This window comes from Nicotiana tomentosiformis, chromosome 6, assembly GCF_000390325.3.
Source record: "Nicotiana tomentosiformis chromosome 6, ASM39032v3, whole genome shotgun sequence".
Taxonomy (NCBI): Eukaryota; Viridiplantae; Streptophyta; class Magnoliopsida; order Solanales; family Solanaceae; genus Nicotiana; species Nicotiana tomentosiformis.
The window spans coordinates 103,254,286-103,326,374 of NC_090817.1; positions in this window are offsets into that span (position 1 = coordinate 103,254,286).

Here is a 72,089-nt window from a genome sequence, read left to right on the forward strand (position 1 = left end):
GTTTTTTGGCCGTAAAACGCGAAACAAAAATGAACAGTCATGGCGGGGCGGTAACTATGGTTCCTTAGGTCTTATTTCATGGCTCAAAAAATTTTAAGGCGATCGGGGCCCGGGCCCACTTGGAAGGCGTGGGCGCTCACGAAAAAATGGGAATCAGGCAAAATTTTAGTTTTTTTGGCCGTAAAACGCAAAAAAATGAGAAACGGTCATGGCGGGGCCGTAATTATGGTTCTTTAGGTCGTATTTGATGGTTCGAAATATTTTTAGGTGATCGGGGTCCAGAGAGTCCGGGCCCACTCGAAAGGCGTGGGCTATAGCACACAAAAATTTGGGAATCGGGGGGAATTCTAGTTTTTTGGCCTAAAAACGCAAAACAAACGATGAACGGTCATGGCGGGGAAGAGTCTATGGTTCCTTGGGTCGTATTATATGGCTCGAAAATATTTTAGGCGATCCGGGTCCGGGGACTCGGGCCCACTCTGAAGGCGTAGGCTATAGCATAAGGAATCGTGCTGAATTTTATTTTTTGGCCGTAAAACATAAAAACACGAGGAACGGTCATGGCAGGGTGGTAACTATGGTTTGTTAGGTCGTATTTTATGGCCCGAAAACTTTTTAGGCACTCGGGGTCCGGGGGGACGGGCACACTCGAAAGGTGTTTGCTATAGCACACGAAAATATGGGAATCAGGCGGAATTCTAGGTTTTTGGTCGTAAAAAGCAAAAACACGGGGAAAGGTCATGGCGGGGCTGCGACTATAGTTCCTTAGATCATGTTCTATGACCAAAAATATTTTTAGGCGTTTCGGGTTCGGGGGCTCGAGCCCACTCGGAAGGCGTGGTCTATAGCACACGAAAATATGGGAATCAGGCGGAATTCTAGTTTTTTGGCCGTAAAACGCAAAAAATGAGGAACGGTCATGACCGGGGGGGAGGGGGGTTACTATGGTTACTTATGTCGTATTTCAAGCCCGAAAATGTTTTAGGCGATCGGGGTCTCGGGCCCACTCGGAAGGCGTGGGCTATAGAACACTAAAACATGGGAATCGGGCAAAAATTCTAGTTCTTTGGCCGTAAAACGTAAAAACATGAGGAACGGTCATGGCGGGGCGGTGAATATATTTCCTTGGGTCGTATACTATGGCTCAAAATATTTTTAGGCGATCCGGGTCTGGGTGCTCGGGCCCACTCTGAAGGCTTGGGCTCTAGCACACAAAAATATGGGAATCAGGCGGAATTTTAGTTGTTTGGCCGTAAAACCTAAAAACACGAGGAACGGTCATGGCGGAGCGGTAACTATGGTTCCTTAGGTCGTATTTCATGGCCCGAATTATTTTTAGACGATCGGGGTCCCAAGGCCCGGGACCACTCGGAAGGCGTGGGCTATAGAACACGAAAATATGGGAATCATGCGGAATTCTAGTTTTTTGGTCGTAAAACGCAAAAAGCCGAGGAACGGTCATGGCAGGGCTGTGACTATGGTTCTGTAGGTCGTATTTAATGGGCCAAATTTTTTTTAGGTGATCCCAGTCTGGGGAGCTCGGGCCCACTCGAAAGGCGTGAGCTATAGCACATGAAAATATGGGAATCGGGCGGAATTCTTGGCTGTAAAACGCAAAAAAAAAAAAGAGGAACGGTCATGGCAGGGCAGTAACTACGGTTCCTTAGTTCTTATATCATGGCTCGGAAAAATTTATTGGCGATCGGGGCCTAGGTCCATTCGGAAGGCGTGGGCTATAGCACACGAAAATATGGGAATCAGGCGGAATTGTAAATTTTTGGCCGTAAAATGCAAAATATGAGAATCAATCAAGGTGGGGCGATGACTATGGTTCCTTAGGTCATATTTGATGGCCCTGATATTTTTTAGGCGATCCAGATATGGCGGGACGGGCCCACTCAGAAGGCGTGGGCTACTGCACAAGAAAATATGGGAATCAGGCAGAATTCTAGTTTTATGGCCGTAAAACGTGAAAAAAAGGAACAGTCATGGCGGGGCGGTAACTACGGTTCCTTAGGTCTTATTTCATGGCTCAAAATATTTTAAGGCGATCGGGGCCCGAGCCCACTTGGAAGGCGTGGGCTATAGCACACAAAAATATGGGAATCAGGCAAAAGTTTAGTTTTTTTTGCCGTAAAACGCAAAACAAATGAGAAACGGTCATGGCGGGGTCGTAACTATGGTTCTTTAGGTCGTATTTGATGGTTCGGAAAATTTTTAGGTGATCGGGGTCCGGGGAGTCCGGGCTCCCTCGAAAGGCGTGGGCTATAGCACACAAAACTATGGGAATCAGGGGGAATTCTAGTTTTTTGGCCGTAAAACGCAAAACAAACGAGGAACGGTCATGGCGGGGCAGAGACTATGGTTCCTTGGGTCGTATTCTATGGCTCAAAAATATTTTAGGCAATCCGGGTCCGGGGGCTCGGACCCACATTGAAGGCGTGGGCTATAGCACAGGGAATCGGGCGTAATTCTAGTTTTTTGGCCGTAAAACGTAAAAACACGAGGAACGTTAATGGAGGGGTGTTAACTATTGTTTGTTAGGTCGTATTTTATGGCCCGGAAACTTTTTAGGCGCTCGGGGTCCGGGCCCACTCGGAAGGTGTTCGAAAATATGGGAATGAGGCGGAATTCTAGTTTTTTGGTTGTAAAACACAAAAAAAGGAGGAACGGTCATGGCGGGGTGGTAACTATGGATCCTTATGTCGTAATTGATGGCCCAGAAGAATGTTAGGCGAACAGGGTACGGGCCCACTCGGAATGCGTGGTTATAGCACACGAAAATATGGGGATCACGCGGAATTCTAGTTTTTTTGGCCGTAAAATGCAAATACACAAGGAACGGTCATGGTGGGGCAATAAATATGGTTCCTTAGGGCATATTCTATGGTCCGAAAATTTTTTAGGTGATCAGGGTCCATGGGGCCCGGGCTCACTCGGAAGGCGTGGAGTATAGCACACGAAAATGTGGGAATCGGGCGGAATTCTTGTTTTTTGGCCGTAAAACGCAAAAACACGAGGAACGGTTATGGCGAGGTGGTAACTATGGTTCTTTAGGTTGTATTTCTAGGCCCGAAAAATTATTAGGCGATCGGGGTCCGGGGGCCCGGGCCCACTCGGAAGGCGTGGGCACACACAAAAATATGCGAATCTAGCAGAATTCTAGTTTTTTGGCCGCAAAAAAAAAAAGAGGAATGGTCATGGCAGAGCGGTGACTATGGTTCCTTAGGTAGTATTTGAAGGCCCAAAAAAATTTTAGGCGATCGGGGTACGGGGGTCCGGGCCCACTCGGAGGGCATGGGCTATAACACACAGAAATATGGTAATCATGCAAAATTCTTGTTTTTTGGCCGTAAAACGCTAAAAACGAAGAACGGTCATGGAGGGGGCAGTGACTATGTTTCCTTCGGTCGTAATTGATGGCCCGGAAGAATTTTAGGCGAACGGGGTCCGGGCCCACACGAAAATATGGAAATCACGCGAAATTCTAGTTTTTTGGCCGTAAAATGTAAAAATACGAGGAACGATCATGGCGTGGCGGTGACTAGGGTTCCTTAGGTTTTACTTTGTGGCCCAAAAATTTTTAGGCGATCCGGGTCCGGGGGGCCCTGCCTACTAGGAAGGCATGGACTATAGCACACGAAAAAATGGGAATTTGGCGGAATTCTAGTTTTTTTCCCGTAAAACGCAAAACAACAAGGAACAGGCATGGCAGGGCGGTGACTATGGTTCCTTAGGTTCTAGTTGATGGCCAAGAAAAAAATTTGGCAATCCGGGTCCGGAGGGCCCGGTCCCACTCAGAAGGCGTGTGTTATTGTACACGAAAATATGGGAATCAGGCGGAATTCTAGTTTTTTGGTTGTGAAATGCAAAAAATAAGGAACAGTGATGGCGGGGTGGTGAATATTGTTCCTTAGGTCGTAGCTGATGGCCCGGAAAAATTTAAGGCGATCCGGGTCCGGCCCACTCGGAAGGAGTCACACGAAAATATGGTAATCACGCGGAATTCTTATTTTTTTGCCGTAAAACGCAAAAAAATGTGGAACGGTCATGGCAGGGCGGTAAATATAGTTCCTTTTGTTGTATTTGATGGCCCGAAAGAATTTTAGACGATCGAGGTCCGGGCCCACTCGGAAGGCGTGGGCTAAAGCACACTAAAATATGGGAATTAGGCGAAATTCTAGTTTTTTGCCCGTAAAATGCTAAAAACGAGGAACGGTCATGGCGGGGTGGTGACTATGGTTCTTTAGGTCGTATTTGATGGCCCAAATTATTTTTTGGCGATTTGAATCCGGGGTGCTCGGGCCCACTCGGAAGGCGTGGGCTATTATAGCACACGAAAATATGGGAATCGGGCAGAATTCTAGTTTTTTGGCCGCAAAATGCAAAACAATGAGGAACGGTTATGATGGGGCGGTGACTATGGTTCCTTAGGTCGTATTTGATGGCCCGAAAAATTTTAAGGTGATCCGGGTTCGGAGGGGCCCGGCCCACTCGGAAGGAGGCACACTAAAATATGGTAATCACGCGAAATTCTAGTTATGTGGCCGTAAAACGCAAAATAACGTGGAACGGTCATGGTGGGGCGGTGACTATGGTTCCTTAGGTCGTATTTGACGGCCCAAAAACTTTTTAGGCGATCGGGATCCGGGGGGTCCGGGCCCACTCGGAAGGCGTGGACTATAGCACATGAAAATATGGGAATGAGGCGGAATTCTAGTGTATTAGCCGTAAAACGCAAAAAAAAATGAGGAATGGTCATGGCGGGGCGGTGGCTATGGTTCCTTAGGTCATATTTTATGGCATGGAAATAATATAGGCGAACGGGGTCCGGGCCCACTCGGAAGGCGCACACGAAAATATGTAAATCAGGTGGAACTCTAGTTTGTTCGCCGTAAAACTCAAACATACGAGGTACGGTCATGGCATGGTCGTGACTATGGTTCCTTAGGTCGTATTTGATGGCCCGAAAATTTTTAGGCGATCCGTATCATGGGGGCCATGCCCACTGGGAAGGCGTGGGCTATAGCACACGAAAATATGGGAATCAGACGGAATTCTAGTTTTTTGGCTGTAAAATGCAAAACAACGAGAAACAGTCATGGCGGGGCGGTGACTATGGTTCCTTAGGATCTATTTGATGGCCCAAAAGTTTTTAGGTGATCCGGGTCTAGAGGGTTCGGGCCCACTCGGAAGGCGTGGGCTATAGAACACGAAGAATTGGGCGGATTTCTAGTTTGTTGCCCGTAAAATGCAAAATAACGAGGAACGGTCATGGTAGGGCACTGACTATGGTTCATGGTAGGGCGCTGACTATGGTTCCTTAGGTCCTATTTGATGGCCCAGAAATCTTTTAGGTGATCCGCGTTCGGGGCGACGACCCACTCGGAAGGCGTGGACTATATAGGACACAAAAATATGGGAATCAGGAGGAATTCTAGTTGTTTGGCCGTAAAACGCAAAAAATGAGGAACAATCATAGGGGGGTAACTATGGTTCCTTAGGTCGTATTAGATGGACTGGAAACGTTTTAGGCGATCGGGGTCCAGGGGATCCGGGCCCACTCGAAAGGCGTGGGTTTTTTCAAACGAAAATATGGGAATTGGGCTGAATTCTAGTTTTTTGGCCGTAAAATGCAAAAAATGAGGAAAGCTCATGGCGGGGCGGTGACTATGGTTCCTTAGGTCTTATTTGATGGCCCGAAAATTTTTTAGGCAATCCGGTTCCGGGGGGCCCTGCCCACTGGAATAGCGTGGGCTATAACACACGAAAATATGGGAATCAGGCTGAATTCTAGTGTTTTGGCTGTAAAATGAAAAACAATGAGGAATGGTCATGGCGGGGAGGTGACTATGGTTCTTTAGGTCGTATTTGATGGGCCGAAAAATTTTTAGGCTATCCGAGTCCTTGGGGCTCAGTCCAACTCGGAAGGCGTGGGCTATAGCACACGAAAATATGGGAATCAGGCGGAATTCTTGTTCTTTGGCCGTAAAACGCAAAATATTGAGGATCGGATATGGCGGGGTGGTAACTATGGTTTCTTAAGTCGTATTTGATTGCCCAAAAAAATTTAAGGCGATTTGGGTCTTGAGGGGCCCGACCCACTCGGAAGACGGCATACAAAAATATGGGTATCACGCATATTCTAGTTTTTTGGCCGTAAAATGCAAAACAACGAGGAACGGTCATAGCGAGGCGGTGACTATGCTTCCTTAGGGAGTATTTGATAGCATAGAAAAATTTTAGGCGATCGAGGTCCGGGGGGCCAGGGCCCACTCGGAAGACGTGAACAATAGCATACGAAAATATGGGAATTAGGCAGAATTCTAGTTTTTGGCCGTAAAACGCACAAAAATGAGGAACGGTCATGGCGGGGCGGTGACTATGGTTCTTTAGGTCATATTTGATGGCCCAGAAAATTTTAGGCAATTCGATTTCGGGGGGGGGGGGGCACTCGGACGCGTGGACTATAGCACATGAAAATAAGGTAATCGGAGAGAATTCTAGTGTTTTGGCCGTAAAACGCAAAAACAACGAGGAACGGTCATAGCAGGGCGGTGACTATGGTTCCTTAGGTCGTATTTGATGGCCCGAAATGTTTTTTAGGCGATCGGGGTCCGGGCCCACTCGGAAGGCGTGGACTATAGCACACGAAAATATGGGAATGAGGCGGAATTCTAGTTTATTAGCCGTAAAACGCAAAAACAAATGAGGAACGGTCATGGCGGGGCGGTGGCTATGGTTCCTTTGGTCATATTTTATGGCATGGAAATAATATAGGCGAACGGGGTCCGGGCACACTCGGAAGGCGCACACGAAAATATGTAAATCGGGTGGAATTCTAGTTTTTTGGCCGTAAAACGCAAAAATACGAGGTACGGTCATGGCGTGGTCGTGACTATGGTTCCTTAGGTCGTATTTGATGGCGCAAAATTTTTTAGGCGATCCGTATCATTGGGGCCATGCCCACTGGGAGGGCGTGGGCTATAGCACACGAAAATATGGGAATCGGACGGAATTCTAGTTTTTTGGCTGTAAAATGCAAAACAACGAGAAACAGTCATGGCGGGGCGGTGAATATGGTTCCTTAGGATCTATTTGATGGCCCAAAAATATTTTAGGTGATCCGGGTCTAGAGGGTTCGGGCCCACACAAAAGGCGTGGGCTATAGAACACGAAGAATCAGGCGGATTTCTAGTTTTTTTCCCGTAAAATGCAAAATAACGAGGAACGGTCATGGTAGGGCGCTGACTATGGTTCCTTAGGTCCTATTGGATGGCTCAGAAGGCGATCCGCGTTCGAGGGGACGACCCACTCGGACGGCGTGAACTATATAGGACACAAAAATATGGGAATCGGGAGGAATTCTAGTTGTTTAGCCGTAAAACGCAAAAAATGAGGAACGATCAAGGGGGGGTAACTATGGTTCCTTAGGTAGTATTAGATGGACTGAAAACGTTTTAGGCGATCGGGGTCCGGGGGATCCGGGCCCATTCGAAAGGCGTGGGTTTTTTCAAACGAAAATATGGGAATTGGGCTGAATTCTAGTTTTTTGGCCGTAAAATACAAAAAATGAGGAAAGCTCATGGCGGGGCGGTGACTATGGTTCCTTAGGTCGTATTTGATGGCCCGAAAATTTTTTAGGCAATCCGGTTCCCGGGGGCCCTGCCCATTGGGATAGCGTGGGCTATAACACACGAAAATATGGGAATTTGGCTGAATTCTAGTTTTTTGGCCGTAAAACGCAAAACAACGAGGAATGGTCATGGAGGGGTGGTGACTATGGTACCTTAGGTAATATTTGATGGCCCGGAAAAATGTTAGGCGATCGGGGTCCAGGGGCCAGGGCCCACTCGTAAGACGTAGACTATAGGATACGAAAAAATGAGAATCACGTAGAATTCAAGTTGTTTGGCCGTAAATCGTAAAACAACGAGGAACGATTATGGAGGGGGTGACTATGGCTCTTTAGGTCATATTTGATGGGTCCACTCGGATGGCGTGGGCTATAACACACGAAAATATGGGAATGGGGCGGAATTCTAGTACTTTGCAGTAAAACGCAAAAAAAGAGGGACGGTCTTGGCGAGGCGGTAACTATGGTTCCTTAGATCGTATTTCATGGCCCGGAAAATTTTTAGTTGATCCGGGTCGGGGGCCCGGGCCCACTCGGAAGGCGTGGGCTATAGCACACGAAAATATGGGAATCAGGCTGAATTCTAGTGTTTTGGCTGTAAAATGCAAAACAACAAGGAATGGTCATGGCGGGGAGGTGACTATGGTTCTTTAGGTCGTATTTGATTGGCTGGAAAAATTTTAGGCTATCCGAGTCCTTGGGGCTCGGTCCAACTCGGAAGGCGTGGGCTATAGCACACGAAAATATGGGAATCAGGCGGAATTTTTTTTCTTTGGCCGTAAAACGCAAAATATTGAGGATCGGATATGGCGGGGTGGTGACTATGGTTTCTTAAGTCGTATTTGATTGCCCAAAAAAATTTAAGGCGATTCGGGTCTTGAGGGGCCCGACCCACTCGGAAGACGGCATACGAAAATATGGGTATCACGCATAATTCTAGTTGTTTGGCCGTAAAATGCAAAACAATGAGGAACGGTCATAGCGAGGCGGTGACTATGCTTCCTTAGGGAGTATTTGATAGCATAAAAAAATTTTAGGCGATCGAGGTCCGGGGGGCCAGGGCCCACTCGGAAGACGTGAACAATAGCACACGAAAATATGGGAATTAGGCAGAATTCTAGTTTTTGGCCGAAAAACGCACAAAAATGAGGAACGATCATGGCGGGGCAGTGACTATGGTTCTTTAGGTCATATTTGATTGCCCAGAAAATTTTAGGCAATCGGGTTCGGGGGGGGGGGGCACTCGGACGCGTGGACTATAGCACATGAAAATAAGGTAATCGGAGAGAATTCTAGTGTTTTGGCCGTAAAATGCAAAAACAACGAGGAACGGTCATAGCAGGGCGGTGACTATGGTTCCTTAGGTCGTATTTGATGGCCCGAAATGTTTTTTAGGCGATCGGGGTCCGGGCCCACTCGGAAGGCGTGGACTATAGCACACGAAAATATGGGAATGAGGCGGAATTCTAGTTTATTAGCCGTAAAACGCAAAAACAAATGAGGAACGGTCATGGAGGGGCGGTGGCTATGGTTCCTTAGTTCGTATTTTATGGCATGGAAATAATTTAGGCGAACGGGGTCCGGGCCCACTCGGAAGGCGCACACAAAAATATGTAAATCGGGGGGAATTCTAGTTTTTTGGCCGTAAAACGCAAAAATACGAGGTACGGTCATGGTGTGGTCGTGACTATGGTTCCTTAGGTCGTATTTGATGGCGCGAAAATTTTTAGGCGATCCGTATCATTGGGGCCATGCCCACTGGGAGGGCGTGGGCTATAGCACACGAAAATATGGGAATCACACGGAATTCTAGTTTTTTGGCTGTAAAATGCAAAACAACGAGAAACAGTCATGGCGGGGCGGTGACTATGGTTCCTTAGGATCTATTTGATGGCCCAAAGAACTTTTAGGTGATCCGGGTCTAGAGGGTTCGGGCCCACTCGGAAGGCGTGGGCTATAGAACACGAAGAATCAGGTGGATTTCTAGTTTTTTGCCCGTAAAATGCAAAATAACGAGGAACGGTCATGGTAGGGCGCTGACTATGGTTAACTTAGGTCCTATTTGATGGCCCAGAAGGCGATCCGTGTTCTGGGGGATGACCCACTCGGAAGGCGTGGACTATATAGGACACAAAAATATGGGAATCGGGAGGAATTCTAGTTGTTTGGCCGTAAAACGCAAAAAATGAGGAACGATCATGGGGGGGGAGGGTAACTATGGTTCCTTAGGTCGTATTAGATGGACTGGAAACGTTTTAGGTGATCGGGGTCCGGGGGATCCGGGCCCACTCGAAAGGCGTGGGTTTTTTCAAACGAAAATATGGGAATTGGGTTGAATTCTAGTTTTTTGGCCGTAAAATGCAAAAAATGAGGAAAGCTCATGGCGGGGCGGTGACTATGGTTCCTTAGGTCGTATTTGATGGCCCGAAAATTTTTTAGGCAATCCGGTTCCGGGGGGCCCTTCCCACTGGGATAGCGTGGGCTATAACACACCAAAATATGGGAATTTGGCTGAATTCTAGTTTTTTGGCCGTAAAACGCAAAACAACGAGGAATGGTCATGGAGGGGTGGTGACTATGGTACCTTAGGTCATATTTGATGGCCCGGAAAAATGTTAGGCGATCGGGGTCTAGGGGCCAGGGCCCACTCGTAAGACGTAGACTATAGGATACGAAAAAATAAGAATCACGTAGAATTCAAGTTGTTTGGCCGTAAATCGTAAAACAACGAGGAACGGTTATGGAGGGGGGTGACTATGGCTCTTTAGGTCATATTTGATGGGTCCACTCGGATGGCGTGGGCTATAACATACGAAAATATGGGAATGGGGCGGAATTCTAGTACTTTGCAGTAAAACGCAAAAAAAGAGGGACGGTCTTGGCGAGGCGGTAACTATGGTTCCTTAGATCGTATTTCATGGCCCGGAAAATTTTTAGTTGATCGGGGTCGGGGGCCCGGGCCCACTCGGAAGGCGTGGGCTATAGCACACGAAAATATGGGAATCAGGCTGAATTCTAGTTTTTTGGCTGTAAAATGCAAAACAACGAGGAATGGTCATGGCGGGGAGGTGACTATGGTTCTTTAGGTCGTATTTGATGGGCCGGAAAAATTTTAGGCTATCCGAGTCCTTGGGGCTCGGTCCAACTCGGAAGGCGTGGGCTATAGCACACGAAAATATGGGAATCAGGCGGAATTCTTGTTCTTTGGCCGTAAAACGCAAAATATTGAGGATCGGATATGGCGGGGTGGTGACTATGGTTTCTTAAGTCGTATTTTATTGCCCTAAAAAGTTTAAGGCGATTCGGGTCTTGAGGGGCCCGACCCACTCGGAAGACGGCATACGAAAATATGGGTATCATGCATAATTCTAGTTTTTTGGCCGTAAAATGCGAAACAACGAGCAACGGTCATAGCGAGGCGGTGACTATGCTTCCTTAGGTCGTATTTGATAGCATAGAAAAATTTTAGGCGATCGAGGTCCGTGGGGCCCGGGCCCACTCGAAAGACGTGAACAATAACACACGAAAATATGAGAATTAGGCAGAATTCTAGTTTTTGGCCGTAAAACGCACAAAAATGAGGAACGGTCATGGCGGGGCGGTGACTATGGTTCTTTAGGTCATATTTGATGGCCCAGAAAATTTTAGGCGATTCGAGTTCGGGGGGGGGGGGGTGGCACTCGGAAGCGTGGACTATAGCACATGAAAATATGGTAATCGGACAGAATTCTAGTGTTTTGGCCGTAAAACGCAAAAACAACGAGGAACGGTCATAGCAGGGCGGTGACTATGGTTCCTTAGGTCGTATTTGATGGCCCGAAATTCTTTTTAGGCGATCGGGGTCCGGTCCCACTCGGAAGGCGTGGACTATAGCACACGAAAATATGGGAATAAGGCGGAATTCTAGTTTATTAGCCGTAAAACTCAAAAAATTACGAGGAACGGTCATGGCGGGGCGGTGACTATAGTTCCTTAGGTCGTATTTGATGGAATGGAAATATTTTAGGCGAACAGGGTCCGGGCCCACTCGGAAAGCGCACACGAAAATATGTAAATAGGGTGGAATTCTAGTTTTTTGGCCGTAAAACGCAAATATACGAGGTACGGTCATGGCGTGGTGGTGACTATGGTTCCTTAGGTCGTATTTGATGGCCTAAAATTTTTTTTTTAGGAGATCCGTGTCAGGGGGGCCATGCCCACTGGGAAGGCGTGGGGTATAGCATACGCAAATATGGGAATCGGGCGGAATTCTAGTTTTTTGGCTGTAAAACGCAAAACAACGAGAAACAGTCATGGCGGGGCGGTGACTATGGTTCCTTAGGTTCTAGTTGATGGCCCAGAAAAATTTTAGGCGATCCGGGTCTAGAGGGCCCGGGCCCACTCGGAAGGCGTGGGCTATAAAACACGAAGAATCGGGCGGATTTCTAGTTTTATGCCCCTAAAATGCAAAATAACGAGGAACGGTCATGGTAGGGTGGTGACTATGGTTCCTTAGGTCCTATTTGATGGCCCAGAAATCTTTTAGGCGATCCGCGTTCGGGGGGGCCGACCCATTCGGAAGGCGTGGACTATATAGGACACAAAAATATGGGAATCAGGCAGAATTCTAGTTGTTTGGCCATAAAACGCAAAAAACGAGGAACGATCATGGGGGGGCATCACTATGGTTCCTTAGGTCGTATTTGATGGACTGGAAAATTTTTAGGCGATCGGGGTCCAGGGCATCCGGGCCCACTCGAAAGGCGTGGGTTTTTTCAAACGAAAATATGGGAATTGGGCTGAATTCTAGTTTTTTGGCCGTAAAATACAAAAAATGAGGAAAGGTCATGGAGGGGCGGTGACTATGGTTCCTTAGGTCGTATTTGATGGCCCGAAATGTTTTTAGGCAATCAGGTTCCGGGGGGCCTGCCCACTGGGATAGCGTGGGCTGCACACGAAAATATTGGAATTTGGCGGAATTCTAGTTTTTTGGCCGTAAAACGCAAAACAACGAGGAATGGTCATGGAGGGAGGGTGACTATGATACCTTAGGTCATATTTGATGGCCCGGAAAAATGTTAGACGATCGGGGTCCAGGGGGCCAGGGCCCACTCGGAAGACGTGGACTATAACATACGAAAAAATGAGAATCAGGTAGAATTCAAGTTGTTTGGTCGTAAAACGTAAACCAACGAGGAACGTTAATGGAGGGGCGGTGACTATGGCTCTTTAGGTCATATTTGATGGGCCCACTCGGATGGCGTGGGAGATAACACACGAAAATATGGGAAACAGGCGGAATTCTAGTTTTTTGCCCATAAAATGCAAAAAATGAGGAAAGGTCATGGCGGGGCGGTAACTGTAGTTCCTTAGGTCGTATTTCATGGCCTGAAAAACTTTTAGGCGATGGGGTCCGGGGGACCCGGGTCCACTCATAAGGCGTCGGCTATAGAACACGAAAATATGGGAATCTAGCGGAATTCTAGGTTTTTGGCCGTAAAATGCAAAACAATGAGGAACGGTCATGGTAGGGCGGCGACTATGGTTCCTTTGGTCGTATTCTATGACCCGAAAAGATTTTAGGCGATCCGGGTTCGGGGGCTCCGGCCCACTCAGAAGGCTTGGGCTAGCACACGAAAATATGGGAATGAGGCAGAAATCTAGGTTTTTGGCCTTAAAACGCAAAAACACGAGGAACGGTCATGGCTAGGCGGTAAATATGGTTCCTTAGGTCGTATTTCATGGCCACGAAAATTTTAGGCGATCGGGGTCCGGGGGGCCCGGGCCCACTGGGAAGGCGTTGGCTATAGAACACGAAAATATGGGAATTGTACGGAATTCTAGTTTTTTGGCTATAAAACACAAAAAGACGAGGAACGGTCATGGTGGGGCGCCGACTATGGTTCCTTAGGTCGTATTCTATGGCAAGAAAATATTTTAGGTGATTCGGGTCCGGGGGCTGGGGCCCACTCTGAAGGTGCGGGCTGTAGCACACGAAAATATGGGAATTGAGAGGAATTCTAGTTTTTTGGCCGTAAAACGAAAAAACACGAGGAACGGTCGTGGCGGGAAATGGTCATGGCGGGGCGGCGACTATGATTCCTTAGGTCATATTCTATGACCCAAAAAAAATTTAGGCGATCCGGTTCAGGGGGGGGGGCTCGGGCCCACTCGGAAGGCGTGGGCTATAGAACACTAAAATATGGGAATCAGGCGAAATTCTAGTTTTTGGCCGTAAAACGAAAAAAACGAGGAACGTTCATGGCGTGACGAAGACTATGGTTCCTTAGGTCATATTTCATGGCTTGGAAAAATAATTAGTCGATTCGGGTCCGGTAGGCCCGGGACCACTCGGAAGGCGTGGGCTATAGAACCCGAAAATATCGGAATCTGGCAGAATTCTAGTTTTTTGGCCATAAAACGCAAAACAAAACGAGGAACAATCATGGTGGGGCGGCGACTATGGTTCCTTATGACTTATTCTATGACTCGAAAAAGTTTTAGGCGATCCGAAGTCGGGGGCTCATACCCACTGGGAATTAGGTGGAATTCTAGTTTTTTGGCCGTAAAACGCAAAGAAACGAGGAACAGTCATGGCGGCGAGGCGACTATGGTTCCTTAGGTCGTATTCTATGGCTCAAAATTTTTTTAGGCGATTCGGGTCACGGGTCTCTGGCTCACTCTGGCACACGAAAATATGGGAATCGGGTGGAATTCTAGTTTTTTGGCCGTAAAACACGAAAAAGGAGGAATTGTCATGGCGGGGCGGAAACTATAGTTCCTTAGGTCGTATTTCATGGCCCGAAAATTTTTTAGGCGATCGGGGTCCGGGGGGCCAGGGTTCACTCGGAAAGCGTGGGCTATAGAACACGAAAATATGAGAATCGGGCAAAATTCTAGTTTTTTGGCCGTAAAACGAAAAACAACGAGGAACAGTCGTGGTGGGGCATCGACTATGGTTCCTTAGGTCGTATTCTGTGGCCCAAATTTTTTTTAGGCGATCCAGGTCCGGGGTCTCGGGCCCATACTAAAGGCGTGAGCTGTAGCACACGAAAATATGAGAATCGGGCAGAATTCTAGTGCTTTGGCCGTAAAACGCCAAAACACGAGGAACGGTCGTGGAGGGGCGGTAACTATAGTTCCTTAAGTCATATTTCATGGCCCGAAAAGTTTGTAGGCGCTCGGGGTCTGGGGGGCCGGGCCCACTCGGAAGGCGTGGACTATAGCAAATGAAAATATGGGAATCGGGCGGAATTCTTGTTTTTTGGCCGTAAAACGCAAAAAAAGGAACGGTCATGGCTGGGCGGTAACTATGGTTCCTTAGGTCGTATTTCATGACCCGAAATCTTTTTAGGCGATTGGGGTCTGGTGGGCCCGGGACCACTCGGAAGGCGTGGGCTATAGAATTTGAAAATATGGGATCGGGGTAATGGTGCCCCAGCAACTATGGTTCCTTAGGTCTTATTCCATGGCCCAAAGAAATTTTAGGCGATTCGAGTTCGGAGGCTTGGGCTATAGCACACGAAAATATGGGAATGAGGCGGAATTCTAGTTTTTGGCCGTAAAACGCAAATCAACGAGGAACAGTCATGGCGGGGCGCCGGCTCTAGTTTCTTAGGTCGTATTCTATGGCCCAAAAAGTTTTTAGGCGATCCGATTCCGGGGGCTCTGGCCCACTCAGAATGCGTGGGTTATAGCACACGAAAATATGAGAATCAGGCGGAATTCTAGTTTTTTGGCCGTAAAACGCAAAAAACGAGGAATGGTCAAGGAGGGGCGGTAGCTATAGTTCCTTAGGTCGTATTTCATGGCCTGAAAAATTTTTAGGCGATGGGGTTCTGGGGGGCCGGGTCCACTCGTAAGGTGTGGGCTATAGAACAGGAAAATATGGGAATCAGGCGGAATTCTAGTTTTTTTGCTGTAAAACGCAAAACAATGAGGAACGGTCATGGCGGGGCAATGGCTATGGTTCCTAAGATCGTATTCTATTACCTGAAAAGATTTTAGACGTTCCGGGTCCGGGGGCTCCGGCCCACTCTGAAGGCATGGGCCATAGCACACGAAAATATTGGAATTGGGCGAAATTCTAGTATTTTGGCCGTAAAACACAAAAACATGAGGAATTGTCATGGAGGGGTGGTAACTATTATTCCTTAGGTCGTATTTCATGGCCACGAAAAATTTTAGGCGATGGGGGTCCGGGGGACCCGGGCCCACTCAGAAGGTGCTGGCTATAGAACATAAAAATATGGGAATTGGGAGGAATTCTAGTCTTTTGGCTATAAAATGCAAAAGGATGAGGAACGGTCATGGTGGAGCGGCGACTATGGTTCCTTAGGTCATATTCTATGGCCCGAAAATATTTTAGGTTATTCGGGTCTGGGGGCTCGGGCCCACTCTGAAGGCGTGGGCTGTAGCACACGTAAATATTGGAATCGAGAGGAATTCTAGTTTTTTGGCTGTAATATGAACAAACACGAGGAACGGTCGTGGCGCGGAACGGTCATGGCGTGGCAGAGACTATGGTTCCTTAGGTCGTATTCTATGACCCGAAAAACTTTTATGCGATCCGGGTCCGGGGGCTCGGGCACACTCGGAAGGCGTGTGCTATAGAACACTAAAATATGGGAATCGAGCGAAATATTAGTTTTTTGGCCGTAAAACGCAAAGAAACGAGGAACGGCCATGTTGGGGCGGTGACTATGGTTCCTTAGGTCGTATTCTATGGCCTAAAAGTTTTTTAGGCGATCTGAAGTCGAGGGCTCGGGCCCACTCGGATGGCGTGGGCTATAGAACACGAAAATATGGGAATGAGGCGGAATTCTAATGTTTTGGCCGTAAAACGCAAAAACACGATGAACGGTCATGGAGGGGCGGTAACTCTGGTTTCTTAGGTCGTATTTCATAGCCCAAAAAGTTTTTAGACGCTCGGGGTCAGGGGGGCAGGGCCCACTCTGAAGGTGTGGGCTATAACTCACGAAAATATGGGAATCTGGCGGAATTCTCATTTTTGGCCGTAAAATGCAAAAAATGAGGAACGGTCATGTTGGGGTGGTGACTATGGTTCCTTAGGTCGTATTCTATGACTTGAAAAAGTTTTAGGTGATCCGAAGTCGGGGGCTCGGGCCCACTCGGTAGGCGTGGGCTATAGCACACGAAAATATGGGAATCACGCGGAATTCTAGTTTTTGGCCGTAAAACGCAAAGAAATGAGGAACGGTCATGGCGGGCTGCGACTATGGTACCTTAGGTCATATTCTATGGCCCGAAAAAATTTTAGGCGATCCGTATCCCGGGGATCTAGCCCGCCCTGAAGGCTTGGGCTATAGCACACGAAAATATGGGAATCGGGTAGAATTCTAGCTTTTTGGCCGTACAAAACAAAAAAATGAGGAACGGTCTGAAGGGGTGGTAACTATTGTTCCTTAGGTCATATTTCATTGCCCGTAAAAACTTTAGGCAATCCGGGGGCTCGGGCCCACTCTGAAGGCGTGGGCCATAGCACACGAAAATATTGGAATCGGGCGGAATTCTAGTTTTTTGGCCGTAAAACGCGAAAACATGAGGAACTGTCATGGCGTGGCGGTAACTATGGTTCCTTAAGTCGTATTTAATGGCCACAAAACTTTATAGGCGATCGGGTTTCGGGGGGCCAGGGACTACTCGGAAGGCGTGAGCTATAGAACCCGAAAATATAGGAATCGGGCGAAATTCTAGTTTTTTGGCAAATAAAACGAGGAACGATCATGGTGGGGTGGAGACTATGGTTCCTTAGGTCGTATTCTATGGCCCGAAAAAGTTTTAGGTGATCCGAAGTCGGGGGCTCATACCCACTCGGAAGGCATGGGCTATAGAATATTAAATTATGGGAATCGGGCGGAATTCTACTTTTTTGGCTGTAAAACGCAAAACAACGAGGAACAATCATGGCGGGGCAGCGACTATGGTTCCTTGGGTTGTATTCTATGGCCCAAAATTTTTTTAGGCAATCCGGGTCCGGGGGCTCGGTCCTACTCTGAAGGCGTGAGCGCACACGAAAATATTGGAATCGGGCGGAATTCTAGTTTTTTTGACGTAAATCGCAAAAAGAAAAGAGGAACGGTCAAGGAGGGGTGGTAACTATGGTTCCTTAGTTCGTATTTCATGGCCCGAAAAGTTTTTAGGCGCTCGGCGTCCGGGGGGCCGGGCCCACTCGGAAGGCGTGGTCTTATAGCACATGAAAATATGGGAATCGAGGGGAATTCTAGTTTGTTGGCCGTAAAACGCAAAACAATAAGGAACAGTCATGGCGGGGCGGCAACTATGGTTCCTTTTGTCGTATTCTATGACCCAAAAAGATTTTAGACGATCCGGGTCCAGGGGCTCGGGCCCACTCAGAAGGCGTGGGCTATAGCACACAAAAATATGGGAATCGGGCGGAATTCAAGTTTTTGGCAGTATAACGCAAAAACACGAGGAATGGTCATGGCGGGGTGGTAACTATTCCTTAGGTCGTATTTATGGCCACGAAAGAAGTTTTATGCGATCGGGGTCCGGGGGGCCGGGCCCACTCGGAAGGCGGTGGTTATAGAACACGGAAATATGGGAATTGGGTGGAATTCTAGTTTTTTGGGTATAAAATGCAAAAAGACGAGGAACGGTCATGGCGGGGCGGCGACTATAGTTCCATAGGGCATATTCTATGGCCCGAAAATATAATAGGTGATTAGGGGTCCGAGGGCTCGGGCCCACTCTGAAGGCGAGGGCTGTAGCACATGAATATATGGGAATCGAGAGAAATTCTAGTATTTTGGCCGTAAAACGAAAAAACACGAGGAACGGTCATGTAGGGGAACGGTCATGGCGGGGGGGTTACTATGGTTCCTTAGGTCGTATTCGATGACCCAAAAAAGTTTTAGGCGATCCAAGTCCGGGGGGCTTGGTCCAACTCAGAAGGCGTGGGCTATATAACACTAAAATATGGGAATCGGGCGGAATTCTAGTTTTTTTTCGTAACACGCAAAAAAACGAGAAAAGGACATGGCAGGGCGGCGACTATGGTTCCTTAGGTCGTATTTCATGGTCCTAAAAATTGTTTAGGCGATCGGGGTCTGGTGGGCCCGGGACCACTCGCAAGGCGTGGGCTATTTTGGCTGTAAAATGCAAACAAATGAGGAATGGTCATGGTGGGGGTGGCGACTATGGTTGCTTAGGTCATATTCTATAGCCCACAAAAATATTAGGCGATCCGAAGTCGGGGGCTCAGGCCCACTCGGAAGGCGTGGGCTATAGCACACGAAAATATGGGAATCAGGCGGAATTCTAGTTTTTTGACCGTAAAACGCGAAGAAACGAGGAACGGTCATGGAGGGGCGGCGACTATGGTTCCTTAGGTCGTATTCTATGGCCCGAAGAAATTTTAGGCGATCCGGGTCTCGGAGGCTCGGGCCAACTCTGAAGGCGTGGTCTGTAGCACACGAAAATATGGGAATCGGGCGGAATTCTAGTTTATTGGCGGGGAGGTAACTATGGTTCCTTAGTTCGTATTTCATGGACCGAAAAGATTTTAGGCGCTCGGGGTCCGGGTGGCCGGGTCCACTCGGAAAGCTTGGGCTATAGCACACGGAAATATGTGAATCGGGCAGAATTCTAGTTTTTTGGTCATAAAACACAAAAACATGAGGAAATGTAATGGCGGGCCAGTAACTATGGTTCCTTAGGTCATATTTCATGGCTACGATAATATTTAGGCGATTGGGGTCCGGGGGCCCGGGCCCACTATGAAGGCGTGGGCTATAAAACGCAAAAAGACGAGGAACGGTCATGGTGGGGCGGCGACTATGGTTTCTTAGGTCGTATTCTATGGCCAGAAAACATAGGCGATCCGGGTCCGGGGGCTCGGGCCCAGTCTGAAGGCGTGGCCTATTGCACACGAAAATATGGGAATCAGGCGGAATTCTAGTTTTTTGGCCGCAAAATGCAAAACAACGAGGAACGGTCATGGCGGGGCTGTGACTATGGTTCCTTGGGTCGTATTCTATGGCCCAAAAAATTTTTAGGCGATCCGGGTCCGGGGCTCGGGCCCACTCTGTAGGCGTGGCATGCAAATATGGGAATCAGGCGGAATTCTAGTATTTTGGCCATGAAATTCAAAAACACGAGGAACGATCATGGCGGGGCAGTAACTTAATTTTTTGGCGCTCGGGATCCAGGGGGCTGGGCCCACTCGGAAGGCGTGGGCTATAGCACACGAAAATATATGAATCAGACGGAATTTTAGTTTTTTGGTCGCAAAATGCAAAATATGAGGAACGTTCATGGCAGGGCGGCGACTATGGTTCCTTAGGTTGTATTCTATGACCCAAAATATTTTTAGGCGATTCGGGTTCGGGGGCTCGGGACCACTCGAAAGGCGTGGGCTATAGCATACGTAAAAATGGGAATCGGGCAAAATTCTAGTTTTTTGTCGTAAAACGCAAAAAAAGAAAAGAGGAACGGTCATGGCGGGGCGGTAACTGTGGTTCCTTAGGTCGTATCGGGCGGAATTTTAGTTTTTTGGCCGTAAAACGCAAAACCATCGAGGAACGGTCATGGCGGGCGGTAACTATGGTTCCTTAGTTCGTATTTCATGGACCAAAAAGTTTTTAGGCGTTCGGGGTCCGGGTGGTCGGGCCCACTCGGAAAACCTGGGCTATAGCACATGAAAATATGGGAATCGGACGAAATTCTAGTTTTTTGGCCGTAAAACGCAATGCAACGAGGAACGGTCTTGGCGGGCGGCGATTATGGTTCCTTAGGTCGTATTTATGGCCAGAAAATTCTTTAGGTGATCCGGGTTCGGGGGCTTGGTCCCACTCTGAAGGCGTGGGCTATAGCACACGAAAATATGGGAATCAGGCGGAATTCTAGTTTTTTGGCCGTAAAATGCAAACAAAGCAGGAACGGTCATGGCGGGGCAGCGACTATGGTTCCTTAGGTCATATTCTATGACTCGAAATTTTTTTAGGCGATCCAGGTTCGGGGGGCTCGGGCCCACTCGGAAGGCGTGGGCAATAGAACACTAAAATATGGGAATCTGGCGGAATTCTATTTTTTTGCCGTAAAACGCAAAATAACGAGGAACGGTCTTGGCTGGGCAACGTCTAAGGTTTCTTAGGTCGTATTGTATGACCCGAATTTTTTTTATGTGATCCGGGTCCGGGTGCTCGGGCCCACTCTAAAGGTGTGGGTATAGCACACGAAAATATGAGAATCGGGCGGAATTCTAGTTTTTTGGCCGTAAAATACACAACAACGAGCAACGGTCATGGCAGGGCGGCGATTATGGTTTCTTAGGTCATATTCTATGACCCAAATTTTTTTTATGTGATCCGGGTCCGGGCGATCGGGCCCACTCTAAAGGCGTGGGCTATAGAACACTAAAATATGGGAATCGGGCGGATTTCTAGTTTTTGGCCGTAAAACGCAAAACAACAAGGAACTGTCATGGCGGGGCTGCGACTATGGTTCCTTGGGTCGTATTCTATGGCCCAAAAAAAATTTAGGCGATCCGGTTCCGGGGCTCGGACCCACTCTGTAGGCGTGGCATGCAAATATGGGAATCAGGCGGAATTCTAGTATTTTGGCCGTGAAATTCAAAAACACGAGGAACGATCATGGCGGGGCAGTAACTTAATTTTTTGGCGCTCGGGATCCAGGGGGCCGGGCCCACTTGGAAGGCGTGGGCTATAGCACACAAAAATATATGAATCAGACGGAATTTTAGTTTTTTGGTCGCAAAATGCAAAATATGAGGAACGTTCATGGCAGGGCGGCGACTATGGTTCCTTAGGTTGTATTCTATGACCCAAAATATTTTTAGGCAATTCAGGTTTGGGGGCTCGGGACCACTCGGAAGGCGTGGGCTATAGCATGCGTAAAAATGGAAATCGGGCAAAATTCTAGTTTTTTTGTCGTAAAACGCAAAAAAAGAAAAGAGGAACGGTCATGGCGGGGCGGTAACTGTGGTTCCTTAGGTCGTATCGGGCGGAATTTTAGTTTTTTGGCCGTAAAACGCAAAACCATCAAGGAACGGTCATGGCGGGCGGTAACTATGGTTCCTTAGTTTGTATTTCATGGACCAAAAAGTTTTTAGGCGTTCGGGGTCCGGGTGGTCGGGCCCACTCGGAAAACCTGGGCTATAGCACATGAAAATATGGGAATCTGGCGAAATTCTAGTTTTTTGGCCGTAAAACGCAAAGCAACGAGGAACGGTCTTGGCGGGCGGCGATTATGGTTCCTTAGGTCGTATTTATGGCCAGAAAATTCTTTAGGTGATCCGGGTTCGGGGGCTTGGTCCCACTCTGAAGGCGTGGGCTATAGCACACGAAAATATGGGAATCAGGCGGAATTCTAGTTTTTTGGCCGTAAAATGCAAAAAAAGCAGGAACGGTCATGGCGGGGCAGCGACTATGTTCCTTAGGTCGTATTCTATGACTCGAAATTTTTTTAGGCTATCCAGGTTCGGGGGGCTCGGGCCCACTCGGAAGGCGTGGGCAATAGAACACTAAAATATGGGAATCTGGCGGAATTCTATTTTTTTGCCGTAAAACGCAAAATAACGAGGAACGGTCTTGGCTGGGCAACGTCTAAGGTTTCTTAGGTCGTATTCTATGACCCAAAATTTTTTTATGTGATCCGGGTCCGGGTGCTCGTGCCCACTCTAAAGGTGTGGGTATAGCACACGAAAATATGGGAATCGGGCGGAATTCTAGTTTTTTGGCCGTAAAATACACAACAACGAGCAACGGTCATGGCAGGGCGGCGATTATGGTTTCTTAGGTCATATTCTATGACCCGAATTTTTTTATGTGATCCGGGTCCGGGCGATCGGGCCCACTCTAAAGGCGTGGGCTATAGAACACTAAAATATGGGAATCGGGCGGATTTCTAGTTTTTGGCCGTAAAACGCAAAACAACAAGGAACTGTCATGGCGGGGCTGCGACTATGGTTCCTTGGGTCGTATTCTATGGCCCAAAAAAAATTTAGGCGATCCGGTTCCGGGGCTCGGACCCACTCTGTAGGCGTGGCATGCAAATATGGGAATCAGGCGGAATTCTAGTATTTTGGCCGTGAAATTCAAAAACACGAGGAACGATCATGGCGGGGCAGTAACTTAATTTTTTGGCGCTCGGGATCCAGGGGGCCGGGCCCACTCGGAAGGCGTGGGCTATAGCACACGAAAATATATGAATCTGACGGAATTTTAGTTTTTTGGTCGCAAAATGCAAAATATGAGGAACGTTCATGGCAGGGCGGCGACTATGGTTCCTTAGGTTGTATTCTATGACCCAAAATATTTTTAGGCGATTCGGGTTCGGGGGCTCGGGATCACTCGGAAGGCGTGGGCTATAGCATACGTAAAAATGGGAATCGGGCAGAATTCTAATTTTTTGGTCGTTAAACGCAAAAAAAGAAAAGAGGAACGGTCATGGCGGGGCGGTAACTGTGGTTCCTTAGGTCGTATCGGGCGGATTTTTAGTTTTTTGGCCGTAAAATGCAAAACCATCGAGGAACGGTCATGGCGGGCGGTAACTATGGTTCCTTAGTTTGTATTTCATGGACCAAAAAGTTTTTAGGCGTTCGGGGTCCGGGTGGTCGGGCCCACTCGGAAAACCTGGGCTATAGCACATGAAAATATGGGAATCTGGCGAAATTCTAGTTTTTTGGCCGTAAAACGCAAAGCAACGAGGAACGGTCTTGGCGGGCGGCGATTATGGTTCCTTAGGTCGTATTTATGGCCAGAAAATTCTTTAGGTGATCCTGGTTCGGGGGCTTGGTCCCACTCTGAAGGCGTGGGCTATAGCACACGAAAATATGGGAATCAGGCGGAATTCTAGTTTTTTGGCCGTAAAATGCAAAAAAAGCAGGAACGGTCATGGCGGGGCAGCGACTATGGTTCCTTAGGTCGTATTCTATGACTCGAAATTTTTTTAGGCTATCCAGGTTCGGGGGGCTCGGGCCCACTCGGAAGGCGTGGGCAATAGAACACTAAAATATGGGAATCTGGCGGAATTCTATTTTTTTGCCGTAAAACGCAAAATAACGAGGAACGGTCTTGGCTGGGCAACGTCTAAGGTTTCTTAGGTCGTATTCTATGACCCAAAATTTTTTTATGTGATCCGGGTCCGGGTGCTCGTGCCCACTCTAAAGGTGTGGGTATAGCACACGAAAATATGGGAATCGGGCGGAATTCTAGTTTTTTGGCCGTAAAATACACAACAACGAGCAACGGTCATGGAAGGGCGGCGATTATGGTTTCTTAGGTCATATTCTATGACCCGAATTTTTTTTATGTGATCCGGGTCCGGGCGATCGGGCCCACTCTAAAGGCGTGGGCTATAGAACACTAAAATATGGGAATCGGGCGGATTTCTAGTTTTTGGCCGTAAAACGCAAAACAACAAGGAACTGTCATGGCGGGGCTGCGACTATGGTTCCTTGGGTCGTATTCTATGGCCCAAAAAAAATTTAGGCGATCCGGTTCCGGGGCTCGGACCCACTCTGTAGGCGTGGCATGCAAATATGGGAATCAGGCGGAATTCTAGTATTTTGGCTGTGAAATTCAAAAACACGAGGAACGATCATGGCGGGGCAGTAACTTAATTTTTTGGCGCTCGGGATCCAGGGGGCCGGGCCCACTCGGAAGGCGTGGGCTATAACACACGAAAATATATGAATCTGACGGAATTTTAGTTTTTTGGTCGCAAAAAGCAAAATATGAGGAATGTTCATGGCAGGGCGGCGACTATGGTTCCTTAGGTTGTATTCTATGACCCAAAATATTTTTAGGCGATTCGGGTTCGGGGGCTCGGGATCACTCGGAAGGCGTGGGCTATAGCATACGTAAAAATGAGAATCGGGCAAAATTTTAGTTTTTTTGTCGTAAAACGCAAAAAAAGAAAAGAGGAACGGTCATGGCGGGGCGGTAACTGTGGTTCCTTAGGTCGTATCGGGCGGAATTTTAGTTTTTTGGCCGTAAAACGCAAAACCATCGAGGAACGGTCATGGCGGGCGGTAACTATGGTTCCTTAGTTCGTATTTCATGGACCAAAAAGTTTTTAGGGGTTCGGGGTCCGGGTGGCCGGGCCCACTCGGAAAACTTGGGCTATAGCACATGAAAATATGGGAATCGGGTGGAATTCTAGTTTTTTGGCCGTAAAACGCAAAGCAACGAGGAACTGTCTTGGCGGGCGGCGATTATGGTTCCTTAGGTCATATTTTATGGCTAGAAAACGCTTTAGGTGATCCGGGTTCGGGGGTTCGGTCCCACTCTGAAGGCGTGGGCTATAGCACACGAATATATGGGAACCAGGCGGAATTCTAGTTTTTTGGCCGTAAAATGCAAAAAAAGGAGGAACGGTCATGGCAGGGCGGCGACTATGGTTCCTTAGGTCGTATTCTATGACTCGAAATCTTTTTAGGCGATCCAAGTTCGGGGGGCTCGGGCCCACTCGGAAGGCGTGGGCAATAGAACACTAAAATATGGGAATCTGGCGGAATTCTATTTTTTTGCCGTAAAACGCCAAATAACGAGGAACGGTCTTGGCTGGGCAACGTCTAAGGTTTCTTAGGTCGTATTCTATGACCCAAAATTTTTTTATGTGATCCGGGTCCGGGTGCTCGTGCCCACTCTAAAGGTGTGGGTATAGCACACGAAAATATGGGAATCGGGCGGAATTCTAGTTTTTTGGCCGTAAAATACACAACAACGAGCAACGGTCATGGCAGGGCGGCGATTATGGTTTCTTAGGTCATATTCTATGACCCGAATTTTTTTATGTGATCCGGGTCCGGGCGATCGGGCCCACTCTAAAGGCGTGGGCTATAGAACACTAAAATATGGGAATCGGGCGGATTTCTAGTTTTTGGCCGTAAAACGCAAAACAACAAGGAACTGTCATGGCGGGGCTGTGACTATGGTTCCTTGGGTCGTATTCTATGGCCCAAAAAAAATTTAGGCGATCCGGTTCCGGGGCTCGGACCCACTCTGTAGGCGTGGCATGCAAATATGGGAATCAGGCGGAATTCTAGTATTTTGGCCGTGAAATTCAAAAACACGAGGAACGATCATGGCGGGGCAGTAACTTAATTTTTTGGCGCTCGGGATCCAGGGGGCCGGGCCCACTCGGAAGGCGTGGGCTATAGCACACGAAAATATATGAATCTGACGGAATTTTAGTTTTTTGGTCGCAAAATGCAAAATATGAGGAACGTTCATGGCAGGGCGGCGACTATGGTTCCTTAGGTTGTATTCTATGACCCAAAATATTTTTAGGCGATTCGGGTTCGGGGGCTCGGAACCACTCGGAAGGCGTGGGCTATAGCAAAAGTAAAAATGGGAATCGGGCAAAATTCTAGTTTTTTTGTCGTAAAACGCAAAAAAAGAAAAGAGGAACGGTCATGGCGGGGCGGTAACTGTGGTTCCTTATGTCGTATCGGGCGGAATTTTAGTTTTTTGGCCGTAAAACGCAAAACCATCGAGGAACGGTCATGGCGGGCGGTAACTATGGTTCCTTAGTTCGTATTTCATGGACCAAAAAGTTTTTAGGCGTTCGGGGTCCGGGTGGCCGGGCCCACTCGGAAAACTTGGGCTATAGCACATGAAAATATGGGAATCGGGTGGAATTCTAGTTTTTTGGCCGTAAAACGCAAAGCAACGAGGAACTGTCTTGGCGGGCGGCGATTATGGTTCCTTAGGTCGTATTTTATGGCTAGAAAACGCTTTAGGTGATCCGGGTTCGGGGTTCGGTCCCACTCTGAAGGCGTGGGCTATAGCACACGAAAATATGGGAACCAGGCGGAATTCTAGTTTTTTGGCCGTAAAATGCAAAAAAAGGAGGAACGGTCATGGCAGGGCAGCGACTATGGTTCCTTAGGTCGTATTCTATGACTCGAAATCTTTTTAGGCGATCCAAGTTCGGGGGGCTCGGGCCCACTCGGAAGGCGTGGGCAATAGAACACTAAAATATGGGAATCTGGCGGAATTCTATTTTTTTGCCTAAAACGCAAAATAACGAGGAACGGTCTTGGCGGGGCAACATCTAAGGTTTCTTAGGTCGTATTCTATGACCCGAAGTTTTTTTATGTGATCTGGGTCCGGGGGCTCAGGCCCACTCTAAAGGCATGGGTATAACACACGAAAATATAGGAATCGGGCGGAATTCTTGTTTTTTGGCCGTAAAATGCACAACAACGAGGAACGGTCATGGCAGGGCGGCGACTATGCTTTCTTAGGTCATATTCTATGACCCGAAATTTTTTTATGTGATCCGGGTCCGGGCGATCGGGCCCACTCTAAAGGCGTGGGCTATAGAACACTAAAATATGGGAATCGGGCGGATTTCTAGTTTTTGGCCGTAAAACGTAAAACAACAAGGAACTGTCATGGCGGGGCTGCGACTATGGTTCCTTGGGTCATATTCTATGGCCCAAACAAATTTTAGACGATCCGGGTCCGGGGGCTCGGTCCCACTCTAAAGGCGTGGGCTATAGCACATGAAATAATGGAAATCGGGCGGAATTCTAGTTTTTTTGCCGTAAAATTCAAAAACACGAGGAATGGTTATGGCGGGGTGGTAACTAAATTTTTACGCGCTCGGGGTCCGGAGGGCCGTGCCCACTCGGAAGGCGTGGGCTATAGCACACGAAAATATGGGAATCAGGCGGAATTTTAGTTTTTTGGTAGTAAAATGCAAAAAAAAACGAGGAACGTTCATGGAAGGGCGGCGACTATGGTTCCTTAGGTCATATTCTATGACCCAAAAAATTCTTAGGCGATCCGGGTTCGGCGGCTCGGGCCCACTCGGAAGGTGTGGGCTATGGTAATCGGGTGAAATTCTAGTTTTTTGGCCGCAAAATCATGGCGGGGCGGTAACTATGGTTCCTTAGGTCGTATTTCATGGCCCGGAAAATTTTTAGGCTATCGGGGTCCCGGGGGGGCCCAGGACCACTCGCAAAGCGTGGGATATAGAATACGAAAATATGGGAATCAGGCGGAATTCTAGTTTTTTTGCCGTAAAACAAAACAAAATGAGGAACAGTCATGGTGGGGCGGCGTCTTTGGTTCCTAAGGTCGTATTCTATGGCCCAAAAATATTACAGGTGATCCGGGTCCGAGGGCTCGGGCCCACTCAGAAGGCGTGTGCTATAGCACATGAAATTATGGGAATCGGGCGGAATTCTAGTTTTTTGGCCGTAATATTCAAAAACATGAGGAACGGTTATGGCGGGGTGGTAACTAAAATTTTATGCGCTCGGGGTCTGGAGGGCCGTGCCCACTCGGAAGGCGTGGGCTATAGCACACGAAAATATGGGAATCAGGCGGAATTTTAGTTTTTTGTCGTAAAATGCAAACAAGCGAGGAACGTTCATGGCAGGGAGGCGACTATGGTTCCTTAGGTCGTATTCTATGACCCAAAAAAATCTTAGGCGATCTGGGTTCGGTGGCTCGGGTTCACTCGGAAGGCGTGGGCTATAGCACACGAAAATATGGTAATCGGGCAAAATTCTAGTTTTTGGGCCGTAAAACACAAATACATGAGGAACGGTCATGGCGGGGCTGTGTCTATTGTTCCTTAGGTCGTATTTCATGGCCCGGAAAATTTTTAGGCGATCGGGGTCCGGGGAGCCCGGGACCACACGGAAAGCGTGGCCTATAGAACACGAAAATATGGGAATCAGGTGGAATTCTAGTTTTTTGGCCGTAAAACGCAAAATAATGATGAAGGGCCATGGCGTAGCGGTGATTATGGTTCTTTAGGTCCTATTCTATGACCCAAAAAGATTTAAGGCAATCCGGGTCCGAGGGCTCGGACCCACTCTCAAGGCGTGGGCTATATAGCACACGAAAATATGGGAATCGGGCAGAATTCTAGATTTTTGGCCGTAAAATGCAAAGAAATGAGGAACTGATATGGTGGGGCGGAAACTATGGTTCCTTATGTCGTATTTCATGGCCTGAAAAACTTTAAGGCGATCGGGGTCCGGGGGCTCGGGCCCACTCGGATGGCGTGGGCTATAGAACACTAAAATATGGGAATCGGGCGGAATTCTAGTTTTTTGTATTAAACTGTAAAACAACGAGGAACGGTCATGGCGGGGCGGCCACTATGGTTCCTTGGGTCGTATTCTATGGTCTAAATTTTTTTTATGCGATCCGGGTCCGGGGGCTCGGGCCCACTCTGAAGGCGTGGGCTATAGCACACGAAAATATGGGAATCAGGTAGAATTCTAGTTTTTTGGCCGTAAAATTCAAAAACACGAGGAACAGTCATAGCGGGGTGATAACTATGGTTATGGCCAAAAAATGTTTTAGGCGCTCTGGGTCCGGGGGCCGTGCCCGCTCGGAAGGCGTGGGCTATAGCACACGAAAATATGTGAATCAGGTGGAATTTTAGTATTTTGGTCGTAAAATGCAAAAAATGAGGAACGGTCATGGCAGGGAGGTGACTATGGTTCCTTTGGTCATATTTCATGGCCCGAAAAGCTTTTAGGCGATCGGGGTCCGGGGTGCCCGGGACCACTCGGAAGGCGTGGGCTATAGGAGACAAAAATATGAGAATCAGGCGAAATTCTAGTTTTTGGCCATAAAACGAAAAAAACTAGGAACGGTCATGGTGGGGCAGCGACTATGGTTCCTTAGGTCGTATTCTGTGGCCCGAAAAGTTTTTAGGCGATCCGGGTCCGGGGGTTCTGTCCCACTCTGAAGATGTGGGCTAGCACACGAAAATATGGGAATTGGGCGGAATTCTAGTTTTTTGTCCGGAAAATGCAAAAACACGAGGAACGGTCATGGCAGGGCGGTAACTATGGTTCCTTAGTACGTATTTCATGGCCCATAAAGTTTTTCGGCACTCGGGGTATGTGGGGCCGGGCCCACTCGGAAGGCTTGGGCTATAGCACACGAAAATATGGGAATCGGGCGGAATTTTAGTTTTTTGGCCGTAAAATGCTAAAAAATGAGGAACGGTTATTGCGGGGCTGTAACTATGGTTCCTTAGGTCATATTTCATGGCCCGGATAATTTTTAGGTGATCATGGTCCAGTGGGCCCGGGACCACTCGGAAGGCGTGGGCTATAGAACCAGAAAATATGGGAATAGGATGGAATTCTTGTTTTTTATCCGTAAACTACAAAAAACGAGGAAAGGTCATGGGGGGAGGTGACTATGGTTCCCTAGGTCGTATTTCATGGCCCAAAATGTTTTTAGGCGCTCGGGGTCCGGGCGGCCGGGCCCACTCGGAAGGAGTGGGCTATAGCACACGAAAATCAGGGGATCGGGCGAAATTCTAGTTTTTTGGCAATAAATGCAAAAAAACGACGAACGGTCATGCAGTGCGGTAACTATGGTTCCTTAGGTCATATTTCATGGCCCAGAAAATTTTTAGGCGATCGGGATCTGGTGGGCCCGGGACCACTCGGAAGGCGTGGGCTATAGAACCCGATAATATGGGAATCGGGCCGAATTCTACTTTTTGGCCGTCAAACGTAAAAAAACGAGGAACGGACATGGTGGGGCGGCGAATATTGTTCCTTGGGTCGTATTCTATGACCCGAAAAACTTTTATGCGATCCGGGTCCGAGGGCTCGGGCCCACTCTGAAGGCGTGGGCTATAGCACATGAAAATATTGGAATCGGGTGGAATTCTAGTTTTTGGGCCGTAAAACACAAAAACATGAGGAACGATCATGGCGGGGCTGCGTCTATTGTTCTTTCGGTCGTATTCTATGGCCCGAAAATTTTTTAGGCGATCCGGGTTCGGGGGCTCGGGCCCACTCGAAAGGTTTGGGCTATAGCATACGAAAATATGGCAATCGGGCATAATTCAAACCTTTTGGCCGTAAAACGCAAATAAAATGAGGAACGATCAACACAGGGCGGAACCTATGGTTCCTTAGGTCGTATTCTATGACCCAAATTTTTTTTAGGCGATCCGGGTTTGGGAGCTCGGGCCCACTTTAAAGGCGTGGGCAATAGAACACGAAAATATGGGAATCAGACGGAATTCTACTTTTTTGGCCGTAAAATGCAAAACAATGAGGAACGGTCAAGGCAGGGCGGTAACTATGGTTCCTTGGGTCGTATTTCATGGGCCGAAAAATTTTTAGGCGGTCGGGGTCCGGGGGGCCCGGGCACACTTGGATGGCGTGGGCTATAGAACACAAAAATATGGGAATATGGTAGAATTCTACCTTTTGACCGTAAAACACAAAACAACGAGGAACGATCATGACGGGGTGGAGACTATGGTTCCTTAGGTCGTATTCTATGGGCCAAAATTTTGTTTAGGCGATCCGGGTTCGGAGTCTCGGGCCCACTCAGAAGGCGTGAGCTATAGCACATGAAAATATAGGAATCATGCGGAATTCAAATTTTTTGGCCGTAAAACGCAAAAACATGAGGAATGGTCATGGCGGGGCGGTAACTATGGTTCGTTAGGTCGTATTTTGTGGCCCGAAAAATTTTTAGGCGATCGGGGTCCGGGGGGCCCGGCCCACTCGGAAGGCGTGGGCTATAGAACACGAAAATATGGGAATTGGGCGGAATTCTAGTTTTTTGGCCGTAAAACGCAAAACAATGTGGAACGGTCATGGCAGGGGCGGCGAATATGGTTACTTAGGTCATATTCTATGACCAGAAAAGTTTTTAGGCTATCCGGGTTCAGGGGCTCGGCCCACTCCGAAGGCGTGGGCTAGCTCACGAAAATATGAGAATTAGGCGGAATTCTAGTTTTTTGGCCGTAAAATGCAAAACAATGAGGAATGGTAATGGCAAGGCGGTAACTATGGTTCCTTAGGTCGTATTTCATGGTCCAGAAATTTTTTAGGCAGTCGGGGTCCGGGGGGCCCGGGGGGGCTGGGACAACTCGGATGGCGTGGGCTATAGAACAAGAAAATATGGGAATCAGGCGAAATTCTTGCTTTTGATGGAAAAATACAAAACAACGAGGAACGAACATGACGGGGTGGCGACTATGGTTCCTTAGGTCGAATTCTATTGCCCAAAAAAAATTTTGGCGATTCGGGTTTCAGGGCTCAGGCCCACTCAGAAAGCGTGAGCTATGGCATATGAAAATATAGGAATCAGGTGGAATTCTAGTTTTTTGTCTGTAAAACGCAAAACAACGAGGAACGGTCATGGCGGGGCGGGGACTATGGTTCCTTAGTCCGTATTATATGGCCCTAAAAAATTTTAGGCGATCCGGGTCCGGAGGGCTCAGGCCCGCTCTAAAGGCATGTGTTATAACACGAAAATGTGGGAATCAGGCGAAATTCTAGCTTTTTGGCCATAAAACACAAAACATCGAGGAACGGTCATGGCGGAGCGGCGACTATAGTTCCTTAGGTCGTATTCTATGGCCTGGAAAGTATTTAGGCGATCTGGGTTCAGGGGCTCGGGCCCACTCTGAAGGCGTGGGCTGTAACTCACGAAAATATGGGAATAGGCTAAAATTCTAATTTTTTTGCCGTAAAACGCAAAATAACGAGTAACGGTCATGCCAGGGCGGTAACTATGGTTCCTTAGGTTGTATTTCATGGCCCAGAAAACTTTTAGGCAATCAGGGTCCAGTGGGGCCTAGACCGCTCGGAATGCGTGGGATATAGAACACGAAAATATGGGAATCGGGCGAAATTCTAGTTTTTTGGCCGTAAAATGCAAAACAACGTGGAACGGTCATGGCGAGGTGACGACTATGGTTCCTTAGGTCGTATTCTAACACCCAATTATTTTTAGGCGATCCGGGTTCTGGGGCTCGGGCCCACTCCATAGGTGTGGGCTATAGCTCACGAAAATATGGGAATCTGACGGAATTCTATTTGTTTGGCCGTAAAATGCAAGAAAACGAGGAACGGTCATGGCGGGGTGGTAACTATGGTTCCTTAGGTCATATTTCTTGTTCCAGAAAAATTTTAGGCGATCGGGGTCCGGGGGGCCGGGCCCACTGGGAAGACGTGGGCAATAAAACACGAAAATATGGGAATCGGGCAGAATTCTAGTTTTTTGTCCGTTAAATGCAAAAAAAAAGAGGAAAGGTCATGGAGGGCCGGCGAATATTGTTCCTTGGGTGATATTCTATGGCCCAAATATTTTTTAGGCGATCCGGGTCTGGGGCTCTATCCCACTCTGAAGGCATGGGCTATAGCACACGAAAATATGGGAATCACGCGGAATTCTAGGAACGAGGAACGGTCAAGGCGGGGCTGCGACTATGGCTCCTTAGGTCGTATTCTACAGCCCGAAGATTTTTTAGGCGATTCGAGTCTAGGGGCTCGGGCCTACTCTGAAGGTGTGGGCAATAACCACACGAAAATATAGGAATCGGGCGAAATTCTAGTTTTTTGTCCGTAAAACGCAAAACTACGTGGAACGGTCATCGTGGGGTGGCGACTATGGTTCCTTAGGTCGTATTCTATGACCCAATTTTTTTTCGGCGATCTGGGTTCAGGGGCAGGGACCGCTCGTAATGCGTGGGATATAGCACACGAAAATATGCGAATCGGGCGGAATTCTAGTTTTTTGGCCGTAAAACGCAAATAAATGAGGAAGGGTCATGGCGAGGCGGTAACTATGGTTCCTTAGGTCATATTTCATGGCTCGGAAAATTTTTAGACGATTAGGGTCCGGGGGGCCCGCGACCGCTCGGAAGGCGTGGGCTATAGAACATGAAAATATGGAAATCGGGCAGAATTCTAGTATTTTGGCCGTAAAACGCAAAAAAACGAGGAACGGTCATGGCGGGGCGGTAACTATGGTTCCTTAGGTCGTAATCTGTGGCCCGAAAATTTTTTAGGCGATCCGGGTTTGGGTGATCGAGCCCATTCTGAAGGCGTGGGCTATAGCACACGAAATTATAGGAATCGGGGGGAATTCAAGTTTTTTGATCGTAAAACGCAAAAAACCAGGAATGGTCGTGGAGGGGCGGTAACTATGGTTCCTTAGGTCGTATTTTATGGCCCGAAATATTTTTAAGCGATCTGGGTCCAGGGGCTATAGAACACGAAAATATGGGAATCATGCGGAATTCTAGTTGTTTGGCAGTAAATCGCAAAACAATGTGGAAGGATCATGGCAGGGCGGCGACAATGGTTCCCTAGGTCGTATTCTATGACCCTAAGTTTTTTTAGGTGATCCAGGTTCAGGGGCTCGGGCCCACTCGGAAGGCGTGGGCTATAGCACACGAAACGCAAAAAAATGAGGAACGGTCATGGCGAGGCTGTAACTATGGTTCCTTAGGTCATATTTCATGGCCCGAAAAATTTTTAGGCGATCAGGCTGCGGGGGGGCCCGGACCGTTCGGATGGCATGGGCTATAGAACACAAAAATATGGGAATCGGGCAGAATTCTAGCTTTTTGGCCGTAAAACGCAAAACAAACGAGGAACGGTCATGGTGGAGAGGCGACTATGGTTCCTTAGGTCGTATTCTATGACCTAAATTGTTTTTAGGCGATTCGGGTTCTGGGGTTCAGGCCCACTCTGAAGGAGTGGGCTATAGAACACGAAAATATGCGAATCAGGCAGAATTCTAATTTTTAGGCCGTAATACGCAAAAAATGAGGAACGGTTATCACGGGGCGGCGACTATGGTTCCTTAGGTTGTATTCTATGGCCCAAAAAATTTTAGGCAATCCGGGTCTGGGGGCTCGGGCCCACTCTGAAGGCATGGGCTATAGCACACGAAAATATGGAAATCGGGTAGAATTCTAGTTTTTGGCCGTAAAACGCAAAAAACCAGGAACGGTCATGGCGGGGTGGTGACTATGGTTTCTTAGGTCATATTTCATGGCCCAAAATCTTTTTAGGTGATCGGGGTCCTGGGGGCCCGGGCCCACTCAGAAGGCGTGAGCTATAGAACATGAAAATATGGGAATCGGGCAAAATTATAGTTTTTTGGCCGTAAAATGCAAAAAAACGTGGAACGGTCATGGCAGGGCGACGACTATGGTTCCTTAGGTCGTATTCTATGTCCCTAAAATTTTTTAGGCGATCCGGGTTCAGGGGCTTGGGCTCACTCGGAAGGCGTAGGCTATAGGCACACGAAAATATGGGAATCGGGCGAAATTCTAGTTTTTTGGCCGTAAAATGCAAAAAAACGAGGAACGGTCAAGGCGAGGTGGTAACTATGGTTCCTTAGGTCGTATTTCATGGCCTAGAAAAATTTTAGGCGATCAGGGTCTGGGGTGGCCCGGGAACGTTCGGAAGGGGCTATAGAACACGAAAATATAGGAATCGGGCGGAATTCTAGTTTTTTAGCCGTAAAATGCAAAACCAAACGAGGAACGGTCATGGTGGGGCGGTAACTATGGTTCCTTAGGTATTATTTCATGGCCCAGAAAATTTTTCGCCGATCAGTGTCCAGGGGGGCGGGCCCACTCGGAAGGCTTGTGCTATAGAATACGAATATATGGGAATCAGGTGAAATTCTAGTTTTTTTGCCGTAAAACGCAAATAAAATGAGGAACGGCCATGGAGGGGTGGCAAATATGGTTCCTTTTGTCGTATTCTATGGCCCAAATGTTTTTTCAAGTGAATAGGGTCCGTGGCCTCGGGCCCACTCTGAAGGCGTGGGATATAGCACACGAAAATATGGGAAACATGCGGAATTCTAGTTTTTTTTCAAAAACACAAAATCACGAGGAACGGTCATGGCGGGGCGGTAACTATGGTTCGTTAGGTCATATTTTATGGCCCGAAAACCTTTTAGGCGCTCGGGGTCCGGGGGGACGAGTCCACTTGAAAGGCATGGGCTATAGCACATGAAAATATGGGAATCGGGCGGAATTCTAGGTTTATGGGCGTAAAACACAAAAAAATGAGGAACAGTCATGGCAGGGCGGTGACTATGGTTCCATAGTCGTATTCTATGGCCAGAAAATATTTCAGGCGATCCGTGTCCAGGGGCTCGGGCCCACTCTGGAGGCATGAGCTATAACACATGAAAATATGGGAATCAGGCGGAATTCTAGTTTTTTGGCCGTAAAGCGCAAAAAAATGAGGAACGTTCATGGAGGGGCAGCGACTATGGTTCATTGGGTCGTATTCTATGGCTTGAAATAATTTTAGGTGATCCGAGTCTGGGGGCTCGGGCACACTCTGAAGGCGTGAGCTATAAGCACACGAAAATATGGGAATCGGGCGGAGTTCTAGTTTTTTGGCCGTAAAATGAAAAAATACGAGGAAAGGTCATGGAGGGGCAGTAACTATGGTTCCTTAGGTCGTATTTCATGGCCCAAATTTTTTTTAGGCGATCAGAGTTTGGAGGGCAGGGCCCACTTGAAAGGCGTGGGCTATAGAACACAAAAATATGGGAATCGGACGGAATTCTAGTTTTTTTCAGTAAAACGCAAAAAAATACGATGCGGTCATGGTGGTGCGGAGACTATGGTTCCTTGGGTCGTGTTCTATGTACCAAAAAATGTTTAGGAGATCTAGGTCCGGGAGCTCGGGCACACTCTGAAGGCGTGGGCTAAATGCACACGAAAATATGGGAATCGGGCGGAATTCCAATATTTTGGCCATAAAACACAAAAACACGAGGATCGGTCATGGCGGGGCGGTAATGGTGGTTCTTTAGGTCCTATTTCATGGCCCGAAATTTATTTAGGCGATCGGGGGCCGGGGGGCCCATGCCCACTCTGAAGGCGTGGGCTATAAAATACGAAACTATGGGAATCGGGCAGAATTCTAGTTTTTTGGCTGTAAAACGCAAGAACACGAGGATTGGCCATGGAGGGCCGGTAAATATTGTTCGTTAGGTCATATAATATGGCCTGGAAAATTTGTAGGGAGCTCGGGGTCCGGCGTCCCGAGCCCACTCGGAAGGCGTGGGCATAACTCACAAAAATATGGGAATCGGGAATGCTAGTGTTTTGGCCGTAAAGCGCAAAAAAAGAGGAACAATCATGGTGGGGTGGTGACTATGGCTCCTTAGGTTGTATTCTATGACCTGAAAATATTTTAGGCTATCCTGGTTCGGGGGCTCGGGCCCACTCGGAAGGTATGGGCTATAGCACATGAAAGTATGGGAATCGAGGGGGGGGGGGAATTCAAGTTCTTTGACCGTAAAACACAAAACACCAATGAACAATTATGGAGGGGCAGTAACTATAGTTCCTAAGGTCGTATTTCATGGCCCAGAAATTTTTTAGGCGATCGGGGTCCAGGGGCCTGGGACCACTCGGAAGGCGTGTGCTATAGAACACGAAAATATGGAAATCGGGCGGAATTCTAATTTTTTGGTCGTAAAATGCCAAAAAACAAAAAAGGTCATGGCGGGGAGGACACTATGGTTCCTTAGGTCGTATTCTATGGCCCAAAATGTTTTTAGGCGATCCGGGTCCAAGGGCCTGAGGCCCACTCTGAAGGCATGGGCTATAGCACACGAAAATATGGGAATCGAGCGGAATTCTAGTTTTTTTGCCGTAAAATGCAAAATAAACGAGGAACGGTTGTGGCGGAGCAATGACTATGGTTTCTTGGGTCGTATTCTATGGCCCGAAAAAGGTTTAGGCGATCTAGGTTCAGGGGCTCGGGCCCACTCTGAAGGCGTGGGCTATAAGTACACGAAAATATGGGAATCGGGCGTAATTCTAGGTTTTCGACCGTAAAATGCAAAAACATGAGGAACGGTCATGGAGGGGCAGTAACTATGGTTCCTTAGGTCGTATTTCATGGCCCAAATTATTTTTAGGCGATCGGGGTTCGGGAGGTAGGGCCAACTCGAAAGGCGTGGGCTATAGAACATAAAAATATGGGAATCCGGCGGAATTCTAGTTTTTTTTCAGTAAAACGCAAAACAACACGAAACGGTCATTGTGGTGCGGAGACTATGGTTCCTTGGGTCGTATTCTATGTACCAAAAAATGTTTAGGAGATCTGGGTCTAGGAGCTCGGGCATACTCTGAAGGCGTGGGCTATATGCACACGAAAATATGGGAATCGGGAGGAATTCTAATATTTTGGCCATAAAACACAAAAACACGAGGATCGGTCATGGCGGGGCGGTAACGGTGGTTCCTTAGGTCCTATTTCATGGCCCAAAATTTTTTTAGGCGATCGAGGGAAGGGTGGCCCAGGCCCACTCGGAAGGCGTGGGCTATAGAATACGAAAATATTGGAATCGGGCAGAATTCTAGTTTTTTGGCTGTAAAACGCAAAAACACGAGGATTGGCCATGGAGGGCCGGTAAATATTGTTCGTTAGGTCATATAATATGGCCCGGATAATTTTTAGGGAGCTCGGGGTCTGGCGCCCCAGCCCACTCGGAAGGCGTGGGCATAACTCACAAAAATATGGGAATCGGGCGGAATGTTAGTGTTTTGGCCGTAAAGCGCAAAAAAAGAGGAACAATCATGGTGGGGTGGTGACTATGGTTCCTTAGGTTGTATTCTATGACCTGAAATTTTTTTAGGCTATCCGGCTTCGGGGGCTTGGGCCCACTCGGAAGGTATGGGCTATAGCACACGAAAGTATGGGGATCGGGGGGGGGGGGGGATTCAATTTCTTTGACCGTAAAACACAAAACACCAAGGAACAATTATGGCGGGGCGGTAACTATAGTTCCTAAGGTCGTATTTCATGGCCCAGAAATGTTTTAGGCGATCGGGGTCCAGGGGCCCGGGACCACTCGGAAGGCGTGTGATATAAAACACGAAAATATGGAAATCGGGTGGAATTCTAATTTTTTGGTCGTAAAATGCCAAAAAATAAAGAACAGTCATGGTGGGGAGGAGACTATGGTTCCTTAGGTCGTATTCTATGGCCCGAAATATTTTTAGGCAATCCGGGTCCAAGGGCCTGAGGCCCACTCTGAAGGCGTGGGCTATAGCACACGAAAATATAGGAATCGAGCGGAATTCTAGTTTTTTGGCCGTAAAACGCAAAATAAATGAGGAACGGTTGTGGCAGAGCAATGACTATGGTTTCTTGGGTCGTATTCTATGGCCCGAAAAAGGTTTAGGCGATCCAGGTCCAGGGGCTCGGGCCCACTCTGAAGGCGTGGGCTATAAGTACACGAAAATATGGGAATCAGGCGTAATTCTAGGTTTTCGGCCGTAAAATGCAAAAACACGAGGAACGATCATGGAGGGGCAGTAACTATGGTTCCTTAGGTCGTATTTCATGGCCCAATTTTTTTTTAGGCGATCGGGGTTCGGGAGGTAGGGCCCACACGAAAGGCGTGGGCTATAGAACATAAAAATATGAGAATCGGTCAGAATTCTAGTTTTTATTCAGTAAAACGCAAAAAAACACGAAACGGTCATTGTGGTGCGGAGACTATGGTTCCTTGGGTCGTATTCTATGTACCAAAAAATGTTTAGGAGATCTAGGTCCGGAAGCTTGGGCACACTTTGAAGGCGTGGGCTATATGCACACGAAAATATGGGAATCGGGCGGAATTCTAATTTTTTGCCCATAAAACACATAAACACGAGGATCGGTCATGGAGGGGCGGTAACGGTGGTTCCTTAGGTCCTATTTCATGGCCCGAAAATTTTTTAGGCGATCGGGGGCCGGGGGGCCCTGGCCCACTCGGAAGGCGTGGGCTATAGAGTACGAAAATATGGGAATCGGGCAGAATTCTAGTTTTTTGGCTGGAAAATGCAAAAACACGAGGATTGGCCATGGAGGGCCGGTAAATATTGTTCATTAGGTCATATAATATGGCCCAAAAAATTTTTAGGGAGCTCGGGGTCTGGCGTCCCGAGCCCACTCGGAAGGCGTGGGCATAACTCACAAAAATATGGGAATCGGGCGGAATGCTAGTGTTTTGGTCGTAAAGCGCAAAAAAAAGAGGAACAATCATGGTGGGGTGGTGACTATGGTTCATTAGTTTGTATTCTATGACCTGAAAATTTTTTAGGCTATCCGGCTTCGGGGGATCGGGCCAACTCGGAAGGTATGGGCTATAGCACACGAAAGTATGGGAATCGGGGGGGAGGGGAATTCAAGTTCTTTGACCGTAAAACACAAAACACCAAGGAACAATTATGGCGGGGCGGTAACTATAGTTCCTAAGGTCGTATTTCATGGACCAGAAATGTTTTAGGCGATAGGGGTCCAGGGGCCCGGGACCACTCGGAAGGCGTGTGATATAGAACACGAAAATATGGAAATCGGGCGGAATTCTAATTGTTTGGTCGTAAAATGCCAAAAAACAAAGAAAGGTCATGGCGGGGAGGAGACTATGGTTCCTTAGGTCATATTCTATGGCCCGAAATGTTTTTCGGCGATCCGGGTCCAAGGGCCTGAGGCCCACTCTGAAGGCGTGGGCTATAGCACACGAAAATATGAGAATCGAGCGGAATTCTAGTTTTTTGGCCGTAAAACGCAAAATAAACGAGGAACGGTTGTGGCGGAGCAATGACTATAGTTTCTTGGGTCGTATTCTATGGCCCGAAAAAGGTTTAGGCGATCCAGGTCCAGGGGCTCGGGCCCACTCTGAAGGCGTGGGCTATAAGTACACTAAAATATGGGAATCGGGCGTAATTCTAGGTTTTCGGCCGTAAAATGCAAAAACACGCGGAACGGTCATGGCGAGGTGCGACTATTGTTCCTTAGGTTTTATTTCATGGCCCAAACTGTTTTTAGGAGATCGGGGTTCGGGAGGTAGGGCCAACTCGAAAGGCGTGGGCTATAGAACATAAAAATATGGGAATCCGGCGGAATTCTAGTTTTTTTTTTCAGTAAAACGCAAAACAACACGAAACGGTCATTGTGGTGCGGAGACTATGGTTCCTTGGGTCGTATTCTATGTACCAAAATATGTTTAGGAGATCTAGGTCTAGGAGCTCGGGCATACTCTGAAGGCGTGAGCTATATGCACACGAAAATATGGGAATCGGGAGTAATTCTAATATTTTGGCCATAAAACACAAAAACACGAGGATCGGTCATGGCGGGGCGGTAACGGTGGTTCCTTAGGTCCTATTTCATGGCCCAAAAATTTTTTAGGCGATCGGGGGACGGGTGGCCCAGGCCCACTCGGAAGGCGTGGGCTATAGAATACGAAAATATTGGAATCGGGCAGAATTCTAGTTTTTTGGCTGTAAAACGCAAAAACACGAGGATTGGCCATGGAGGGCCGGTAAATATTGTTCGTTAGGTCATATAATATGGCCCGAATAATTTTTAGGGAGCTCGGGGTCTGGTGCCCCAGCCCACTCGGAAGGCGTGGGCATAACTCACAAAAATATGGGAATCGGGCGGAATGCTAGTGTTTTGGCCGTAAAGCGCAAAAAAAGAGGAACAATCATTGTGGGGTGGTGACTATGGTTCCTTAGGTTGTATTCTATGACCTGAAATTTTTTTAGGCTATCCGGCTTCGGGGGCTTGGGCCCACTCGGAAGGTATGGGCTATAGCACACGAAAGTATGGGAATCGGGGGGGGGGGGATTCAATTTCTTTGACCGTAAAACACAAAACACCAAGGAACAATTATGGCGGGGCGGTAACTATAGTTCCTAAGGTCGTATTTCATGGCCCAGAAATATTTTAGGCGATCGGGGTCCAGGGGCCCGGGACCACTCGGAAGGCGTGTGATATAAAACACGAAAATATGGAAATCGGGCGGAATTCTAATTTTTTGATCGTAAAATGCCAAAAAATAAAGAACAGTCATGGTGGGGAGGAGACTATGGTTCCTTAGGTCGTATTCTATGGCCCGAAATATTTTTAGGCGATCCGGGTCCAAGGGCCTGAGGCCCACTCTGAAGGCGTGGGCTATAGCACACGAAAATATAGGAATCGAGCGGAATTCTAGTTTTTTGGCCGTAAAACGCAAAATAAATGAGGAACGGTTGTGGCAGAGCAATGACTATGGTTTCTTGGGTCGTATTTTATGGCCCGAAAAAGGTTTAGGCGATCCAGGTCCAGGGGCTCGGGCCCACTCTGAAGGCGTGGGCTATAAGTACACGAAAATATGGGAATCAGGCGTAATTCTAGGTTTTCGGCCGTAAAATGCAAAAACACGAGGAACGATCATGGAGGGGCAGTAACTATGGTTCCTTAGGTCGTATTTCATGGCCCAAATTTTTTTTAGGCGATCGGGGTTCGGGAGGTAGGGCCCACTCGAAAGGCGTGGGCTATAGAACATAAAAATATGGGAATCGGGTAGAATTCTAGTTTTTTTTCAGTAAAACGCAAAAAAACACGAAACGGTCATTGTGGTGCGGAGACTATGGTTCCTTGGGTCGTATTCTATGTACCAAAAAATGTTTAGGAGATCTAGGTCCGGGAGCTCGGGCACACTCTGAAGGCGTGGGCTATATGCACATGAAAATATGGGAATCGGGCGGAATTCTAATTTTTTGGCCATAAAACACAAAAACACGAGGATCGGTCATGGAGGGGCGGTAATGGTGGTTCCTTAGGTCCTATTTCATGGCCCGAAAATTTTTTAGGCGATCGGGGGCCGGGGGGCCCAGGCCCACTCGGAAGGCGTGGGCTATAGAGTACGAAAATATGGGAATCGGGCAGAATTCTAATTTTTTGGCTGTAAAACGCAAAAACAAGAGGATTGGCCATGGAGGGCTGGTAAATATTGTTCGTTAGGTCATATAATATGTCCCGGAAAATTTTTAGGGAGCTTGGGGTCCGGCGTCCCGAGCCCACTCGGAAGGCGTGGGCATAACTCACAAAAATATGGGAATCTGACGGGGGCATAACTCACACGAGGAACAATCATGGTGGGGTGGTGACTATGGTTCCTTAGGTTGTATTCTATGACCTGAAAACTTTTTAGGCTATCCGGGTTCGGGGGCTCGGGCCCACTCGGAAGGTATGGGCTATAGCACACGAAAGTATGGGAATCGGGGGGGGGGGGACCGTATAACACAAAACACTAAGAAACAATTATGGCGGGGCAGTAACTATAGTTCCTAAGGTCGTATTTCATGGCCTAGAAATTTTTTAGGCGATCGGGGTCCAGGGGCCCGGGACCACTCGGAAGGCGTGTGATATAGAACACGAAAATATGGAAATCGGGCGGAATTCTAATTTCTTGGTCGTAAAATGCCAAAAAACAAAGAACGGTCATGGCGGGGAAGAGACTATGGTTCCTTAGGTCGTATTCTATGACCCGAAATGTTTTTAGGTGATCCGGGTCCAAGGGCCTGAGGCCCACTCTGAAGGCGTGGGCTATAGCACACGAAAATATGGAAATCGAGCGGAATTCTAGTTTTTTGGCAGTAAAACGCAAAATAAACGAGGAACGGTTTTGGCAGAGCAATGACTATGGTTTCTTGGGTCGTATTCTATGGCCCGAAAAAGGTTTAGGCGATCCAGGTCCAGGGGCTCGGGCCCACTCTGAAGGCGTGGGCTATAAGTACACGAAAATATGGGAATCGGGCATAATTCTAGGTTTTCGGCCGTAAAATGCAAAAACACGAGGAACGGTCATGGAGGGGCAGTAACTATGGTTCCTTAGGTCGTATTTCATGGCCCAAATTCTTTTTAGGCGATCGGGGTTCGGGAGGTAGGGCCCACTCGAAAGGCGCGGACTATAGAACATAAAAATATGGGAATCAGGCGGAATTCTAGTATTTTTTCAGTAAAACGCAAAAAAACACGAAATGGACATGGTGGTGCGGAGACTATGGTTCCTTGGGTCGTATTCTATGTACCAAAAAATGTTTAGGTTGTATTAACTCACACGAGGAACAATCATGGTGGGGTGGTGACTATGGTTCCTTAGGTTGTATTCTATGACCTGAAAATTTTTTAGGCTATCCGGGTTCGGGGGCTCGGGCCCACTCGGAAGGTATGGGCTATAGCACACGAAAATATGGGAATCGGGCGTAATTCTAGGTTTTCGGCCGTAAAATGCAAAAACACGAGGAACGGTCATGGAGGGGCAGTAACTATGGTTCCTTAGGTCGTATTTCATGGCCCAAATTGTTTTTAGGCGATCGAGGTTCGGGAGGTAGGGCCCACTCGAAAGGCGTGGGCTATAAACATAAAAATATTGGAATCGTGCGGAATTCTAGTTTTTTTCCAGTAAATCGCAAAAAAACACGAAACGGTCATGGTGGTGCGGAGACTATGGTTCCTTGGGTCGTATTCTATGTACCAAAAAATGTTTAGGAGATCTAGGTCCGGGAGCTCGGGCACACTCTGAAGGCATGGGCTATATTCACACGAAAATATGGGAATCGGGCGGAATTCTAATTTTTTGGCCATAAAACACAAAAACACGAGGATCGGTCATGGCGAGGCGGTAACGGTGGTTCCATAGGTCATATTTCATGGCCCAAAATATTTTTAGGCGATCGGGCTCCGGGGGGCCCAGGCCCACTTGGAAGGCGTGGGCTATAGAATACGAAAATATGGGAATTGGGCAGAATTCTAGTTTTTTGGCTGTAAAACGCAAAAACACGAGGATTTGTCATGGCGGGGGGGGGGGGTAAATATTGTTTGTTAGGTCGTATTATATGGCCCGGAAAATTTTTAGGGAGCTCGGGGTCCGGCGTCCCGGGCCCACTCGGAAGGCATGGGCCTAGCTCATGAAAATATGGGAATCGGGCGGAATGCTAGTTTTTTGGCCGTAAAGCGCAAAAAAAGAGGAACAATCATGGCAGGGTGGTGACTATGGTTCCTTAGGTTGTATTCTATGACTTGAAAATTTTTAGGCTATCCGGGTTCGGGGGTTCGGGCCCACTCGAAAGGTATGGGATATAGCACACGAAAGTATGGGAATCGGGGGGAGGGGAATTCAAGTTCTTTGACCGTAAAACACAAAACACCAAGGAACAATTATGGCGGGGTGGTAACTATGGTTCTTATGGTAGTATTTCATGACCTAGAAAGTTTTTAGGCGATCGGGGTCCAGGGGCCCGGGACCACTCGGAAGGCGTGTGCTATAGAACACGAAAATATGGGAATCGGGCAGAATTCTAATTTATTGGTCGTAAAATGCCAAAAAACAAAGAACGGTCATGGCGGGGAGGAGACTATGGTTCCTTAGGTCGTATTCTATGGCTCGAATTTTTTTTAGGCGATCTGGGTCCAAGGGCCTGAGGCCCACTCTGAAGGAGTGGGCTATAGCACACGAAAATATGGGAATCGAGCGGAATTCTAGTTTTTTGGCCATAAAACGCAAAATAAACGAGGAACGGTTGTGGCGGAGCAATGACTATGGTTTCTTGGGTCGTATTCTATGGCCTGAAAAAGGTTTAGGCGATCCAGGTCCTGGGGCTCAGGCCCACTCTGAAGGCGGGGGCTATAAGTACATGAAAATATGGGAATCAGGCGTAATTCTAGGTTTTCGGCTGTAAAATGCAAAAACACGAGGAACGGTCATGGAGGGGCAGTAACTATGGTTCCTTAGGTCGTATTTCATGGCCCAAATTTTTTTTAGGCGATCGGGGTTTGGGAGGTAGGTCCCACTCGAAAGGCGTGGGCTATAGAACATAATAATATGGGAATCTGGCGGAATTCTAGTTTTTTTTCAGTAAAATGAAAAATAAACACGAAACGGTCATGGTGGTGCGGTGATTATGGTTCCTTGGGTCGTATTCTATGTACCAAAAAATGTTTAGGAGATCTAGGTCCGGGAGCTCGGGCACACTCTGAAGGCATGGGCTATATGCACACGAAAATATAGGAATCGGGCGGAATTCTAATGTTTTGGCCATAAAACACAAAAGCACGAGGATCGGTCATGGCGGAGCGGTAACAGTGGTTCCTTAGGTCATATTTCATGGCCCAAAATTTTTTTAGGCGATCGGGGTCCGGGGGGCCGAGGTCCACTCGGAAGGCGTGGGCTATAGAATACGAAAATATGGGAATCGGGCAGAATTCTAGTTTTTTGGCTGTAATACGCAAAAACACAAGGATTGGTCATGGCGTGGGGGGGGGGGGGTAAATATTGTTCGTTAGGTCGTATTATATGGCCCGGAAATTTTTAAGGGAGCTCGGGGTCCGTCGTCCCGGGCCTACTCGGAAGGCGTGGGCATAGCTCACGAAAATATGGGAATCGGGCGGAATGCTAGTTTTTTGGCCGTAAAGTGCAAAAAAAGAGAAACAATCATGGCGGGGTGGTGACTATAGTTCCTTAGGTTGTATTCTAGGACCTTAAAATTTTTAGGCTATCCGGGTACGGGGGTTCGGGCCCACTCGAAAGGTATGGGCTATAGCACACGAAAATATGGGAATCGGGGGGGAGGGGAATTCAAGTTCTTTGACCGTAAAACACAAAACACCAAGGAACAATTATGGCGGGGCGGTAACTATGGTTCCTAAGATCGTATTTCATGGCCCAGAAAGATTTTAGGCGATCGGGGTCCAAGGCCCGCGACCACTCGGAAGGCGTGTGATATAGAACACGAAAATAAGGAAATCGGGCGGAATTCTAATTTTTTGGTCGTAAAATGCCAAAAAACAAAGAACGGTCATGGCGGGGAGGAGACTATGGTTCCTTAGGTCGTATTCTATGGCCCGAAATGTTTTTAGGCGATCCGGGTCCAAGGGCCTGAGACCCACTCTGAAGGCGTGGGCTATAGCACACGAAAATATAGGAATCGAGGGGAATTCTAGTTTTTTGGCCGTAAAACGCAAAATAAATGAGGAACGGTTGTGGCAGAGCAATGACTATGGTTTCTTGGGTCGTATTCTATGGCCCGAAAAAGGTTTAGGCGATCCAGGTCCAGGGGCTCGGGCCCACTCTGAAGGCGTGGGCTATAAGTGCACGAAAATATGGGAATCGGGCGTAATTCTAGGTTTTCGGCCGTAAAATGCAAAAACACGCGGAACGGTCATGGCGAGGTGGGACTATGGTTTCTTAGGTCGTATTTCATGGCCCGAAAAATTTTTAGGCGATCGGGGTTCGGGAGGTAGGGCCCACTTGGAAGGCGTGGGCTATAGAACAAGAAAATATGGGAATCGGGCGCAATTCTAGTTTTTTTTCAGTAAAATGCAAAAAAACATGAAACGGTCATGGTGGTGCGGAGTCTATGGTTCCTTGGGTCGTATTCTATGTACCAAAAAATGTTTGGAGATCTAGGTCCGGGAGCTCGGGCACACTCTGAAGGCATGGGCTATATGCACACGAAAATATAGGAATCGGGCGGAATTCTAATTTTTTGGCCATAAAACACAAAAACACGAGGATCGGTCATGGCGGGTCGGTAACGGTGGTTCCTTAGGTTATATTTCATTGTCCAAAAATGTTTTAGGCGACCGGGGTCCGGGGGGCCCAGGCCCACTCGGAAGGCGTGGGCTATAGAATACGAAAATAAGGGAATCAGGAAGAATTCTAGTTTTTGGCTGTAATACGCAAAAACACGAGGATTGGTCATGGAGGGGGGGTAAATATTGTTCGTTAGGTCGTATTATATGGCCCGGAAAATTTTTAGGGAGCTCGGGGGTCCGGCGTCCCGGGCCCACTCGGAAGGCGTGGGCATAACTCACGAAAATAAGGGAATCGGGCGGAATGCTAGTTTTTTGGCCGTAAAGCGCAAAAAAAGAGGAACAATCATGGCGGGGTGGTGACTATGGTTCCTTAGGTTGTATTCTATGACTTGAAAAATTTTAGGCTATCCGGGTTCGGGGGTTCGGGCCCACTCGAAAGGTATGGGATATAGCACACGAAAGTATGGGAATCGGGGGGGAGGGGAATTCAAGTTCTTTGACCGTAAAACACAAAACACCAAGGAACAATTATGGCGGGGCGGTAACTATGGTTCTTATGGTAGTATTTCATAGCCTAGAAAGTTTTTAGGCGATCGGGGTCCTGGGGCCCGGGACCACTCGGAAGGCGTGTGCTATAGAACACGAAAATATGGGAATCGGGCGGAATTCTAATTTATTGGTCGTAAAATGACAAAAAACAAAGAACGGTCATGGCGAGGAGGAGACTATGGTTCCTTAGGTCGTATTCTATGGCTCGAATTTTTTTTAGGCGATCTGGGTCCAAGGGCCTGAGGCCCACTCTGAAGGCGTGGGCTATAGCACACGAAAATATGGGAATCGAGCGGAATTCTAGTTTTTTGGCCATAAAACGCAAAATAAACGAGGAATGGTTGTGGCGGAGCAATGACTATGATTTCTTGGGTCGTATTCTATGGCCCGAAAAAGGTTTAGGCGATCCAGGTCCTGGGGCTCGGGCCCACTCTGAAGGCGTGGGCTATAAGTACATGAAAATATGGGAATCAGGCGTAATTCTAGGTTTTCGGCCGTAAAATGCAAAAACACGAGGAACGGTCATGGAGGGGAAGTAACTATGGTTCCTTAGGTCGTATTTCATGGCCCAAATTTTTTTTAGGCGATCGGGGTTCGGGAGGTAGGGCCCACTTGGAAGGCGTGGGCTATAGAACTTGAAAATATGGGAATCGGGCGGAATTCTAGTTTTTTTTCAGTAAAATGAAAAAAAACACGAAACGGTCATGGTGGTGCGGAGACTATGGTTCCTTGGGTCGTATTCTATGTACCAAAAAATGTTTGGAGATCTAGGTCCGGGAGCTCGGGCACACTCTGAAGGCATGGGCTATATGCACACGAAAATATAGGAATCGGGCGGAATTCTAATGTTTTGGCCATAAAACACAAAAATACGAGGATCGGTCATGGCGGGTCGGTAACGGTGGTTCCTTAGGTTATATTTCATGGCCCAAAAATGTTTTAGGCGATCGGGGTCCGGGGGGCCCAGGCCCACTCGGAAGGCGTGGGCTATAGAATACGAAAATAAGGGAATCGGGCAGAATTCTAGTTTTTTGGCTGTAATACGCAAAAACACGAGGATTGGTCATGGTGGGGGGGGGGGTAAATATTGTTCGTTAGGTCGTATTATATGGCCCGGAAAAGTTTTAGGGAGCTCGGGGTCCGGCGTCCCGGGCCCACTCGGAAGGCGTGGGCATAGCTCACGAAAATATGGGAATCGGGCGGAATGCTAGTTTTTTGGCCGTAAAGCGCAAAAAAAAGAGGAACAATCATGGCGAGGTGGTGACTATGGTTCCTTAGGTTGTATTCTATGACCTGAAAATTTTTAGGCTATCCGGGTTCGGGGGTTCGGGCCCACTCGAAAGTTATGGGCTATAGCACACGAAAGTATGGGAATCGGGAGGGGGGGAGGGGAATTCAAGTTCTTTGACCGTAAAACACAAAACAACAAGGAACAATTATGGCGGGGTGGTAACTATGGTTCCTAAGGTCGTATTTCATGGCCTAGAAATTTTTTAGGCGATCGGGGTCCAGGGGCCCGGAACCACTCGGAAGGCGTGTGCTATAGAACATGAAAATATGGGAATCGGGCGGAATTCTAATTTTTTGGTCGTAAGATGCCAAAAAACAAAGAACAGTCATGGCGGGGAGGAGACTATGGTTCCTTAGGTCGTATTCTATGGCCCGAAATATTTTTAGGCGATCCGGGTCCAAGGGCCTGAGGCCCACTCTGAAAGCGTGGGCTATAGCACACGAAAATGTGGGAATCGAGCGGAATTCTAGTTTTTTGGCCGTAAAACGCAAAATAAATGAGGAACAGTTGTGGCGGAGCAATGACTATGGTTTCTTAGGTCGTATTCTATGGCCCGAAAAATATTTAGGCGATCCAGGTCCAAGGGCTCGGGCCCACTCTGAAGGCGTGGGCTATAAGTACACGAAAATATGGGAACAGGGCGTAATTCTAGGTTTTCGGCCGTAAAATGCAAAAACAAGCGGAACGGTCATGGCGAGGTGCGACTATGGTTCCTTAGGTCGTATTTCATGGCCCGGAAAATTTTTAGGCGATCGGGGTTCGGGAGGTAGGGCCCACTTGGAAGGCGTGGGCTATAGAACATGAAAATATGGGAATCGGGCGCAATTCTAGTTTTTTTCAGTAAAATGCAAAAAAACACGAAACGGTCATGGTGGTGCGGAGACTATGGTTCCTTGGGTCGTATTCTATGTACCAAAAAATGTTTGGAGATCTAGGTCCGGGAGCTCGGGCACACTCTGAAGGCATGGGCTATATGCACACGAAAATATAGGAATCGGGCGGAATTCTAATTTTTTGGCCATAAAACACAAAAACATGAGGATCGGTCATGGCGGGTCGGTAACGGTGGTTCCTTAGGTTATATTTCATGGCCCAAAAATGTTTTAGGCGACCGGGGTCCGGGGGGCCCAGGCCCACTCGGAAGGCGTGGGCTATAGAATATGAAAATAAGGGAATCAGGCAGAATTCTAGTTTTTTGGCTGTAATACGCAAAAACACGAGGATTGGTCATGGGGGGGGGGGGGGGGGGTAAATATTGTTTGTTAGGTCGTATTATATGGCCCGGAAAATTTTTAGGGAGCTCGGGGTCCGGCGTCCCGGGCCCACTCGGAAGGCGTGGGCATAACTCACGAAAATATGGGAATCGGGCGGAATGCTAGTTTTTTGGCCGTAAAGCGCAAAAAAAGAGGAACAATCATGGCGAGGTGGTGACTATGGTTCCTTAGGTTGTATTCTATGACCTAAAAATTTTTAGGCTATCCGGGTTCGGGGGTTCGGGCCCACTCGAAAGGTATGGGCTATAGCACACGAAAGTATGGGAATCGGGAGGGGGGGGAGGGGAATTCAAGTTCTTTGACCGTAAAACACAAAACAACAAGGAACAATTATGGCGGGGTGGTAACTATGGTTCCTAAGGTCGAATTTCATGGCCTAGAAATTTTTTAGGTGACCGGGGTCCAGGGGCCCGGGACCAGTCGGAAGGCGTGTGCTATAGAACATGAAAATATGGGAATCGGGCGGAATTCTAATTTTTTGGTCGTAAGATGCCAAAAAACAAAGAACAGTCATGGCGGGGAGGAGACTATGGTTCCTTAGGTCGTATTCTATGGCCCGAAATATTTTTAGGCGATCCGGGTCCAAGGGCCTGAGGCCCACTCTGAAGGCGTGGGCTATAACACACGAAAATATGGGAATCGAGCGGAATTCTAGTTTTTTGGCCGTAAAACGCAAAATAAATGAGGAACGGTTGTGGCGGAGCAATGACTATGGTTTCTTAGGTCGTATTCTATGGCCCGAAAAATGTTTAGGCGATCCAGGTCCAAGGGCTCGGGCCCACTCTGAAGGCGTGGGCTATAAGTACACGAAAATATGGGAATCGGGCGGAATTCTAGATTTTTGGCCGTAAAATGCAAAAACACGAGGATCGGTCATGGCGAGGTGCGACTATGGTTCGTTAGGTCATATTTCATGGCCCGGAAAATATTTAGGCGATCGGGGTTCGGGAGGTAGGGCCCACTCGGAAGGCGTGGGCTATAGCACATGAAAATATGGGAATCGGGCGGAATTCAAGTTCTTTGGCCGTAAAACGCAAAAAAAAGGAACAATCATGGCGGGGCGGCGACTATGGTTCCTTAGGTCGTATTCTATGGCCCAAAAGATTTTTAAGAGATATGGGTCTGAGGGCCCGGGAACACTCGGAAGGCGTGGGCTATAGAACACAAGGATATGGGAATCAGGCGGAATTCTTGTTTTTTGGCCGTAAAACGCAAATTAACGAGGAACTGTCATGGCGGGGTGGCGACTATGGTTCCTTAAGTCGTATAATATTGCCCGAAATTTTTTTAGGCGATCCGGGTCCAAGGGCCTGAGGCCCACTCCGAAGGCGTGGGCTATAGCACACGAAAATATGGGAATCGAGCGAAATTCTAGTTTTTTGGCCGTAAAACGCAAATAAACGAGGAACGGTTGTGGTGGGGTAGCAACTATGGTTCCTTGGGTCATATTCTATGGCCCAAAAAATGTTTAGGCGATCCAGGTCAGGGGCTCGGGCCCACTCTGAAAGTGTGGGCTATAAGCACACGAAAATATGGGAATTAGGCGAAATACTAGTTTTTTGGCCGTAAAATACAAAAACACGAGGATCGGTCATGGGGGGCTTTGACTATGGTTCGATAGGTCGTATTTCATCGCCCAGAAAATTTTTAGGCGATTAGGGCCCGGGCCCACTCGGAAGGCGTGGATAGCACATGAAAATATGGGAATCGGGCGGAATTCTAGTGTTTTGGCCGTAAAATGCAAAAAAAGAGGAACAGTCATGGCGGGGCGGCGACTAAGGTTCCTTAGGCCGTATTCTATGACCTGAAAATTTTTTAGGCTATCCGGGTTTGGGGGCTCGGGTCCAATCGGAAGGTGCGGGATATATCACACGAAAATATGAGAATCAGGGGGGAATTCAAGTTCTTTGGCTGTAAAAAGCAAAAACCTGAGAAACGGTCGTGGCGGGGCAGCGACTAAGGTTCCTTGGGTCATATTCTATGGCCCGAAATATTTTTAGGCGGTCGAGGTTTGGGAGCTCGGGCCCACTCTGAAGGCGTGGGCTATAAGCACACGAAAATGTGGGAATCGAGCAGAATTCTAGTTTTTTGGCCGTAAAACACAAAAACTCGAGGATCGGTCATGACGGGGCTGCGACTATGGTTCCTTAGGTCATATTTCATGGCCCGAAATGTTTTTAGGCGATCTGGGTCCGAGGGGGTCCAGGCCCACTCGGAAGGCGTGGGCTATAGAACACGAAAATATGGGAATCAGGCGGAATTCTAGTTTTTTGGCCGTAAAATGCAAAAACACGAGGATCGGTCATGGCAGGGTGGGAACTATGGTTCTTTAGGTTGTATTACATGGCCTGGAAAATGTTTAGGAGCTCGGTGTCCGGGGAGCCCGGGCCCACTCAGAAGGCGTGGGCTATAGCACAAGAAATTCTAGTTTTTTGGCTGTAAAATGCAAAACAATGATGAACGGTCATGGATTGGTGGTTATTATGGTTCCTTTGGTCATATTTGATGGTCCAAAAAATTTTTAGGCGATCCGAGTCTGGGGGGCCTAGCCCACTTGGAAGGCGTGGGCTCTAGGAATCAGGCGGAATGCTAGTTTTTTTGCCGTAAAATGCATAAAATGAGGAACGATCATGGCGGGTTGGTGACATTGGTTCTTTAGGTCGTATTTGATGGCTTGGAAAAGTTTTAGGCGATCCGGGTTAGGGGGCCGGGCCCACTTGAAAATCGTGGGAATTACACACGAAAATATGGAAATCGAGCGGAATTCTAGCTTTTTGGCTGTAAAACGCAAATAACCGTTGAACGGTCATGGCGGGGTGGTGGTGAATATGGTTCCTTAGATCATGTTGGATGGCTCGGAAACGTTTTAGGCGATCTGGGTCCGGGGGGCCCGGGCCCACCCGGAAGGTGTGGACGAAAATATGGGAATCGGGCGGAATTCCAGTTTTTTGGCCATATAATGCAAAACAACGAAGAAAGGTCATGGCGGGGCAGTGATTATGGTTCCTTAGGTCGTATTTGATGGCCTAAAAAACTTTTAGGCAATCCGGGTCCGGGGGGACTGGGACCACTCGGAAGGCGTGGGCTATAGCACACAGAAATATGGGAATGAGGCAGAATTCTAGTTTTTTGGCCGTAAAATGCAAATATACGAGGAGCGGTCATGGCGGGGCGGTGACTATGGTTCCTTAGGTCGTATGTGATGGCCATAAAAGTTTTTAGGCGATCCGGGTCTATAGGGGTCGGCCCAATCGGAAGGCGGCACACGAAAATATGGTAATCGGGCAGAATACTAGTATTTTGGCCGTAAAATACAAAAAAACGAGGATGGCGAAATTCTAGCTTTTTGGCTGTAAAATGCAAATAACCGTTGAACGGTCATGGCGGGGTGGTGACTATGGTTCCTTAGGTCATATTGGATGGCTCGGAAAGGTTTTAGGTGATCTGGGTCCGGGGGCCCCGGGCCCACCCGGAAGGCGAGGACGAAAATATGGGAATCGGGCGGAATTCTAGTTTTTTGGCCATAAAATGCAAAACAACGAGGAAAGTCATGGCGGGGCAGTGACTATGGTTCCTTAGGTCGTATTTGATGTCCCGAAAAACTTTTAGGCATTCCGGGTCCGGGGGGACCTCGACCACTTGGAAGGCGTGGGCTATATCACACGAAAATATGGGAATCGGGCGGAATTCTAGTTTTTTGGCTGTAAAATGCAAATATATGATAAGCGGTCATGGCGGGGAGGTGACTATGGTTCCTTAGGTCGTATGTGATGGCCCGAAATTTTTTTAGGCTATCCGGGTCTGTAGGGGTCGACCCAATCTGAAGGCAACACACGAAAATATGGTAATCATGTAGAATTCTAGTATTTTGGCCGTAAAATGCTAAAAATGAGAAATGGTCATGGCGGGATGGTGACTATGGTTCCTTAGGTCCTATTTGATGGCTCAGAAAAATTTTAGGTGATCCGGGTCCGGGGGCCCGGGCCCACTCGGAAGGCCCATATTATCACACACGAAAATATAGGAATGGGGCGGAATTCTAGATTTTTAGCCATATAACCCAAAAAACAATGAAAGGTCATGGCGGGGTAGTGACTATGGTTCCTTAGGTCGTATTTGATGGCCTGCAAAACTTTGAGGAAATCCTGGTCCGGGGGGACCGGGTCCACTCGGAAGGCATGGGCTATAGCACACGAAAATATGGGAGTCATGCGAAATTCTAGTTTCTTGGCCATAAAACGCAACAAAACGAGGAGCGGTCATGGCGGAACAGTGACTTTGGTTCCTTAGGTCGTATTTGATGGACCGAAAAAATATTTGGCGATCCAGGTACGGGGGGTCGGGGACCACTCGGAAGGCGTGGCCTATAGCACACGAAAAATAAGAATCAGGCGGAATTCTAGTTTTGTGGCCGTAAAATGCAAAACAACGAGAAACGGTCATTACAGGGTTGTGACAATGGTTCCTTAGGTTGTATTTGAAGGCTCAAAATTTTTTTAGGGGATTCGGGGTCCCGGGCCTACTAGAAAGGCATGGGATATAGCACACGAAAATATGGAAATCCGGTGGAATTCTAGTTTATTGGACATATAACGCAAAACAACAATGAAAGGTCATGGAGGGCAGCGACTATGGTCCCTTAGGTCATATTTGATGGCTTGAAAAACTTTTAGGAAATCCGGCCCAATCGGAAGACGACACACAACGAGGAAAGGTCATGGTGGGGCTGTGATTATGGTTCCTTAGGTCATATTTGATGGTCCCAAAATGTTTTAGGCGATCGTGGTCCAGGGGGCCCGAGCCCACTCGAAAGGCATGGGCTATAACACACGAAAATATGGGAATCATGCGAAATGCTATTGTTTTGCCTTAAAATGCATAAAATTAGGAACGATCATGGCGGGGGGTGACAATGGTTCCTTAGGTCATATTTGATGGCCTGGAAAAGTTTTAGGTGATCCGGGTCTGGGGGCCGGGCCCACTTGGAAGGTGTGGGCATAGCACACGAAAATAAGGAAATCATGCGGAATTCTAGCGTTTTGGCTGTAAAACGCAAACAAATGTGGAACGGTCATGGTGGGGCAGTGACTATGGTTCCTTAGGTCCTATTTGATGGCCCGGAAAAGTTTTAGGCGAAATGGGTCTGTGGGGCCCGGACCCACTAGGAAGGCGTGAACGAAAATATGGGAATCAAGCAGAATTTTAGATCTTTTACCATATATTGCAAAACAATGAGGAAAGGTCATGGCAGGGCAGTGAATATGGTTCCTTAGGTCATATTTGATGGCCCGGAAAACCTTTAGGCAATCGTGGTCTAGGGGGCCCGAGCCCACTCGGAAGGCGTGGGCTATAGCACACGAAAATATGGAAATCGGGGGGAATTCTAGTGTATTGGCCGTATAACGCAAACAACAAGGAAAGGTCATGGTGGGTATGGTTCTCTAGGTTGTATTTGATAGTCCAAAAAATTGTTAGGCGATCCGAGTCCGGGGGGCATGGCCCATTCGGAAAGCGTGGGCTATAGCACACGAAAATATGGGAAACATGCGAAATGCTATTTTTTTGACTTAAAATGCTTAAATTTAGGAACGATCATGGAGGGGTGGTGAAAATGGTTCCTTAGGTCGTATTTGATGGCCTGGAAAAGTTTTAGGTGATCCGGGTCTGGTGGGCCGGGCCCACTTGGAAGGTGTGGGCATAGCACACGAAAATAAGAAAATCATGCGGAATTCTAGCTTTTTGACTGTAAAACGCAGACAAATGTGGAACGGTCATGGTGGGGCAGTGACTATGGTTCCTTAGGTCATATTTGATGGCCCGGAAAATTTTTAGGCGAAATGGGTCTGTGGGGCCAGGACCCACTCGGAAGGCGTGGACGAAAATATGGGAATCAAGCAGAATTCTAGATCTTTTACCATATATTGCAAAACAATGAGGAAAGGTCATGGAAGGGCAGTGAATATGGTTCCTTAGGTCATATTTGATGGCCCGGAAAACCTTTAGGCAATCCGGGTCCGGGGGACTGGGTCCACTCGGAAGGCGTTGGCTATAGCACACGAAAATATGGTAATCGAGCGAAATTCTAGTTTTTTGGCCGTAAAACGGAAATATACGAGGAATGGTCATGGAAAGGCAGTGACTATGGTTCCTTAGGTCATATTTGATGGCCCGGGAAATTTTTAGGCGATCCGGGTCTGTAGGTGCCGGCCCAATCGGAAGGCGGCACACAACAATGTGGTAATTGGGCGGAATTCTAGTCTTTTGGCTGTAAAATGCAAAAATAACGAGAAACGATCATGGCGTGGCGGTGAATATGGTTCTTTAGGTCGTATTTGATTGCTCGAAAAAATGTTAGGCGATTCGGGTCTATAGGGGCCACCACAATCGGAAGGCAACACTCACAAATATGCTAATCGGGAGAAATACTAGTTTTTTGGCCGTACAACACAAAAAAATGAGGAACGGTCATGGTGGGGTGGTATATATGGTTCCTTAGGTCGTAATTGATGGCTTAGAAACATTTTAGGTGATCCGGGTCCGGGGGGGCCGGGACCACTCGGAAGGCGGCGCACGAAAATGTTGTAATTGGGCGAAATTCTAGTGTTTTGGCCGTAAAAAGCAAAAATAACGAGGAACGTTCATGGCGGGGCGGTGACTATTGTTCTTTAGGTCGTATTTGATGGCTTGGAAAAATGTTAGGCGATTCGGGTCTATAGGGGCCGCCCCAATCGGAAGGCGGCACTCGAAAATATGCTAATCGGGCGGAACACTAGTTTTTTGGCCTTAAAACAAAAAAAACGAGGAACGGTCATGGAGGGGTGGTATATATGGTTCCTTAGGCTGTAATTGCTGGCTCAGAAATATTTTAGGCAATCCGGGCCCGGGGGGCCGGCCCAATCGGAAGGCGGCACACGAAAATGTGGTAATTGGGCGGAATTCTAGTGTTTTGGTAGTAAAACGCAAAAATAACGAGGAACGGTCATGGCGGGGTGATGACTATGGTTCTTTAGGTCGTATTTGATGGCTTGGAAAAATGTTAGGCAATCCGGGTCAATAGGGGCCGCCCCAATCGGAAGGCGGCACTCGAAACTATGCTAATCGGGCGGAATACTAGTTTTTTGGCCGTAAAACACAAACAAACGAGGAACGGTCATGGCGGGGTGGTATATATGGTTCCTTAGGTTTTAATTGATGGCTCAGAAACATTTTAGGCGATCCGGGTCCGGGGGGGCCGGAACCACTCGGAAGGCGTGGGTTTTGCACAAGAAAAAATGGTAATCGGGCGGAATTCTAGTATTGTGGCCGCAAAATGCAAAAATATGAAGAACGGTCATGGTTGGGCAGTGATTATGGTTCCTTATGTCATATTTGATGGCCCGGATAAATTTTAGGCAATCGTGGTCCAGGGGGCCCGGGCCCACTCGGAAGGCGTGGGCTATAGCACACGAAAATATGGGAATCGGGCGGAATTCTACTGTTTTGGCCGTATAACGCAAACAACAAGGAAAGGTCATGGTGGTTATGGTTCTCTAGGTTGTATTTGATAGTCCAAAAAATTTTTAGGCGATCCGAGTCCGGGGGGCCTGGCCCATTCGAAAAGCGTGGGCTATAGCACACGAAAATATGGGAATCTTGCGAAATGCAATTTTTTTCCCTTAAAATGCATAAATTTAGGAACGATCATGGCGGGGTGGTGACAATTGTTCCTAAGGTCGTATTTGATGGCTTGGAAAAGTTTTAGGTGATCCGAGTCTGGGGGGCCGGGCCCACTTGGAAGGTGTGGGCATAGCACACGAAAATAAGAAAATCATGCGGAATTCTTGCTTTTTGGCTGTAAAACGCAGACAAATGTGGAACGGTCATGGTGGGGCAGTGACTATGGTTCCTTAGGTCATATTTGATGGCCCGGAAAAGTTTTAGGCGAAATGGGTCTGTGGGGCCCGGGCCCACTCGGAAGGCGTGGACGAAAATATGGGAATCAAGCAGAATTCTAGATCTTTTACCATATATTGCAAAACAATGAGGAAAGGTCATGGAAGGGGAGTGAATATGGTTCCTTAGGTTATATTTGATGGCCTGGAAACTTTTAGGCAATCCGGGTCCACTCGGAAGGCGTTGGCTATAGCACACGAAAATATGGGAATCGAGCGGAATTCTAGGTTTTTTGCCATAAAACAGAAATATACGAGGAATGGTCATGGCGAGGCAGTGACTATGGTTCCTTAGGTCATATTTGATGGCCCGGACAATTTTTAGGCGATCCGGATCTAGAGGGGCCGGCCCAATCGGAAGGCGGCATACAAAAATGTGGTAATTGGGCGGAATTCTAGTGTTTTGGCCGTAAAACGCCAAAATATCGAGAAACGGTCATGGCGGGGCGGTGACTATGGTTATTTAGGTCGTATTTGATTGCTCGGGAAAATGTTAGGCGATCCGGGTCTATAGGGGCCGCCCCAATCGGAAGGCAGCACTCGAAAATATGCTAATCGGGCGGAATACTAGTTTTTTGACGGTAAAACACAAAAAAATGAGGAACGGTCATGGTGGGGGTGGTATATATGGTTCCTTAGGTCGTAATTGATCGCTCAGAAACATTTTAGGCGATCCGTGTCCGGGGGCACCGGCCCAATCGGAAGGCGGGACACGAAAATGTGGTAATTGGGCAGAATTCTAGTGTTTTGGCCGTAAAAAGCAAAAATAACGAGGAACGGTTATGGCGGGGCGGTGAATATGGTTATTTAGGTCGTATTTGATGGCTTGGAAAATTTTTAGGCGATTCGGGTCTATAGGGGCCGCCCCAATCGGAAGGCGGCACTCAAAAATATGCTAATCGGGCGGAATACTAGTTTTTTGGCCGTAAAACACAAAAAATTGAGGAACGGTCATGGTGGGGTCGTATATATGGTTCCTTAGGTTTTAATTTATGGCTCTGAAACATTTTAGGCGATCCAGGTCCGGGGGGGTCGGGACCACTCGGAAGGCGTGGGCTATGCACACGAAAAATGGGAATCAGGCGGAATTCTAGTATTGTGGCCGCAAAATGCAAAAATATGAAGAACGGTCATGGTTGGGTAGTGACTATGGTTCCTTAGGTCATATTTGATGGCCCGGATAAATTTTAGGCAATCGTGGTCCAGAGGGCCCGGGCCCACTCGGAAGGCGTGGGCTTTAGCATACGAAAATATGGGAATCAGGCGGAATTCTAGTGTTTTGGCCGTATAACGCAAACAACAAGGAAAGGTCATGGTGAGGCAGTGACTATGGTTCTCTAGGTCGTATTTGATAGTCCAAAAAATTTTAAGGCGATCCGAGTCCGGGGGGCCTGGCCCATTCTGAAAGCGTAGGCTATAGCACACGAAAATATGGGAAATATGCGAAATGCTATTTTTTTGCCTTAAAATGCTTAAATTTAGGAACGATCATGGCGGGGTGGTGACAATGGTTCCTTAGGTCGTATTTGATGGCCTGGAAAAGTTTTAGGTGATCCGGGTCTGGGGGCCGGGCCCACTTGGAAGATGTGGGCATAGCACACGAAAATAAGGAAATCATGCGGAATTCTAGCTTTTTGGCTGTAAAACGCAAAGAAATGTAGAACTGTCATGGTGGGGCAGTGACTATGGTTCCTTAGGTCATATTTGATGGCCCGGAAAAGTTTTAGGCGAAATGGGTCTGTGGGGCCCGGACCGACTCGGAAGGCGTGGACGAAAATATGGGAATTAGGCAGAATACTAGATCTTTTGCCATATATTGCAAACCAATGAGAAAATGGTAATGGCAGGGCAGTGAATATGGTTCCTTAGGTCATATTTGATGGCCCGGAAAACCTTTAGGCAATCCGGGTCCGGGGGACTGGGTCCACTCGGAAGGCGTTGGCTATAGCACATGAAAATATGGTAATCGAGCGAAATTCTAGTTTTTTGGCCGTAAAATGGAAATATACGAGGAATGGTCATGGAAAGGCAGTAACTATGGTTCCTTAGGTCATATTTGATGGCCCGGGAAATTTTTAGGCAATCCGGGTCTGTAGGTGCCGGCCCAATCGGAAGGCGGCACACAAAAATGTGGTAATTGGGCGGAATTCTAGTCTTTCGGCTGTAAAACGCAAAAATAACGAGAAACGATCATGGCGTGGCGGTGACTATGGTTCTTTAGGTCGTATTTGATTGCTCGAAAAAATGTTAGGCGATCCGGGTCTATAGGGGCCACCCCAATCGGAAGGCAACACTCACAAATATGCTAATCAGGAGAAATACTAGTTTTTTGGCCGTAAAACACAAAAAAATGAGGAACGGTCATGGTGGGGTGGTATATATGGTTCCTTAGGTCGTAATTGATGGCTTAGAAATATTTTAGGTGATCCGGGTCCGGGGGGGCTGGGACCACTCGGAAAGCGGCGCACGAAAATGTTGTAATTGGGCGGAATTCTAGTGTTTTGGCCTTAAAAAAAATAATAACGAGTAACGGTCATGGCGGGGTGGTGACTATGGTTCTTTAGGTCGTATTTGATGGCTTGGAAAAATGTTAGGCGATCCGGGTCTATAGGGGCCGCCCCACTCGGAAGGCGGCACTCGAAAATATACTAATCGGGCGGAATACTAGTTTTATGGCCGTAAAACACAAAAAAACGAGGAACGGTCATGGTGGGGTGGTATATATGGTTCCTTAGGTTGTAATTGATGGCTCAGAAACATTTTAGTCGATCCGGGTCCAGGGGGCCCGAGCCCACTCGGAAGGCGTGGGCTATAGCACACGAAAATATGGGAATCGGGGGGAATTCTAATGTTTTGGCCGTATAACGCAAACAACAAGAAAAGGTCATGGTGGGTATGGTTCTCTAGGTTGTATTTTATAGTCCAAAAAATTTTTAGGCGATTCGAGTCCGGGAGGCCTGGCCCATTCGGAAAGCGTGGGCTATAACACACGAAAATATGGGAATCATGCGAAATGCTATTTGTTTGCCTTAAAATGCATAAAATTAGGAACGATCATGGCGGGGTGGTGAAAATGGTTCCTTAGGTCGTATTTGATGGCCTGGAAAAGTTTTTGGTGATCCGGGTCTTGGGGGTCGGTCCCACTTGGAAGGTGTGGGCATAACACACGAAAATAAGGAAATCATGCGGAATTCTAGTTTTTTGGCTGTAAAACGCAAAAAAATGTGGAGCGGTCATGGTGGGGCAGTGACTATGGTTCCTTAGGTCATATTTGATGGCCCGGAAATGTTTTAGGCGATCCGGGTCTGTAGGGGCCGGCCCAATCAGAAGGCGGCACACAAAAATGTGGTAATTGGGCGGAATTCTAGTGTTTTGGCCGTAAAACGAAAAAATAACAAGAAACAGTCATGGCAAGGAGGTGACTATGGTTCTTTAGGTCGTATTTGATTGCTCGGAAAAATGTTAGGCAATCCGGGTCTATAGGGGCCACCCCAATCGGAAGGCAGCACTCGAAAATATGCTAATCGGGCGAAATACTAGTTTTTTGGCCATAAAACACAAACAAACGAGGAACGGTCAAGGAGGGGGTGGTATATATGGTTCCTAAGGTCGTAATTGATGGCTCAGAAACATTTTAGGCGATCCGGGTTCGGGGGGCTGGCCCAATCGGAAGGCGGCACACGAAAATGTGGTAATTGGGCGGAATTCTAGTGTTTTGGCCGTAAAAAGAAAAAATAACGAGGAACGGTCATGGCGGGGCAGTGTCTATGGTTCTTTAGGTCGTATTTGATGGCTTGGAAAAATGTTAGGCGATCCGGGTCTATAGGGGCCGCCCCAATCGGAAGGCGGCACTCGAAAATATACTAATCGGGCGGAATACTAGTTGTTTGGCCGTAAAACACAAATAAACGAGGAACGGTCATGGCGGGGTGGTATATATGGTTCCTTAGGTTGTAATTGATGGCTCAGAAACATTTTAGGCGATCCGGGTCCGGGGGGGCCGGGGCCACTCGGAAGGAGTGGGCTATGCACACGAAAAAATGGGAATCCGGCGAAATTCTAGTATTGTGGCCGCAAAACACAAAAATATGAAGAACGGTCATGGTTGGGCAGTGACTATGGCTCCTTAGGTCATATTTGATGGCCCGGATAAATTTTAGGCAATAGTGGTCCAGGGGGCCCGAGCCGACTCGGAAGGGGTGAGCTATAGCACACGAAAATATGGGAATCAGGGGGAATTCTAGTGTTTTGGCCGTATAACGCAAACAACAAGGAAAGGTCATGGTGGGTATGGTTCTCTAGGTCGTATTTGATAGTCCAAAAAATTTTTAGGCGATCCGAGTCCGGGGGGCCTGGCCCATTCGGAAAGCATAGGCTATAGCACACGAAAATATGGGAATCATGCAAAATGCTATTTTTTTTGCCTTAAAATGCTTAAAGTTAGGAACGATCATGGCGGGTTGGTGACAATGGTTCCTTAGGTCGTATTTGATGGCCTGGAAAAGTATTAGGTGATCCGGGTCTGGGGGCCTGGGCCCACTTGGAAGGTGTGGGCATAGCACACGAAAATAAGGAAATCATGCGGAATTCTAGCTTTTTGGCTGTAAAACGCAAACAAATGTGGAACGGTCATGGTGTGGCAGTGACTATGGTTCCTTAGGTCATATTTGATGGCCCGGAAAAGTTTTAGGCGAAATGGGTCTGTGGGGCCCGAACCAACTCGGAAGGCGTGGACGAAAATATGGGAATCACGCAGAATTCTAGATCTTTTGCCATATATTGCAAAACAATGAGGAAAGGTCATGGAAGGGCAGTGAATATGGTTCCTTAGGTCATATTTGATGGCCCGGAAAACCTTTAGGCAATTGGGGTCTGGGGGACCGGGTCCACTCGGAAGGCGTTTGCTATAGCACACGAAAATATGGGAATCGAGCGGAATTCTAGTTTTTTGGCCGTAAACCGGAAATATACGAGGAATGGTCATGGCGAGGCAGTGACCATGGTTACTTAGGTCATATTTTATGGCCCGGAAAATTTTTAGGCGATCCGGGTCTGGAGGGGCCGGCCCAATCGGAAGGCGGCACACAAAAATGTGGTAATTGGGCGTAATTCTAGTGATTTGGCCGTAAAATGAAAAATTAACGAGAAACGGTCATGGCGGGGCGGTGACTATGGTTCTTTAGGTCGTATTTGATTGCTCGGAAAAATGTTAGGCGATCCGGGTCTATAGGGGCCACCTCAATCGGAAGGCAGCACTCGAAAATATGCTAATCGAGCGAAATACTATTTTTTTGGCTATAAAACACAAACAAACGAGGAAGGGTCAAGGAGGGGGTGGTATATATGGTTCCTTAGGTCGTAATTGATGGATCAGAAACATTTTAGGCGTTCTGGGTTCGGGGGGCCGGCCCAATCGGAAGGCGGCACACAAAAATGTGGTAAATGGGCGGAATTCTAGTGTTTTGGCCGTAAAAAGAAAACATAACGAGGAACGGTCATGGTGGGGCGGTGACTATGGTTCTTTAGGTCGTATTTTATGGCTTGGAAAAATGTTAGGTGATCCGGGTCTATAGGGGCCGCCCCAATCGGAAGGCGGCACTCGAAAATATGCTAATCGGGCGGAATACTAGTCTTTTGGCCGTAAAACACAAAACAAATGAGGAACGGTCATGGCGGGGTAGTATATATGGTTCCTTAGGTTGTAATTGAAGGCTCAGAAACATTTTAGGCTATCCAGATCCGGGGGGGTCGGGACCACTCGGAAGGCGTGGGCTATGCACACGAAAAAATGGGAATCGGGCGGAATTCTAGTATTGTGGCCGCAAAACGCAAAAATATGAAGAACGGTCATGGTTGGGCAGTGAATATGGTTCCTTAGGTCATATTTGATGGCCCGGATAAATTTTAGGCAATCCTGGTCCAGGGGGCCCGAGCCCACTCGGAAGGCGTGGGCTATAGCACACGAAAATAAGGGAATCGGGGGGAATTCTAGAGTTTTGGCCATATAACGCAAACAACAAGGGATGGTCATGGTGGGTATGGTTCTCTAGGTTGTATTTGATAGTCCAGAATATTTTTAGGCGATACGAGTTCGAGGGGCCTGGCCCATTCGGAAAGCGTGGGCTATAGCACACGAAAATATGGGAATCATGCGAAATGCTATTTTTTTGCCTTAAAATGCATAAAATTAGGAACGATCATGGAGGGGTGGTGACAATTGTTCCTTAGGTCGTATTTGATGGCCTGGAAAAGTTTTAGGTGATCCGGGTCTGGGGGGCCGGGCCCACTTGGAAGGTGTGGGCATAGCACACGAAAATAAGGAAATCATGTGGAATTCTAGATTTTTGGCTGTAAAACGCAAACAAATGTGGAATGGTCATGGTGGGGCAGTGACTATGGTTCCTTAGGTCATATTTGATGGCCCGGAAAAGTTTTAGGCGAAATGGGTCTGTGGGGCCCGGACCCACTCGGAAGGCGTGGACGAAAATATGGGAATCGGGCAGAATTCTAGATCTTTTGCCATATATTGCAAAACAATGAGGAAAGGTCATGGCAGGGGAGTGAATATGGTTCCTTAGGTCATATTTGATGGCCCGGAAACTTTTAAGCAATCCGGGTCCGTGGGACTGGGTCCACTCGGAAGTCGTTGGGTATAGCACACGAAAATATGCGAATCGAGCGAAATTCTAGTTTTTTGGCCGTAAAACGGAAATATACGAGGAATGTTCATGGAAAGGCAATGACTATGGTTCCTTTGGTCATATTTGATGGCCCGAAAAAATTTTAGGCGATCCGGGTCTGGAGGTGCCGGCCCAATCGGAAGGCGGCACACAAAAATGTGGTAATTGGGCGAAATTCTAGTCTTTTGGCCGTAAAACGCAAAAATAACGAGCAATGGTCATGGCGTGACAGTGAATATGGTTCTTTAGGTCGTATTTGTTTGCTCGAAAAAATGTTAGGCGATCCGGGTCTATAGGGGCCACCCCAATCAGAAGGCAACCCTCGAAAATATGCTAATCGGGCGAAATACTAGTTTTTTGGCCGTAAAACACAAAAAACGAGGAACGGTCATGGTGGGGTGGTATATTTGGTTCCTCAGGTCGTAATTGATGGCTTAGAAAAATATTAGGCGATCTGGGTCTGGGGGGGCCGGGACCACTCGGAAGGCGGCACACAAAAATGTGGTAATTGGGCGGAATTCAAGTGTTTTAGCCGTAAAAAGCAAAAATAACGAGGAACGTTCATGGCGGGGCGGTGACTATTGTTCTTTAGGTCATATTTAATGGCTTGGAAAATTTTTAGGCGATTCGGGTCTATAGGGGCTGCCCTAATCGGAAGGCGACACTCGAAAATATTCTAATCGGGCGGAACACTAGTTTTTTGGCCGTAAAACACAAAACAACGAGGAACGGTCATGGAGGGGTGGTATATATGGTTCCTTAGGCTGTAATTGCTGGCTCAGAAACATTTTAGGTGATCCGGGTCCGGGGGGCCGGCCCAATCGGAAGGCGGCACACGAAAATATGGTAATTGGGCGGAATTCTAGTGTTTTGGCCGTAAAACGCAAAACTAACGAGGAACGGTCATGGCGGGGTGGTGACTATGGTTCTTTAGGTCGTATTTGATGGCTTGGAAAAACGTTAGGCGATCCGGGTCTATAGGGGCCGCCCCAATCGGAAGGCGGCACTCGAAACTATGCTAATCGGGCGGAATACTAGTTTTTTGGCCGTAAAACACAAACAAACGAGGAACGGTCATGGCGGGGTGGTATATATGGTTCCTTACATGTTAATTGATGGCTCAGAAACATTTTAGGTGATCCGGGTCCGGGGGGGCCGGGACCACTCGGAAGGCGTGGGCTATGCACAAGAAAAAATGGTAATCGGCGGAATTCTAGTATTGTGGCCGCAAAATACAAAAATATGAAGAACGGTCAAGGCTGGGTAGTTATTATGGTTCCTTAGGTCATATTTGATGTCCCGGATAAATTTTAGGCAATTGTGGTCCAGGGGGCCCGGGCCCACTCGGAAGGCGTGGGCTATAGCACACAAAAATATGAGAATCGGGCGGAATTCTACTGTTTTGGCCGTATAACGCAAACAATAAGGAAAGGTCATGGTGGGTATGGTTCTCTAGGTTGTATTTGATAGTCCAAAAAAATTTTAGGCGATCCGAGTCCGTGGGGCCTGGCCCATTCGGAAAGCGTGGGTTATAGCACACGAAAATATGGGAATTATGCGAAATGCTATTGTTTTGCCTTAAAATGCATAAAATTAGGAAAGATCATGGAGGGGTGGTGACAATGGTTCCTTAGGTCCTATTTGACGGCTTGGTAAAGTTTTAGGTGATCCGGGTCTAGGGGGCCCGGCCCACTTGGAAGGTGTGGGCATAGCACACGAAAATAAGGAAATCATGCGGAATTCTAGCTTTTTGGCTGTAAAACGCAAACAAATTTGGAACGGTCATTGTGGGGCAGTGACTATGGTTCCTTAGGTCATATTTGATGGCCCGGAAAGTTTTAGGCGAAATGGGCCTGTAGGGCCCGGGCCCACTCGGAAGGCGTGGACGAAAATATGGGAATTGGGCAGAATGCTAGATCTTTTGCCATATATTGCAAAACAATGAGGAAAGGTCATGGAAGGGGAGTGAATATGGTTCCTTAGGTCATATTTGATGGCCCGGAAACTTTTAGGCAATCCGGGGTCCACTCGGAAGGCGTTGGCTATAGCACACGAAAATATGGGAATCGAGCGGAATTCTAGGTTTTTGGCCGTAAAACAGAAATATACGAGGAATGGTCATGGAGAGGCAGTGACTATGGTTCCTTAGGTCATATTTGATGGCCCGTAAAATTTTTAGGCGATCCGGGTCTAGAGGGGCCGGCCCAATCGGAAGGCGGCATACAAAAATGTGGTAATTGGGCGAAATTCTAGTGTTTTGGACGTAAAATGGAAAAATATCGAGAAACGGTCATGGAGGGGCGGTGACTATGGTTCTTTAGGTCGTATTTTATTGCTCGGGAAAATGTTAGGCGATCCGGGCCTCTAGGGGCCGCCCCAATCGGAAGGCAGCACTCGAAAATATGCTAATCGGGCGGAATACTAGTTTTTTGGCCGTAAAACACAAAAAAACGAGGAACAATCATGGTGGGGTGGTATATATGGTTCCTTAGGTCGTAATTGATGGCTCAGAAAAATTTTAGGCGATCCAGGTCCGGGGGCGCCGGCCCAATCGGAAGGCGGCACACGAAAATGTAGTAATTGGGCAGAATTCTAGTGTTTTGGCCGTAAAAAGCAAAAATAACGAGGAACGGTCATGGAGGGGCGGTGACTATGGTTCTTTAGGTCGTATTTGATGTCTTGGAAAAATCTTAGGCGATTCGGGTCTATAGGGGCCGCCCCAATCGGAAGGCGGCACTCGAAAATATGCTAATCGAGCGGAATACTAGTTTTTTTGCCGTAAAACACAAAACAAAATGAGGAACGGTCATGTCGGGGTGGTATATATGGTTCCTTAGGATGTAATTGATGGCTCAGAAACATTTTAGGTGATCCGGGTCCGGGGGGCCGGGACCACTCGGAAGGCGTGGGCTATGCACACGAAAATATGGTAATCGAGCGGAATTCTAGTATTGTGGTCGCAAAACGCAAAAATATGAAGAACGGTCATGGTTGGGAAGTGATTATGGTTCCTTAGGTCATATTTGATGGCTCGGATAAATTTTAGGCAATCGTGGTCTAGGGGGCCCGGGGCCATTCGGAAGGCGTGGGCTATAGCACACGAAAATATGGGAATCGGGCGGAATTCTAGTGTTTTGGCCGTATAACGCAAACAACAAGGTAAGTATATGTGGATATGGTTCTCTAGGTTTTATTGGATAGTCCAAAAATATTTTAGGCGATCCGAGTCCGGGGGGCCTGGCCCATTCGGAAAGCGTGGGTTATAGCACACGAAAATATGGGAATCATGCGAAATGCTATTTTTTTGCCTAAAAATGCATAAACTTTGGAACGATCATGGCGGGGTGGTGAAAATGGTTCCTTAGGTTGTATTTGATGGCCTGGAAAAGTTTTTAGGTGATCCGGGTCTGGTGGGCCGGGCCCACTTGGAAGGTGTGGGCATAGCACACGAAAATAAGGAAATCATGCGGAATTCTAGCTTTTTGGCTGTAAAACGCAAACAAATGTGGAACGGTCATGGTAGGGTTGTGACTATGGTTCCTTAGATCATATTTGATGGCCCAGAAAAGTTTTAGGCGAAATGGGTCTATGGGGCCCGGACCCACTCGGAAGGCGTGGACGAAAATATGGGAATCGGGCAAAATTCTAGATCTTTTGCCATATATTGCAAAACAATGAGGAAAGGTCATGGAAGGGGAGTGAATATGGTTCCTTAGGTCATATTTGATGGCCCGAAAACTTTCAGGCAATCCGGGTCCACTCGGAAGGCGTTGGCTATAGCACACGAAAATATGGGAATCGAGCGGAATTCTAGGTTTTTGTCCGTAAAACAGAAAAATATGAGGAATGGTCATGGAGAGGAAGTGACTATGGTTCCTTAGGTCTTATTTGATTGCCCGGAAAATTTTTAGGTGATCCGGGTCTAGAGGGGCAGGCCCAATCGGAAGGCGGCACACAAAAATGTGTTAATTGGGCGGAATTCTAGTGTTTTGGCCGTAAAACGCAAAAATAACGAGAAACGGTCATGGCGGGGCGGTGACTATGGTTCTTTAGGTCATATTTGTTTGTTCGGAAAAATGTTAGGCGATCTGGGTTTATAGGGCCACCCCAATCGGAAGGCAGCACCCGAAAATATGCTAATCGGGCAGAATACTAGTTTTTTGGCCGTAAAACACAAAAAAACGAGGAATGGTCATGGTGGGGTGGTATATATGGTTCCTTAGGTCGTAAGTGATGGCTCAAAAACATTTTAGGCGATCCGGGTCCGGGGGGGCCGGGACCACTCGGAAGGCGTGGGCTATGCACACGAAAAAATGGGAATCATGCGAAATGCTATTTTTTTGCCTTAAAATGCATAAAATTAGGAACGATCATGGCGGGGTGGTGACAATGGTTCCTTAGGTCGTATTTGATGGCCTGGAAAAGTTTTAGGTGATCCGGGTCTGGGGGGCCGGGCCCACTTGGAAGGTGTGGGCATAACACACGAAAATAAGGAAATCATGCAGAATTCTAGCTTTTTGGCTGTAAAACGCAAACAAATGTGGAACGGTCATGGTAGGGTTGTGACTATGATTCCTTAGATCATATTTGATGGCCCGGAAAAGTTTTAGGCGAAATGGGTCTGTGGGGCCAGGACCCACTCGGAAGGCGTGGACGAAAATATGGGAATCGGGCAGAATTCTAGATCTTTTGCCATATATTGCAAAACAATGAGGAAAGGTCATGGAAGGGGAGTGAATATGGTTCCTTAGGTCATATTTTATGGCCTGCAAACTTTTAGGCAATCCGGGTCCACTCGGAAGGCGTTGGCTATAGCACACGAAAATATGGGAATCGAGCGGAATTCTAGGTTTTTGGCCGTAAAACAAAAAAATATGAGGAATGGTCATGGAGAGGAAGTGACTATGGTTCCTTAGGTCATATTTGATGGACCGGAAAAATTTTAGGCGATCCGGGTCTAGAGGGGCAAGCCCAATCGGAAGGCAGCACACAAAAATATGGTAATTGGGCAGAATTCTAGTGTTTTGGCCGTAAAATGCAAAAATAACGAGAAACGGTCATGGCGGGGCAGTGACTATGGTTCTTTAGGTCATATTTGATTGTTCGGAAAAATGTTAGGCGATCCGTGTTTATAGGGGCCACCCCAATCGGAAGGCAGCACTCGAAAATATGCTAATCGGGCGGAATACTAGTTTTTTGGCCGTAAAACACAAAAAAACGCGGAATGGTCATGGTGGGTTGGTATATATGGTTCCTTAGGTCGTAAGTGATGGCTCAGAAACATTTTAGGTGATCCGGGTCCGGGGGCGCCGGCCCAATCAGAAGGCGGCACACGAAAATGTGGTAATTGGGCGGAATTCTAGTGTTTTGGCTGTAAAAAGCAAAAATAACGAGGAACGGTCATGGCGGGGCGGTGACTATGGTTCTTTAGGTCATATTTGATGGCTTGGAAATATCTTAGGCGATTCGGGTCTATAGGGGCCGCCCCAATCGGAAGGCGGCACTCGAAAATATGCTAATCGAGCGGAATACTAGTTCTTTGGCCGTAAAACACAAAACAAAATGACGAACGGTCATGTCGGGGTGGTATAAATGGTTCCTTAGGTTGTAATTGATGGCTCAGAAACATTTTAGGCGATCCAGGTCCGAGGGGGCCGGGACCACTCGGAAGGCGTGGGCTATGCACACGAAAAAATGGGAATCGGGCAGAATTCTAGTATTGTGGTCGCAAAACGCAAAAATATGAAGAACGGTCATAGTTGGGAAGTGATTATGGTTCCTTAGGTCATATTTGATGGCCCAGATAAATTTTAGGCAATCGTGGTCCAGGGGGCCCGGGCCCACTCGGAAGGCGTGGGCTATAGCACACGAAAATATGGGAATCGGGCGGAATTCTAGTGTTTTGGCCGTATAACGCAAACAACAAGGAAAGTTCATGGTGGGTATGGTTCTATAGGTTGTATTTGATAGTCCAAAAAAATTTTAGGCGATCCGAGTCCGGGGGGCCCGGCCCATTCGGAAAGCGTGGGCTATATCACACGAAAATATGGGAATCATGCGAAATGCTATTTTTTTGCCTAAAAATGCATAAAATTTGGAACGATTATGGCGGGGGTGGTGAAAATGGTTCCTTAGATCGTATTTGATGTCTTGGAAAAGTTTTTAGGTGATCCGGGTCTGGGGGGCCGGGCCTACTTGGAAGGTGTGGGCATAGCACACGAAAATAAGGAAATCATTCGGAATTCTAGCTTTTTGGCTGTAAAACGCAAACAAATGTGGAACGGTCATGGTAGGGTTGTGACTATGGTTCCTTAGATCATATTTGATGGCCCAGAAAAGTTTTACGCGAAATGGGTCTGTGGGGCCCGGACCCACTCGGAAGGCGTGGACGAAAATATGGGAATCGGGCAGAATTCTAGATCTTTTGCCATATATTGCAGAACAATGAGGAAAGGTCATGGAAGGGGAGTGAATATGGTTACTTATGTCATATTTGATGGCCTGGAAACTTTCAGGCAATCCGGGTCCACTCGGAAGGCGTTGGCTATAGCACACGAAAATATGGGAATCGAGCGGAATTCTAGGTTTTTGGCCGTAAAACAGAAAAATATGAGGAATGGTCATGGAGAGGAATTGACTATGGTTCCTTAGGTCATATTTGATGGCCCGAAAATTTTTTAGGCGATCCGGGTCTAGAGGGTCCAGCCCAATCGGAAGGCGGCACACAAAAATGTGGTAATTGGGCGGAATTCTAGTGTTTTGGCCGTAAAACGCAAAAATAACGAGAAACGGTCATGGCGGGGCGGTGACTATGGTTCTTTAGGTCATATTTGATTTCTCGGAAAAATGTTAGGCGATCCGGGTCTATAGGGGTCGCCCCAATCGGAAGGCAGCACTCGAAAATATGCTAATCTAGCGGAATACTAGTTTTTTGGCCGTAAAACACAAACAAACGAGGAACGGTCATAGTGGGGTGGTATATATGGTTCCTTAGGTCGTACTTGATGGCTCAAAAACATTTTAGGTGATTTGGGTCCGGGGGCGCTGGCCCAATCGGAAGGCGGCACACGAAAATGTTGTAATTGGGCGGAATTCTAGTGTTTTGGTTGTAAAAACAAAAATAACGAGGAACGGTCATGGCGGGGCGGTGACTATGGTTCTTTAGTTGTATTTGATGGCTTGGAAAAATGTTAGGCGAGTCGGGTCTATAGAGGCCTCCCCAATCGAAAGGCGGCACTCGAAAATATGCTAATCCGGTGGAATACTAGTTTTTTGGCCGTAAAACACAACAAAACGAGGAACGGTCATTGCGGGGTGGTATAAATGGTTCCTTAGGTTGTAATTGATTGCTCAGAAACATTCTAGGTGATTCGGGTCCGGGAGGGCCGGGACCACTCTGAAGGCGTGGGCTATGCACACGAAAAAATGGGAATCGGGTGGAATTCTAGTATTGTGGCCGCAAAACGCAAAAATATGAAGAACGGTCATGGTTGGGCAGTGACTATGGTTCCTTAGGTCATATTTGATGGCTCGGATAAAGTTTAGGCAATCGTGGTCCAGGGGGCCCGGGCCCACTCGGATGGCGTGGGCTATATAGCACA